The following is a 72089-nucleotide window of genomic DNA, read 5'->3' as shown; positions in this document are numbered from 1 at the left end:
ATCAAAGATGCTATCTTTTAAGAATGTTGGTCCCAATGTTGTCACTAATCCTTTGCCGAATCAGAATGGCTGAAAACGGGTCAGAGACAATTATCTCCCTAAAGCCAATGTATCAAGGCAGGACAACTCATCCTCGTCATTGATTAGTCACTAGGCCATGTTTCCTTACTGTTTGCATTTCCTCAGTTGTATTGTTTGCTTTTAAACTTTGTTTATTCTTGAATGTTAGTTTTAATGAAATGAGCATCGTATGTTTGAATTCATTTTCATCTACTATGTCTATGTTTATGCTTCTTTTACAAAAAAAAAAAAATTCTATCAAACTTGTGTTTTATGCAAAGATTGGAGGGAGGATGATGACAACGAAATACCTAGGTTGTTGAAATGTATGCTTTCAAATAAAACTTTGCTGACGATGTACATTGTCGCACGCTCGCGAAATGATGAACAGAGTCGCCACCAATATATTTATCCCAAAGAGGGAAAGGAATATCAGAAAACCTGGAAAAGAATAAGAACGAGGTCTTTCGACCAGAGATAGGGTACGGGAGTCGGTTACGCAAGGGGAAGGTATTAGCACCCCTCACGTCTGTGGTACTCCACAGGATCCACTTATGTTTGTTCTATTCTAAGGGTGTATAAATCTAAAGCTTAATTACTAAGGGAATGCATGCAAATGAAAGAAAAGAAACACGGGGAAAATAAGGTTTATAAATAGTTGTGCTCGCTTAGGCCCCGCGACCCAATGCCTACGTATCCTTTTCAGGAATCAGAGCGCCGTAGTTCGGCTCTTTAGTTTTTGTTTGTTTTTGTGTTTTTTAGTTGAACAGTTACATTCACACTCCGCTGCTCGACCTCTGGAGTCTTAAGCTGGGAATGGAGCGGAAATAACATGTCCGATTAGGAGAAAGAATGCCCTGAAGGCAAGAGAAAGAATGCCTCGGAGGCAAGAGAGAGAAGAGAGAAGATTGGTTTGTGTTTTTTATGTAACTTCATGATGAACAAAACCCAATACAAGGTTTCGCACCACTTCATTACTTTGTTTAGGTCTGAGCCTTTATTAAGTGTTTTAGATGTTTTTGGTTGGGTATTTTTTAAGGGAATTTACTTTGCGATTCGAATCGCATAAAAATGTATAATGATTGAGAAGCAGATTAGGGAATGAATCCCACTCACTTCTATCCCATTATGTAATGTTCGAGAAACAGATTAGGGAATGAATCCCACTCATTTCTATCCCATTAATTAATGTTCGAGAAACAGATTAGGGAATGAATCCCACTCATTTCTCTCCCATTATGTAGTGACCGAGAAACAGATTAGGGAATGAATCCCACTCATTTCTATGCCACTAAGTGATTGAGAAACAGATTAGGGAATGAATCCCACTCATTTCTCTATCACTTTCTTAATGTGATTCGCATCTTCCTTTATTAAATGTTTTAAAGTTGAAAAGAAAAAGAAGAAGAAAACTAGCCTAAAATGAATAACTAGCTTAATGTTATGAAGGGAACTTCTAAGTCCTAATGTTGTCATGGTTTCTACCTAAAGTTAGGAATTAAAGAAACATGGAAAATAAAGTCACAATTATAAGCAAAGATATGGTACAACATTACACACAAGCATGAAGTAACAAGCCAAAATATAGTACAAAATGAAGTAAAATACTATTATTTTTTATATTGATTTTCATGAAGGAAATTGAATTACAAATCAAATAAAAGACTAAAACAAATAGCCTAAAACTAATATTTTTTATGTACATTTTTTATGTCTAAAATTGTATTAAAGTCTAAAAATAAGCACTTTTATTATCTAAAAGAAATGGCAAAAAAAGCTAATAGAACCTAAAAATATTAATGTGAACAGGGGGTGAAAATTGAAAATAGTGATGGTGAATAGCAGCTCTGGGCGCAGGCCCAACCAATAGCCTAAGGGAGATTTTTGTTACAGATTTTTTTATACAGCCAAAAAAATGGTGATAGGATGGGCCTAGGGGGTGTACGAATAGCAGTTTAGTGAAGGCCCAGAAGAGTATTGTTTTTTGATCCATTTTTACATCCAATTTCTTATAGTTTTTGATTCAGAAATAAAACAAAATTTAAAAAATAAAACAAAAGAAGAATAAATCAAAAGGGGATTCTAGGGTTACCTCGGTGTGTCGATTCAGCTTCTTCTTCTCTCAACTGTGTGCGACGGCGCCGGGGTCTCTTACGAATCGACGGCGACATCACGACGGTGGAGGGCTCATCTTCTCCGTTCACACTCTCCTCTCCCTTTCTTTTCTATTCGATATCCATTTTCCGATTGTCGCGAGATTGCGGAAGTGACGAAGGCTTGTTTTGTAGAATTTGAGTTGCGATTAGGTGTTGTGAAAACCGAGCGAAAGATTGATGGATGAAGGAGTTGAGGATTGTTGAATCGGTGGAGTGAAGGAGAAATGGTGTCGAGTTGTATGCGAAGATGATTTAGAGATGATGATTCATGTAGGGAAGAGGTGAAGTTTACCGAAGATTGAAGATGAGAGATTGTCGCTGAGGCGATGATGATGATGGAAAACAATGTGATTTGCCGGTTTCTTGAAGGAGAACAGCGAATGGATGAATGCAATTGGAGATATGGTGAAGTTATTTGTTATAATTGGTTTTCTCTTTTCTTGTTTTTCTGCAGGTTGAAGATTACACGTAGGTGGTGAATTGGTGGTTGAAGATTGAATTGAAGGAGAATGGTTGAAGAATGAGGAATGGTGATGTTTGTTACACGGTTGGAGGTGAGTTTCAGGTTCTGAATCTTTTTTTCTCTTTTCTGTTATGCTGCCATAATAATTTTCTGGTGAATTGAATCAGAGGGAATGGGGGATTGAAGAGTGAAGAAGAGTGGTGAAGAATGAAAGGTTCTGGTCTCTGAAGTGAGGGTGATGATGGATGAGTTGAAGATGGAGAATGAATAGAGAGATGAAGGGAAGTGAAGAGAGTGATGGAGGTGAATCGTGAAGAAGGTTCAGAGATGATGATTGTGATGAATGAAATGAAGAAGATTGTATGAAGAGTTGGTAAATGATGAAAAATGGAAGAGGTTGAAGAATTGTGGAAACTGAAGGTTATATAGAGGTTAGTTCATTCTGTTTTTCTGTTATGATTTGGTTGAAACTCTGTTAGGAATTGGTTATGTGTGTATGGATTCTGTTTGTGGCTGTTAGGTGAGTTGGTTACAGTTAGTTATGAAATGGTGTGTGGGTCTGTTTTCTTTTTCTTGCTGATTTGTTCTGAACTTGCTATGTAATTTTCTTCCCTCAATTTCCTTTTCGAACCTCGGTTCTCTTTTGATTTCTTGCGCTTGATATGTTAACTTTCTGAATTTTTCCATGAAGATTGTGAATGGGGATTGAAGAATGATGGAAGAAGATGAAGATTGTGAATCGATGGAAATTGAAAAGAAGTGGTGAAGATTGAATCTGATAAAAAATGGTGATGAAGTGAAGAGAGGACCCTGAAAATGGTGGAGATGCTGATGATATATAGAGGTGATTCCCCTGATTTTTCAGTTACACTCTGTTATAAGATTGGTTGTGAACTGGTTCTGAATTCTGTTATTCTGTTAGTGTTTCTGTTAGATGGCAGTTATGAAGCTGTTATAGGTTGTTAGAGTTTGTTAACTGGTTTGGGAGTTTGTTACGGATTCGGTTAGAAATGGTTAGGAAAGTAACTGTTAGTTACTGCTGTTCTTTTCTTTTATCTGCAGGATTTTGCAGCCTAAGTCTTGGCATGTGTCATTGGGCTTCCGTTTGATAAGTGTAGAATTTATGCTTGATATTGATTTTTTTTTTTGTGGTTTGCAAATGCAGGGCTGGAATATTGTTGGGTGATATTTGGGATATTAAAGATGCAGGCAGTAGGTTTTGGCACAGGTGAAAGTTTCATCCAATTGAACATGATGGCAGGCGGATGTATAAGAGAAACAAAGCTTGGGGCAAGCAAATCAGCTTGATACAACTTGTCATGGAAAGCCAACATTGGAAACGAGGATTGAGTTTAGGATAGATTTAAAACAAACTTTGTATAGCTTATCTATGTGATGGATGTATTTGTAATAAGATTGATTGTTGTTTTTTTTTTTTGTTGTTGCATTGAATTGGATCGGAAATGAATGTGGTGTATGTAAGTATTGTCTCCTTCACATTTTCAAATAAACATTGGATTACCTCTTTTCCCTCCAACTAGTAACATTTTGAAATTCAAATCTCCTTTGCCAACTTGAATGAGCACCATAGCATAAGGTGGAAACCAAATGTCTTGAAACTGTTTATAGTCAACACTTAACCTTTATCCAAAAGTTAACGACGCATCAATACCTTTTTTTTTTTTAGATGTGATCTAAGATTACTCGTTCTCTTTTGTTCAAATGAAATCACCAAGCAGTGTGCCATAACTTTCACTTCAAACAATACAATCAATAATTATGTCTGAGCTCCAAAAAAAGATCCTCTTGATTACTACATGAATAGGGGAATCAATCCCAATCCAGTTGATCTCAATTGAAAAACCTTGATGGATTCAATCATAGGGCAATAAACCCTAATTCTTGACTCCTATTTGAAACAACTTGTTAAACTTAATCATAGGGGATAGGAACCCTAATTTCCATGACCAATGATCCAATGCCAGGTTTTATTGTTGGATGAATGCATGATATGTTGCATGACCTAATGAATGTATGCGTATGAATGTGAAAACCTAAGTCAGTTAGAAATAAAAGTAGATGGGCAAATTTTTGGGTGCAACAGCTGCCCCTATTTAATCATCTTAAACCTGAAGGAGAGATTGGCGCTAGCCTTTCGAGCATTCAAGGTAGAAGAAGATTAAATACCAAGTGAACCTGAAAATTTGCCTGAAAAAAATGGAATCCACCGGGGTGAAAATGATATCAACTCTGAGTTGAAGCATATTAACTCGAGGTTAACATGAAATAAACATCGGCTCTAGGTCGAGATGGCAAAGTGGGTCAACTCTGGGTTGAGGAATAAGGGGAAGTCAAAAGGAAATAGTCGTCAACTCTGGGTTGAGTGGGAAAGGAGAAAAGACAACCGTCAACCCTGGGTTGAGTGGGGGAAAATAAAAGATAACCGTCAAGTCTGGGTTGAGTGGGAAAGAAAGATAGGGATCAACTCTGGGTTGAATAAAAGATAACCGTCAACTCTGGGTTGAGTGGGAAAAGACAAAAGATAACCGTCAACTCTGGGTTGAGTGGGAAAGAAGAAATCAACAAGGAATAACCGTCAACTCTGGGTTGAGTGGGAAAAGAGAAAAGAAAACCGTCAACTCTGGGTTGAGTGGGAAAAGACAAAAGATAACCGTCAACTCTGGGTTGAATGGGAACGAAAGAAGATAACCGTCAACTCTGGGTTGAGTGGGAAAAGACAAATGATAATCGTCAACTCTGGGTTGAGTGGGAAAGGGAGAAGTCAATTCTGGATTGAATAAGGATGACCGTCAACTCTGGGTTGAGTGGGAAAATATAATTAACTCGGGGTTAAAAGACGAAAGGACAATCAACTCTGGGTTGAACACAAAAAAACATCAACTCTGGGTTGAAGAAAGATGAACGTGATTGACTTTGGGAGATGACACCACAATGGTAACTCTGAGTGATCTAGTGGAATATCAACTTGAATACTTTGTAGGGACCTCATATGATGAGTAACTTCTTGGCTTATGCTTCATATGCAATGTTTGATTTGTTTTATGCACTTCTGGAGATGCAATGCAATGAATTCTAAATGTAGTGCACTGATTAATCAGGGTTTTAGCTTTGTGGAATAGATTAGGTGGAGTTCAGAAACTTTGTTTGAAAATCAAGGTGGGGTGGATGCCCCTGATTTGTTGATGATTGGATCATGCGGGAGAAATGATAATGAAAATGCAATGATATGCATGATGCATGTATGATGATGAATAGAATGATTGCTTCCAAGATATAAGGAGTGGATGGAGAATGCCCTTGTAGAAAGGTTGTTGCTTGAAGGATAGAGTTGGTGAGGTGTTTGGCTTGATTCCTCGACACCTATCTCGATATCTGACACTTGATTGAAGATGAAGAGATGAATTGTTGCTAGCTTGCCCCAGCCTTTAGAATCTCTTGAGATGGAATTCTGATGTGCTTGAATCATGGAGATTGGCAATGGTCTGCCCCAGTGTTGATCATGGGATGAATGCCCCAGATTGAAATGAACTATTCCACCAGATGGATGCTTTAGGTATTTGCTTTGTGGATGACCAACCTTTGCCTTTGTAAGATTACTCGATGGAATTTCAATGTTGAACTTTCCTTGGCATCAAGTACTTACTTCTAGATTAGAGACAATTCTGTTTTGAAAAAGATAATGAGAATGCAATGCACATGTTAATCTCAAAAGAAAAGTTTTATTTGTCAAAATGTTGTACTGATACTAACGCAAATGACAAGCAACATTAGGAGTCAGTTTTGACATGATTTCATAGTTTGTATGCTTTCAGAACGAACCCTGCTTCAATTAGGACTTTTGAGGGTTGTAGCGTGGCCGGGTTCACGGTTTAAGAAACAAAGGATAAAGGCTCAAGTTCTACTTAACCCACCCCTTCTTCGTGATGTCCTCCAGTCCTATGTTCAGCTAGTTCGACACGAGTATTCGCCTTTCAGGGAGGATTGTGATGGATGAGGATCCTTTATGGTTTTGATGGAGGTGGCAGTCACCCTTTGGTGCTTTCGTTGATGATTATAACAACTTGTCCCTTGGAGGATTTTTGTTCTTGTTCTTTTCTTTTGCTTTCCCTAACTTTTGCCTGGACAGAAGGTTTCTTTTGATTTTGGTTTTTGTTGTCCAGCGGGATATGCCCTAATTTTTGCCTAAGTCAATTGCTTCAAAGCTTTTTTCTTTTTTTCTTTTGACTTAGCGGGCTATTGTTTCTTTTTTTTTTATCATGATTCATAACTTTCTTTTCATTCTCTCTTTTTTTTTTCGTTCGGGAACAAGTTGTATGACTTTGTTGATTGACTTGACGAAAAGGTTGTGACTGCCTTCTTCTTAGTGGATGAGAGACATTCATTGTGGATTGTGCTCTTCCTCTTTTTGTTGTGAGATCTGAGATATGATTGATCCTCTGATGGAATACCTGAAAGTTGAGCACTCGGTCGCACTAACTGAAGACTACCCTGCCCCTGGTTAAGATGAAGGGTTTCATTGTTTTTTTTTTTGAAAAGAAACTACTACTCCTTAGGCTCAAAGGGGTTTACGAAGGTTTCACTCCCTTATAACTCCGGTGTTTAGGAATTGAAACAATGCCTGTACATCGTCAGCAGGATCTTTGTTCCAAAAGCATACAGTTAGTAGTTCATGGGTTTTTGATTTTTCATCATTCTCCTTTTTTAGTTGCTTAAGACAAATGAGTGAATTATCAATGAACATAATGACAAAGATGAAATGATTTGAGAAAAACATGTATATTACATTATTTTTATTTATTCAAACAGAATGAGTTTCTTACAATGAGAAGTACTTGATAACAACAAAAGTAATACAATTGAAAATACTGAAGGAATCTATACAATGGCAAGCTTGACCTTATTCTGACGCAAATGAAATGTTCTCTGACAAACACAAAGTCTTTAGGCTCCTTTGGTGGAAGGTGCCCCATGGGTTTGTTTGATAATAGCTCGATCTTGTCTGTAATTCCCCATGATTCTTTGTCTGTTGTCTTGTCAGATATTGGTGTCGAGGAATCGTCTTGTATGATCTGATGGAGAGGGAGAGTGTAAGAGTATTGGTAACCATGGATGCATATGCATGAATGCAAAAATGTTAATGATGATGCAAATGCAGTAGGAATCAGGATCAAGGATCAAGGTCTCTTGTGATAATAACTTCTCATGGTCAATAAGATATGGTCGAATCCTCCAGATTCAGAGGTTCGACGTTGCTTTCTTGATAAATAGGCGGTGCATAAGCCAAAGATGGTTGAACCCTCCAGATTCAGAGGTTCGACGTTGATTCTGATAGATAATTGATGTAGAACTTCTGTATAAGTCAAAGTTGGTCAAATCCTCCAGATTCAGAGGTTCGACGTTGATTCATGATAGATAACCTTTGCATAAGTCACATAAGGTTGAACCCTCCAGATTCAGAGGTTCGACGTTGATTATGATAGATAGTCTGAACGGGTATAGGGTGGGATGGAGGCATGTTTTCCTGCAAAACAAAATTTCCCAACCCCTCTCACAGGTATGGTCTAGTATAAGGTAGGTCAAAAGGTCACCAGTGTTAACAGTTCTCCTGAAACACCATCATTGTTGCAAATACATGCCAACAATGGTATCCCATTTGAACCTCGACTGGTCGTGGGTCTCATGATCGCAATCAACAGAACCTGACATTCTGTTGGCGTCATGACTATCCACTCTATCCTAGGTAGCCTAAGTATCGCTCTGGCCTGGGTATTGGGCCTTTTACCTCAAATCAGTAACATCCCATCCCAACATAACAACATAATAATAATCATAGTACATGAAAATAAAATGCGATACATAAAGAAATAAAGCAATAAAACAATAAAGCAAATAAAGCAATAAAGCAATAAATAAACACCCAAAGAAAAGAAAACAAACAGAAGCTAGGATCGACTAAGCCTTCATCCCCAGCAGAGTCGCCAGCTGTCGCACGCTCGCGAAATGATGAACAGAGTCGCCACCAATATATTTATCCCAAAGAGGGAAAGGAATATCAGAAAACCTGGAAAAGAATAAGAACGAGGTCTTTCGACCAGAGATAGGGTACGGGAGTCGGTTACGCAAGGGGAAGGTATTAGCACCCCTCACGTCTGTGGTACTCCACAAGATCCACTTATGTTTGTTCTATTCTAAGGGTGTATAAATCTAAAGCTTAATTACTAAGGGAATGCATGCAAATGAAAGAAAAGAAACACGGGGAAAATAAGGTTTATAAATAGTTGTGCTCGCTTAGGCCCCGCGACCCAATGCCTACGTATCCTTTTCAGGAATCAGAGCGCCGTAGTTCGGCTCTTTAGTTTTTGTTTGTTTTTGTGTTTTTTAGTTGAACAGTTACATTCGCACTCCGCTGCTCGACCTCTGGAGTCTTAAGCTGGGAATGGAGCGGAAATAACATGTCCGATTAGGAGAAAGAATGCCCTGAAGGCAAGAGAAAGAATGCCTCGGAGGCAAGAGAGAGAAGAGAGAAGATTGGTTTGTGTTTTTTATGTAACTTCATGATGAACAAAACCCAATACAAGGTTTCGCACCACTTCATTACTTTGTTTAGGTCTGAGCCTTTATTAAGTGTTTTAGATGTTTTTGGTTGGGTATTTTTTAAGGGAATTTACTTTGCGATTCGAATCGCATAAAAATGTATAATGATTGAGAAGCAGATTAGGGAATGAATCCCACTCACTTCTATCCCATTATGTAATGTTCGAGAAACAGATTAGGGAATGAATCCCACTCATTTCTATCCCATTAATTAATGTTCGAGAAACAGATTAGGGAATGAATCCCACTCATTTCTCTCCCATTATGTAGTGACCGAGAAACAGATTAGGGAATGAATCCCACTCATTTCTATGCCACTAAGTGATTGAGAAACAGATTAGGGAATGAATCCCACTCATTTCTCTATCACTTTCTTAATGTGATTCGCATCTTCCTTTATTAAATGTTTTAAAGTTGAAAAGAAAAAGAAGAAGAAAACTAGCCTAAAATGAATAACTAGCTTAATGTTATGAAGGGAACTTCTAAGTCCTAATGTTGTCATGGTTTCTACCTAAAGTTAGGAATTAAAGAAACATGGAAAATAAAGTCACAATTATAAGCAAAGATATGGTACAACATTACACACAAGCATGAAGTAACAAGCCAAAATATAGTACAAAATGAAGTAAAATACTATTATTTTTTATATTGATTTTCATGAAGGAAATTGAATTACAAATCAAATAAAAGACTAAAACAAATAGCCTAAAACTAATATTTTTTATGTACATTTTTTATGTCTAAAATTGTATTAAAGTCTAAAAATAAGCACTTTTATTATCTAAAAGAAATGGCAAAAAAAGCTAATAGAACCTAAAAATATTAATGTGAACAGGGGGTGAAAATTGAAAATAGTGATGGTGAATAGCAGCTCTGGGCGCAGGCCCAACCAATAGCCTAAGGGAGATTTTTGTTACAGATTTTTTTATACAGCCAAAAAAATGGTGATAGGATGGGCCTAGGGGGTGTACGAATAGCAGTTTAGTGAAGGCCCAGAAGAGTATTGTTTTTTGATCCATTTTTACATCCAATTTGTTATAGTTTTTGATTCAGAAATAAAACAAAATTTAAAAAATAAAACAAAAGAAGAATAAATCAAAAGGGGATTCTAGGGTTACCTCGGTGTGTCGATTCAGCTTCTTCTTCTCTCAACTGTGTGCGACGGCGCCGGGGTCTCTTACGAATCGACGGCGACATCACGACGGTGGAGGGCTCATCTTCTCCGTTCACACTCTCCTCTCCCTTTCTTTTCTATTCGATATCCATTTTCCGATTGTCGCGAGATTGCGGAAGTGATGAAGGCTTGTTTTGTAGAATTTGAGTTGCGATTAGGTGTTGTGAAAACCGAGCGAAAGATTGATGGATGAAGGAGTTGAGGATTGTTGAATCGGTGGAGTGAAGGAGAAATGGTGTCGAGTTGTATGCGAAGATGATTTAGAGATGATGATTCATGTAGGGAAGAGGTGAAGTTTACCGAAGATTGAAGATGAGAGATTGTCGCTGAGGCGATGATGATGATGGAAAACAATGTGATTTGCCGGTTTCTTGAAGGAGAACAGCGAATGGATGAATGCAATTGGAGATATGGTGAAGTTATTTGTTATAATTGGTTTTCTCTTTTCTTGTTTTTCTGCAGGTTGAAGATTACACGTAGGTGGTGAATTGGTGGTTGAAGATTGAATTGAAGGAGAATGGTTGAAGAATGAGGAATGGTGATGTTTGTTACACGGTTGGAGGTGAGTTTCAGGTTCTGAATCTTTTTTTCTCTTTTCTGTTATGCTGCCATAATAATTTTCTGGTGAATTGAATCAGAGGGAATGGGGGATTGAAGAGTGAAGAAGAGTGGTGAAGAATGAAAGGTTCTGGTCTCTGAAGTGAGGGTGATGATGGATGAGTTGAAGATGGAGAATGAATAGAGAGATGAAGGGAAGTGAAGAGAGTGATGGAGGTGAATCGTGAAGAAGGTTCAGAGATGATGATTGTGATGAATGAAATGAAGAAGATTGTATGAAGAGTTGGTAAATGATGAAAAATGGAAGAGGTTGAAGAATTGTGGAAACTGAAGGTTATATAGAGGTTAGTTCATTCTGTTTTTCTGTTATGATTTGGTTGAAACTCTGTTAGGAATTGGTTATGTGTGTATGGATTCTGTTTGTGGCTGTTAGGTGAGTTGGTTACAGTTAGTTATGAAATGGTGTGTGGGTCTGTTTTCTTTTTCTTGCTGATTTGTTCTGAACTTGCTATGTAATTTTCTTCCCTCAATTTCCTTTTCGAACCTCGGTTCTCTTTTGATTTCTTGCGCTTGATATGTTAACTTTCTGAATTTTTCCATGAAGATTGTGAATGGGGATTGAAGAATGATGGAAGAAGATGAAGATTGTGAATCGATGGAAATTGAAAAGAAGTGGTGAAGATTGAATCTGATAAAAAATGGTGATGAAGTGAAGAGAGGACCCTGAAAATGGTGGAGATGCTGATGATATATAGAGGTGATTCCCCTGATTTTTCAGTTACACTCTGTTATAAGATTGGTTGTGAACTGGTTCTGAATTCTGTTATTCTGTTAGTGTTTCTGTTAGATGGCAGTTATGAAGCTGTTATAGGTTGTTAGAGTTTGTTAACTGGTTTGGGAGTTTGTTACGGATTCGGTTAGAAATGGTTAGGAAAGTAACTGTTAGTTACTGCTGTTCTTTTCTTTTATCTGCAGGATTTTGCAGCCTAAGTCTTGGCATGTGTCATTGGGCTTCCGTTTGATAAGTGTAGAATTTATGCTTGATATTGATTTTTTTTTTGTGGTTTGCAAATGCAGGGCTGGAATATTGTTGGGTGATATTTGGGATATTAAAGATGCAGGCAGTAGGTTTTGGCACAGGTGAAAGTTTCATCCAATTGAACATGATGGCAGGCGGATGTATAAGAGAAACAAAGCTTGGGGCAAGCAAATCAGCTTGATACAACTTGTCATGGAAAGCCAACATTGGAAACGAGGATTGAGTTTAGGATAGATTTAAAACAAACTTTGTATAGCTTATCTATGTGATGGATGTATTTGTAATAAGATTGATTGTTGTTTTTTTTTTGTTGTTGCATTGAATTGGATCGGAAATGAATGTGGTGTATGTAAGTATTGTCTCCTTCACATTTTCAAATAAACATTGGATTACCTCTTTTCCCTCCAACTAGTAACATTTTGAAATTCAAATCTCCTTTGCCAACTTGAATGAGCACCATAGCATAAGGTGGAAACCAAATGTCTTGAAACTGTTTATAGTCAACACTTAACCTTTATCCAAAAGTTAACGACGCATCAATACCTTTTTTTTTTTAGATGTGATCTAAGATTACTCGTTCTCTTTTGTTCAAATGAAATCACCAAGCAGTGTGCCATAACTTTCACTTCAAACAATACAATCAATAATTATGTCTGAGCTCCAAAAAAAGATCCTCTTGATTACTACATGAATAGGGGAATCAATCCCAATCCAGTTGACCTCAATTGAAAAAACTTGATGGATTCAATCATAGGGCAATAAACCCTAATTCTTGACCCCTATTTGAAACAACTTGTTAAACTTAATCATAGGGGATAGGAACCCTAATTTCCATGACCAATGATCCAATGCCAGGTTTTATTGTTGGATGAATGCATGATATGTTGCATGACCTAATGAATGTATGCGTATGAATGTGAAAACCTAAGTCAGTTAGAAATAAAAGTAGATGGGCAAATTTTTGGGTGCAACAGCTGCCCCTATTTAATCATCTTAAACCTGAAGGAGAGATTGGCGCTAGCCTTTCGAGCATTCAAGGTAGAAGAAGATTAAATACCAAGTGAACCTGAAAATTTGCCTGAAAAAAATGGAATCCACCGGGGTGAAAATGATATCAACTCTGAGTTGAAGCATATTAACTCGAGGTTAACATGAAATAAACATCGGCTCTAGGTCGAGATGGCAAAGTGGGTCAACTCTGGGTTGAGGAATAAGGGGAAGTCAAAAGGAAATAGTCGTCAACTCTGGGTTGAGTGGGAAAGGAGAAAAGACAACCGTCAACCCTGGGTTGAGTGGGGGAAAATAAAAGATAACCGTCAAGTCTGGGTTGAGTTGGAAAGAAAGATAGGGATCAACTCTGGGTTGAATAAAAGATAACCGTCAACTCTGGGTTGAGTGGGAAAAGACAAAAGATAACCGTCAACTCTGGGTTGAGTGGGAAAGAAGAAATCAACAAGGAATAACCGTCAACTCTGGGTTGAGTGGGAAAAGAGAAAAGAAAACCGTCAACTCTGGGTTGAGTGGGAAAAGACAAAAGATAACCGTCAACTCTGGGTTGAATGGGAACGAAAGAAGATAACCGTCAACTCTGGGTTGAGTGGGAAAAGACAAATGATAATCGTCAACTCTGGGTTGAGTGGGAAAGGGAGAAGTCAATTCTGGATTGAATAAGGATGACCGTCAACTCTGGGTTGAGTGGGAAAATATAATTAACTCGGGGTTAAAAGACGAAAGGACAATCAACTCTGGGTTGAACACAAAAAAACATCAACTCTGGGTTGAAGAAAGATGAACGTGATTGACTTTGGGAGATGACACCACAATGGTAACTCTGAGTGATCTAGTGGAATATCAACTTGAATACTTTGTAGGGACCTCATATGATGAGTAACTTCTTGGCTTATGCTTCATATGCAATGTTTGATTTGTTTTATGCACTTCTGGAGATGCAATGCAATGAATTCTAAATGTAGTGCACTGATTAATCAGGGTTTTAGCTTTGTGGAATAGATTAGGTGGAGTTCAGAAACTTTGTTTGAAAATCAAGGTGGGGTGGATGCCCCTGATTTGTTGATGATTGGATCATGCGGGAGAAATGATAATGAAAATGCAATGATATGCATGATGCATGTATGATGATGAATAGAATGATTGCTTCCAAGATATAAGGAGTGGATGGAGAATGCCCTTGTAGAAAGGTTGTTGCTTGAAGGATAGAGTTGGTGAGGTGTTTGGCTTGATTCCTCGACACCTATCTCGATATCTGACACTTGATTGAAGATGAAGAGATAAATTGTTGCTAGCTTGCCCCAGCCTTTAGAATCTCTTGAGATGGAATTCTGATGTGCTTGAATCATGGAGATTGGCAATGGTCTGCCCCAGTGTTGATCATGGGATGAATGCCCCAGATTGAAATGAACTATTCCACCAGATGGATGCTTTAGGTATTTGCTTTGTGGATGACCAACCTTTGCCTTTGTAAGATTACTCGATGGAATTTCAATGTTGAACTTTCCTTGGCATCAAGTACTTACTTCTAGATTAGAGACAATTCTGTTTTGAAAAAGATAATGAGAATGCAATGCACATGTTAATCTCAAAAGAAAAGTTTTATTTGTCAAAATGTTGTACTGATACTAACGCAAATGACAAGCAACATTAGGAGTCAGTTTTGACATGATTTCATAGTTTGTATGCTTTCAGAACGAACCCTGCTTCAATTAGGACTTTTGAGGGTTGTAACGTGGCCGGGTTCACGGTTTAAGAAACAAAGGATAAAGGCTCAAGTTCTACTTAACCCACCCCTTCTTCGTGATGTCCTCCAGTCCTATGTTCAGCTAGTTCGACACGAGTATTCGCCTTTCAGGGAGGATTGTGATGGATGAGGATCCTTTATGGTTTTGATGGAGGTGGCAGTCACCCTTTGGTGCTTTCGTTGATGATTATAACAACTTGTCCCTTGGAGGATTTTTGTTCTTGTTCTTTTCTTTTGCTTTCCCTAACTTTTGCCTGGACAGAAGGTTTCTTTTGATTTTGGTTTTTGTTGTCCAGCGGGATATGCCCTAATTTTTGCCTAAGTCAATTGCTTCAAAGCTTTTTTCTTTTTTTCTTTTGACTTAGCGGGCTATTGTTTCTTTTTTTTTATCATGATTCATAACTTTCTTTTCATTCTCTCTTTTTTTTTTTTCGTTCGGGAACAAGTTGTATGACTTTGTTGATTGACTTGACGAAAAGGTTGTGACTGCCTTCTTCTTAGTGGATGAGAGACATTCATTGTGGATTGTGCTCTTCCTCTTTTTGTTGTGAGATCTGAGATATGATTGATCCTCTGATGGAATACCTGAAAGTTGAGCACTCGGTCGCACTAACTGAAGACTACCCTGCCCCTGGTTAAGATGAAGGGTTTCATTGTTTTTTTTTTTTGAAAAGAAACTACTACTCCTTAGGCTCAAAGGGGTTTACGAAGGTTTCACTCCCTTATAACTCCGGTGTTTAGGAATTGAAACAATGCCTGTACATCGTCAGCAGGATCTTTGTTCCAAAAGCATACAGTTAGTAGTTCATGGGTTTTTGATTTTTCATCATTCTCCTTTTTTAGTTGCTTAAGACAAATGAGTGAATTATCAATGAACATAATGACAAAGATGAAATGATTTGAGAAAAACATGTATATTACATTATTTTTATTTATTCAAACAGAATGAGTTTCTTACAATGAGAAGTACTTGATAACAACAAAAGTAATACAATTGAAAATACTGAAGGAATCTATACAATGGCAAGCTTGACCTTATTCTGACGCAAATGAAATGTTCTCTGACAAACACAAAGTCTTTAGGCTCCTTTGGTGGAAGGTGCCCCATGGGTTTGTTTGATAATAGCTCGATCTTGTCTGTAATTCCCCATGATTCTTTGTCTGTTGTCTTGTCAGATATTGGTGTCGAGGAATCGTCTTGTATGATCTGATGGAGAGGGAGAGTGTAAGAGTATTGGTAACCATGGATGCATATGCATGAATGCAAAAATGTTAATGATGATGCAAATGCAGTAGGAATCAGGATCAAGGATCAAGGTCTCTTGTGATAATAACTTCTCATGGTCAATAAGATATGGTCGAATCCTCCAGATTCAGAGGTTCGACGTTGCTTTCTTGATAAATAGGCGGTGCATAAGCCAAAGATGGTTGAACCCTCCAGATTCAGAGGTTCGACGTTGATTCTGATAGATAATTGATGTAGAACTTCTGTATAAGTCAAAGTTGGTCAAAACCTCCAGATTCAGAGGTTCGACGTTGATTCATGATAGATAACCTTTGCATAAGTCACATAAGGTTGAACCCTCCAGATTCAGAGGTTCGACGTTGATTATGATAGATAGTCTGAACGGGTATAGGGTGGGATGGAGGCATGTTTTCCTGCAAAACAAAATTTCCCAACCCCTCTCACAGGTATGGTCTAGTATAAGGTAGGTCAAAAGGTCACCAGTGTTAACAGTTCTCCTGAAACACCATCATTGTTGCACATACATGCCAACAATGGTATCCCATTTGAACCTCGACTGGTCGTGGGTCTCATGATCGCAATCAACAGAACCTGACATTCTGTTGGCGTCATGACTATCCACTCTATCCTAGGTAGCCTAAGTATCGCTCTGGCCTGGGTATTGGGCCTTTTACCTCAAATCAGTAACATCCCATCCCAACATAACAACATAATAATAATCATAGTACATGAAAATAAAATGCGATACATAAAGAAATAAAGCAATAAAACAATAAAGCAAATAAAGCAATAAAGCAATAAATAAACACCCAAAGAAAAGAAAACAAACAGAAGCTAGGATCGACTAAGCCTTCATCCCCAGCAGAGTCGCCAGCTGTCGCACGCTCGCGAAATGATGAACAGAGTCGCCACCAATATATTTATCCCAAAGAGGGAAAGGAATATCAGAAAACCTGGAAAAGAATAAGAACGAGGTCTTTCGACCAGAGATAGGGTACGGGAGTCGGTTACGCAAGGGGAAGGTATTAGCACCCCTCACGTCTGTGGTACTCCACAGGATCCACTTATGTTTGTTCTATTCTAAGGGTGTATAAATCTAAAGCTTAATTACTAAGGGAATGCATGCAAATGAAAGAAAAGAAACACGGGGAAAATAAGGTTTATAAATAGTTGTGCTCGCTTAGGCCCCGCGACCCAATGCCTACGTATCCTTTTCAGGAATCAGAGCGCCGTAGTTCGGCTCTTTAGTTTTTGTTTGTTTTTGTGTTTTTTAGTTGAACAGTTACATTCGCACTCCGCTGCTCGACCTCTGGAGTCTTAAGCTGGGAATGGAGCGGAAATAACATGTCCGATTAGGAGAAAGAATGCCCTGAAGGCAAGAGAAAGAATGCCTCGGAGGCAAGAGAGAGAAGAGAGACGATTGGTTTGTGTTTTTTATGTAACTTCATGATGAACAAAACCCAATACAAGGTTTCGCACCACTTCATTACTTTGTTTAGGTCTGAGCCTTTATTAAGTGTTTTAGATGTTTTTGGTTGGGTATTTTTTAAGGGAATTTACTTTGCGATTCGAATCGCATAAAAATGTATAATGATTGAGAAGCAGATTAGGGAATGAATCCCACTCACTTCTATCCCATTATGTAATGTTCGAGAAACAGATTAGGGAATGAATCCCACTCATTTCTATCCCATTAATTAATGTTCGAAAAACAGATTAGGGAATGAATCCCACTCATTTCTCTCCCATTAAGTAGTGACCGAGAAACAGATTAGGGAATGAATCCCACTCATTTCTATGCCACTAAGTGATTGAGAAACAGATTAGGGAATGAATCCCACTCATTTCTCTATCACTTTCTTAATGTGATTCGCATCTTCCTTTATTAAATGTTTTAAAGTTGAAAAGAAAAAGAAGAAGAAAACTAGCCTAAAATGAATAACTAGCTTAATGTTATGAAGGGAACTTCTAAGTCCTAATGTTGTCATGGTTTCTACCTAAAGTTAGGAATTAAAGAAACATGGAAAATAATGTCACAATTATAAGCAAAGATATGGTACAACATTACACACAAGCATGAAGTAACAAGCCAAAATATAGTACAAAATGAAGTAAAATACTATTATTTTTTATATTGATTTTCATGAAGGAAATTGAATTACAAATCAAATAAAAGACTAAAACAAATAGCCTAAAACTAATATTTTTTATGTACATTTTTTATGTCTAAAATTGTATTAAAGTCTAAAAATAAGCACTTTTATTATCTAAAAGAAATGGCAAAAAAAGCTAATAGAACCTAAAAATATTAATGTGAACAGGGGGTGAAAATTGAAAATAGTGATGGTGAATAGCAGCTCTGGGCGCAGGCCCAACCAATAGCCTAAGGGAGATTTTTGTTACAGATTTTTTTATACAGCCAAAAAAATGGTGATAGGATGGGCCTAGGGGGTGTACGAATAGCAGTTTAGTGAAGGCCCAGAAGAGTATTGTTTTTTGATCCATTTTTACATCCAATTTGTTATAGTTTTTGATTCAGAAATAAAACAAAATTTAAAAAATAAAACAAAAGAAGAATAAATCAAAAGGGGATTCTAGGGTTACCTCGGTGTGTCGATTCAGCTTCTTCTTCTCTCAACTGTGTGCGACGGCGCCGGGGTCTCTTACGAATCGACGGCGACATCACGACGGTGGAGGGCTCATCTTCTCCGTTCACACTCTCCTCTCCCTTTCTTTTCTATTCGATATCCATTTTCCGATTGTCGCGAGATTGCGGAAGTGATGAAGGCTTGTTTTGTAGAATTTGAGTTGCGATTAGGTGTTGTGAAAACCGAGCGAAAGATTGATGGATGAAGGAGTTGAGGATTGTTGAATCGGTGGAGTGAAGGAGAAATGGTGTCGAGTTGTATGCGAAGATGATTTAGAGATGATGATTCATGTAGGGAAGAGGTGAAGTTTACCGAAGATTGAAGATGAGAGATTGTCGCTGAGGCGATGATGATGATGGAAAACAATGTGATTTGCCGGTTTCTTGAAGGAGAACAGCGAATGGATGAATGCAATTGGAGATATGGTGAAGTTATTTGTTATAATTGGTTTTCTCTTTTCTTGTTTTTCTGCAGGTTGAAGATTACACGTAGGTGGTGAATTGGTGGTTGAAGATTGAATTGAAGGAGAATGGTTGAAGAATGAGGAATGGTGATGTTTGTTACACGGTTGGAGGTGAGTTTCAGGTTCTGAATCTTTTTTTCTCTTTTCTGTTATGCTGCCATAATAATTTTCTGGTGAATTGAATCAGAGGGAATGGGGGATTGAAGAGTGAAGAAGAGTGGTGAAGAATGAAAGGTTCTGGTCTCTGAAGTGAGGGTGATGATGGATGAGTTGAAGATGGAGAATGAATAGAGAGATGAAGGGAAGTGAAGAGAGTGATGGAGGTGAATCGTGAAGAAGGTTCAGAGATGATGATTGTGATGAATGAAATGAAGAAGATTGTATGAAGAGTTGGTAAATGATGAAAAATGGAAGAGGTTGAAGAATTGTGGAAACTGAAGGTTATATAGAGGTTAGTTCATTCTGTTTTTCTGTTATGATTTGGTTGAAACTCTGTTAGGAATTGGTTATGTGTGTATGGATTCTGTTTGTGGCTGTTAGGTGAGTTGGTTACAGTTAGTTATGAAATGGTGTGTGGGTCTGTTTTCTTTTTCTTGCTGATTTGTTCTGAACTTGCTATGTAATTTTCTTCCCTCAATTTCCTTTTCGAACCTCGGTTCTCTTTTGATTTCTTGCGCTTGATATGTTAACTTTCTGAATTTTTCCATGAAGATTGTGAATGGGGATTGAAGAATGATGGAAGAAGATGAAGATTGTGAATCGATGGAAATTGAAAAGAAGTGGTGAAGATTGAATCTGATAAAAAATGGTGATGAAGTGAAGAGAGGACCCTGAAAATGGTGGAGATGCTGATGATATATAGAGGTGATTCCCCTGATTTTTCAGTTACACTCTGTTATAAGATTGGTTGTGAACTGGTTCTGAATTCTGTTATTCTGTTAGTGTTTCTGTTAGATGGCAGTTATGAAGCTGTTATAGGTTGTTAGAGTTTGTTAACTGGTTTGGGAGTTTGTTACGGATTCGGTTAGAAATGGTTAGGAAAGTAACTGTTAGTTACTGCTGTTCTTTTCTTTTATCTGCAGGATTTTGCAGCCTAAGTCTTGGCATGTGTCATTGGGCTTCCGTTTGATAAGTGTAGAATTTATGCTTGATATTGATTTTTTTTTTGTGGTTTGCAAATGCAGGGCTGGAATATTGTTGGGTGATATTTGGGATATTAAAGATGCAGGCAGTAGGTTTTGGCACAGGTGAAAGTTTCATCCAATTGAACATGATGGCAGGCGGATGTATAAGAGAAACAAAGCTTGGGGCAAGCAAATCAGCTTGATACAACTTGTCATGGAAAGCCAACATTGGAAACGAGGATTGAGTTTAGGATAGATTTAAAACAAACTTTGTATAGCTTATCTATGTGATGGATGTATTTGTAATAAGATTGATTGTTGTTTTTTTTTTGTTGTTGCATTGAATTGGATCGGAAATGAATGTGGTGTATGTAAGTATTGTCTCCTTCACATTTTCAAATAAACATTGGATTACCTCTTTTCCCTCCAACTAGTAACATTTTGAAATTCAAATCTCCTTTTCCAACTTGAATGAGCACCATAGCATAAGGTGGAAACCAAATGTCTTGAAACTGTTTATAGTCAACACTTAACCTTTATCCAAAAGTTAACGACGCATCAATACCTTTTTTTTTTTTAGATGTGATCTAAGATTACTCGTTCTCTTTTGTTCAAATGAAATCACCAAGCAGTGTGCCATAACTTTCACTTCAAACAATACAATCAATAATTATGTCTGAGCTCCAAAAAAAGATCCTCTTGATTACTACATGAATAGGGGAATCAATCCCAATCCAGTTGATCTCAATTGAAAAACCTTGATGGATTCAATCATAGGGCAATAAACCCTAATTCTTGACTCCTATTTGAAACAACTTGTTAAACTTAATCATAGGGGATAGGAACCCTAATTTCCATGACCAATGATCCAATGCCAGGTTTTATTGTTGGATGAATGCATGATATGTTGCATGACCTAATGAATGTATGCGTATGAATGTGAAAACCTAAGTCAGTTAGAAATAAAAGTAGATGGGCAAATTTTGGGGTGCAACATACATGCGTTGTTTCAATTCCCAAACACTGGAGAAATAAGGAAGTTAATCCCTCGTCAACTCCCCCTGCGTTTCCGACTTGGTGAAGACAAAACGCTATTTCTTTTGGTCTTTCTAAAGTATCAGATTCTGTCTTGTCAAAGCTTCTTCAGTTTTTCTTATCTACATCTTCATACATCTTCTGAATATAATAAAAACAACTTTAACTTTCAGAGGTTTACAACTTCTGAACATTTTTGGGTTTATCTGTTTCTGTGAAGCTTGAGATATATGACCTGTCTCATAATGCCTAGTGAACTTGTTTAGAGTTCCTCGGATAAACATTTAAACAAGAAAACGTCAGAGGTAAATGTATATAATGTTAGAATCAAAATCATCCTTATTTTCTCCCCCTTTTTGACATCATCAAAAAGTTTGAAAAGAATGTTATAATATGATAGTGATGCAAGTAGAATAAAATTCTTAAAAGATATTTCATTAATAATTTGAAGGAATACATACTACAAACACACAGACTAAATAGAATTGAACAAATCTAGCTATAACACAAAACAACTAAGATGTTAATCATTAAAGTCTTCAATTACATCCACTCTTTCACATCTAGTCACAATAAGAGCATGTTCTGGTCCAATCCTTTTTACTACTGCACAGATTCCATTTCGAAATATTATCTCAGACAGTACTCTTCCGTAAGGAATGTAGGATTGTATCTGAGTTCTTGAGATTTCGATAGAGTGCTTCAGGTGATTGAAGATTGTTTTAGGGAGATTTATCCTGAAATGATAAGACAGAAGGTATATGAGGATTCTGTCATCATGAGACAGAGTGCTTATAGCCTTTGCCCTAGGACGAAGATTGGTAAGCGAGAATCTGAACCATGTCCTAGCAGATGGAAGCAGATTTTCAGGATTAGTTGGTTCATAAGGAGTTGAGCTGTTATGAAGGATTCTGAAAGTCTCCATCGTACTTAAATATGATTGATAGTCATCAATGGTGACTCGAGATGAGATACACTTTGTAACATTCTCAATAGATGAGATGGTGATAGCAATGAGAAATCTGTAAATTTCAGACCAGAGAGTGTTTCCATCATCACTTACTCTGGCAAACATCCAGAATTCCCTTACTAAATTAGTAAAGACAAGTCCGCTCAACAAGGCATAGTAGCCAGACCAATTCTGGAGAAGAATACTCCTCATCATATTAAAACCAGAATCCTTGAGTCTAGTAAGATTGGGTTGTTTTTCATAAATAACTTGTAGAGTTTCCTCATTTCCATGAAAGTTTTTGGCACACATTGTTAAAACACAAAAAGAGAAACAAGAGGGAAGTTTAGACACAAGATGTTGTAAAGAGGTGAAGAGGTAACTCCTTTATATAATCAATATGAGGGAAGTTGAAAGAAACCACAAACGATTGTTATTTCCTAGGTAGATTATGAGAATCTCTAAGAGACTAGGAAACATAGGGGTATGGAAAAGATAAGATACATTAATCCTATTGGTGAAGGAATTTCAGTCACCCTACATAATGAATAATGTAACTGACACACGTTAGTGTCATACCCCAATTTTTGACCCGCTTTTTATGTGTCTATTCGCATTTCATTTAAAAAATAAAAAAATACATGTATGCATTCATTTTGCGTGTTTTAATAGAGTTTCTGATTTAATAGCTTTTTTATTGATTTTTATTAACACTTTTAGATTTATAATTTTAACTCTTAATTCATTTTAAGTTTAATTTGAATTTTGAATTAAAATTAATAAATCATTTTTTTATCATATTATTTTGTTATTTGTTTGTTTTTTTGTTTTTGTTTTAATAGGTGCAATATTAAAAGGGAGGTTCACTTGGGTCCAATTAATTCTAATTTGCAAAAGCCCATTTATTATTGGTCCAAGATCCATTCCATACTTGTGTCCAAGTCCAAGCTTTGAAGTCTCCAAGCCATTTTGAGTATGTTTACTTGAAGCCATGAGCCATGAGCCAAGTTGAGATTGTGGGGTCAAACACCAAATAGTCAAGGTTTCCGCCTTCACGGCAAAAGGAAATTGAACAAAAGGAGAGAATTTGCATCAGTCACGATTTCGGTTCCACCTATCCACCTCACTGCCTCACGCTTTGATCATTTTTCTTCACACACTTGAGCAACAAATTTCACACGCATTTCAGATATTCTCAAGCCTATAAAACCATGTGATTAGAGTCAGAAAAGGGGAGGAGAAAAATGCAGAGTTACTCTGCCAAATTCAAATTCAAAACTCTCCTCCAAAACCTCCTCAACCTCTCTGCTTCACTGAACCTTAACAGAACCATACACTCAAAACTCATGAGAGGTTCAATTCATGAACTCTCTCTGAGTATTTGTTGAAGCTAAATGCAATTTCTAGCCGCGGAAACACAAAACCATACCTCTGCTTCTCATTCAGAAACTTCAACAATCCATAAAACCTGCAAATCCAACTTCACCGAACCTCCTTCAAACTCCATACCAAAATTTCCTCCAATTCATAAAGCTAACCTTTCATATCCTTTCTATCTCCATAACCATACCATCAAAACCTGCAATAAAATTCATAACCGAATCATAGTTGCAACTACAACAAATCGCAACATCACTGCTCCCAGTGTTGAATCCCAACCAGCTTTCACCTGCAAATTCGTATCCACATCGACGTTAGCGTTGACTTATCACCACCATACGCAAGGCCTTTCACCGATCCATCCCGATCCAAAACGAACGAAACCGATACATACCTAACAACGTTCATCCGCGACCTCATCCTTCAACTCACAGCAACGCATTCATCATCATCCTCGCCGCGCAACGCATACAACAACAATGTTCACGCTCAGCAACAAGCATTGAAGCAACAACGTCGTCATCACCGATCCACATATCAGCTTCGAAGCAGCTTCAAACAAACATCACCGCAATGAACACCTTCATTCACCGAAACCGCGACCGGATTTGCTCGAGTTTGGTTAATTGAGAGAAGAAATCCATGAAGCAGAATAAGAAATCGTGAAACAGGGAAGGAGAAGAACCGAAGCTGATGAGGAAAAGAGGCGGATGGTCTTTTAAGATTTAGGTCTTTCTTTTTGTTAATTGATTATTGGGCTTAAGCTGTTGAGAGCCCAATTCGTTCTCCTACTTGCACCTGCTGTTCAGATTCTCACCTCCCCCTGTCTTGCTGAATTCATTTTGGGCCTGCACCCTTGGAAGCCCAACAAATTTATATTTGCACTCTCCCTTCTATTATTCTTGTGAGCCCATGTGATTTGCTTTTGTTTGGATACTTATTTCTTCTAATTTTTGTTTTGATTTCATATATTCAAAAATACAAAAATATATTAGTAGTAGTTTCTTTTATTATATACCAAAAATATCAAAAATAGTTTTAAATTTTCTTTTGATTTAATACTTGATGATACATTTTGGTGAGAGTTTTTGTGATGATTTTTCAACATATCTCTCTTCTCCTACTCCATTCTATTTTTCTTTGAGTCACAAATTAGAGGCCTAATTCCTCTCTAATGTCAATGGACTTAGGGCGTCGATAGGATGAAAATCCGAATCCGCAATATTAAGTGATTGAACTTAGAGATGGAAGGAGCTTTTGAATGTGGTTCCATCTTTTATTTCTTTTTCTTTTGATCGATGAAAGTCTTTGATACCTTGAGAATTCTTATGGATTCTTGGTAAAGACGAGATCGCTCCCTATTTTTATTTTCGTGCGGTATTGCTTTTGGAGAGTGATCTACATATCGCTTCTCTCGCATGCATTAGCACATAAAGTTTTGACCGGCCTCGTTGTAGGGTGATTTCTACATATATCACTTGGCGATCTGCTTAACATAGCGCAATATTTCGTGTCCCAAATAAAAAAAGATCAAATATGGAAGAGAATTGTATGCGGTTGATTTAAGACTTATGGAGGTTTATCATGTAGTCGCTATGATTTTATCAAGCTTCTGATAAATGTCCATTGAATTTAAATCCGAGAACATCCTTCACTCACCGTCAATCTTCCTTACTAACTCTGATAACATACTTGACAAGTTTCAAGATGGTTATCTTTAACATCTAACAATTGACTTTAATTTCCGCAATTTATTATACCGCTCTTTATTTCTCGCTTTATCGCTTTATTTTATCATTTCATCATATTTAAATTCCGCTATTTTCTCTTTGTCCATTTGGACGTTTATATTCCGCTATTTTTTCTTTGTCCATTTGGACACTATGTTTATGTTTCTGCTATTTTCTTTTTGTCTACTTAGACCATACTTTAATTTTATGCTAAAACACATAAATAACGAAAAACTAAAAAACGTTTAAGGCTCTCTTTCGGACTATTGGTTACTATCCCGAGCATTTTGGAAATTTGGACTTATGGACTTAGTACCTCTAGACCCTCTTCTGATGTTATTCTATCTGTGTGGCATTGGATTGTTGTCTCTTTGTGTATGTAGGTATTTCCTTGAAAGTCCTTGATGGTTAATTCCAAGGCACTGAGATAAGGATTTTACCCGAAAACAGCCGTTATTCTGCCCGATTTATGTCAGAATTTTAATGTGCTTAATGCAAAGTGGTGCTAAGATAATAAGTTTTTCTCTGGATCCCCAAGTGGTAATATTTTGGTTTGGTATTGATGACTCCAAAGGATGGGAACTCTACCTTGACTCATAATGTCAAATGTTGGCTTCTTCTTCGGTTAGACCGTTTCTTTCCTTAGCTTTTATTTTACGCAATAGGATAGCCTCTTCATCTCATCCCATTCTTAAATTTTCAAAATCTTCTCCCTTTTTCAAAAACCTTCTTATGTCTGTAAAACCTCTTTTTAAACCTTTTCTTTAAAAATATCTTTTGCCCTTAGTGGCTTTTTCTTCAAAGTTTAGACACTGTTAATTGTCGAAACGAGTGGTTATACCCCACGATTTTGAAATTGATTGATATAATGAGATCTTTTCCGCGGGAGAGAGCTAGTGGCATACTCGTCGATTTTATCCGAGTTGGAGCCCTTCTTTCATTTGCGATGCAAAGAACTCATTTGTTCTCATGCTCAAGATCAATGGCTGAGTATTTCTCTCTGACGATGATAAAGTGTTTATTCGTTTTTTTAAAATGTTTTCCCTTTTAAGCGGAACTACATTAGCTCCGACTTCTCCATTGCACCGAGGAGGTATGTAGGCACAAGGCTTAACGCTTTGCCGAGCTTATTTTAAAAATAAAACAAACCCCTTTTTTAGCACACACGACACAGATTTTCAAAAAGGTTCCTGTGGAGTACCACAGATATGAGGGGTGCTTAAAACCTTCCCCTTGTATAATCAACACCCGAACCTGAGTTCTCTTTTGTTTTAAAAACAAACTTTGGGTTTTACGTTCTTTTCCCTTTTCCTTTGGAAACAATAAAGCGCGGTGGCAATTTCAAACGAAATATTGAGTCGAGTCAATTCCATGGCTTCGATCTCAGATTTTCCCCGCTACATAAAAATGGAGACTTCACTGGGGACCCAGTTTTAAGCGTGTTAGGCCTATTTTTGTTTATCTGTGTGTTTTTTATCTGTATATAGTATTGTGTGCTTTGTTTGTTTATTTTCTTTTTTCTTTTTGGTGCTCGATGGTTCCTCTGTGATGAGATAAAGTTCTAACCCGGACTTTGGTGAGTAACTTGAGATAGGAGGTGGTAAGACCAATAGTCGCATGTCATGAGCAATCCTTACCATGAGCGTCATATGGTGGAACCCCAATCAGTGGAGGCCTCATGGAAGGTGGTAGATGTTGTTACGAACCATCGTGATAACGCTATTACTTTCAATAGTGAGTGTCCGTAGAAGCTGAATGGCCTAGAACCTTTTAAACCATCTAAGCCTTTTTAGGATGTAGTGCAGAAACAAGATCAAGTACCAATTTGAGCTTGTTGTCATGCGATACTACGCTCAGGCGAGGTCTTTTTAGGCATATTATTGGCGCCCATGAGCAATTGTGCGTGCCAATAGTATCCGATAGAAGATTGAAAACTCTGGGAACCTTTGTAGAACCCGATCGGCAGGCACAAAATTCCCTATATCATACCTTCTGGGATGGTTAGACCCATGGCTCCATGCTCGTGACGTCGAACCTTTGAACTATGATCTTATGTGACCTTGCGTGCTCTTGGTTGTGGTTGATGCATAAACCATGCATTCATGCATCCATGAAAACTCTTTTCCTTTGATTTTCAAGGAACTTAGAGGTCTTTCCTTGTAAACATCATAAGTTTCATCAAACTCAATGGATCTTGGGTGTTGATGGGGTGAAAATTCTAATCCACAAAAATGGATGATTGATTTTAATGATAACTTAATCGAAGCTTTAGTCCAATGTTTGAGTGTTTACAAGTTAATATCTTAAGTTCCTTGAAACTCAAAAATTAAAACAAACATTGGCATTGCATGCATCATTCTGCATTTGGTCCTGCTTTCTAAAGAAGTTTTCCAGAGCCTTATTTGCGTTCTCCTGGAATCATCAGTACAACACTCTTGCTAAGAAGAAATGGAAAGTATCAAACAAGAGATTCTTGAGCTCCGTGAAGAGGTGATTACTTTGAAGGCTGGTATGGAGCATCTGATTGCTCTGGTTGAGACTTTAGTTGCTGCCCAAGTCAATCCTTCTATGAAGGAAGAAAGGAGCAAAGGTCTTTCTTGAAACTCTGAACTCATCCTTTCCTAAGGGGATAGTAGTCCATACACCTACTGACTACCGTGGAGAGGTGGATATGAATGCGCTTCTAGAAAAAGATGTCCGAAAGGAATGTTCGCTTGAAGAAGGTAACTCAGCTGGTAGTGTGAAGAAGTTTGGTAATGAATTTTCAAAGAAGAGAATCAGGGGAGGAAACAATCATCATCAACATCAACATGTTTCCCCTATCATTCCTGTATCCAATTCAGTTCATGCGATTCTAGATTATCAGCAGAATACTCGTCAACAAGCTCTTCCACCGAACGAGCAAAATCAATCTCAAAAGGGGAATTTTGGTCCTATCCCCATGACTTACACATAATTGTACCCTGCTTTGATTCGTAAGAATTTGGTTCAGATAAGGTCACCGCTTCCTGTTCCCGAGAAACTCCCTTGGTGGTACAATGCTAATGTCACTTGTGCTTTTCATCAGAATGCTCCTGGACATGGCTTAGAGGATTGCTGGCCTCTAAAAAATGAAGTTCAAAGATTAATCCATGGTGGTATTTTGACTTTCCAAGAAGTTGGTTCTGATGTTCAAGCCAATTCTTTGCCAAAGCATGATTGAATCACTATTGATGGTAGCCTGAAGTTCGAAAGATGTTTCTTTTAGCACAAATCCTGAGGGAGAGAGTCTTCTCAGTTTTTAGTATTCTTATTGATTTCCATTTGTAATATTTCTTGTTTTTCAATGCATTGTTTGCATGTAGAAACTTGTTTATTTTTGAATGTTAATGCTAATGCAATGATAATGTTTGTCTTGAAGTAATTCATTCGTTTCAATCATGTTGATTTGTTTTATGCATTATGATACCAATTACTTTTGCCAAACTCTTGCTTATGCAAAGATTGGAGGGAGCATGATGATCTGAAAACGCAAAGTTTCTGGTTGTATGCTTTTGAATAAAACCCTGCTGATGATGTACAGGCATTGTTTCAAATTCCCAAACACCGGAGATATAAGGAAGATAATCCCTTGATAACCCCTTTGAGCCTTGAAGTAGGAGTTTCTTTTCTAAACGAAAAACCCTAATTTTTAACCTGGGGCAGGGTAGTGTTCAATTGATTTGACCAAGTGTTCAGATTTCAAAAAGGATTGTGCATCCAAGGGTCGAATACGTCATATCCACATCAAAGGATGGATCATGGGAAACCACAATAGTTATTCCCCGCGCATCAAAAGGCTGGAAAATGTGAAACCACAATGGTTATCCTCCATACGCCAAGAAATGAGGCAGTCACAATCCTCTCAGCAAGTCAAGACAAAGTCAATGTCACACGATTTATTCAAATCAAAAGAATAAAAAGGAAAAAAAAGAAAGAAGAAAAAAGCTCGCTAAGTCAAAAAATTGAAAACAAGTGGCTTAGGCAAAAGTTAGAGCATCCCGCTGGACGACCAATTCAAAAGAATCAGTCCAGGCAAAAGTTAGGGAAATAAATAAATTAAAAAAAAAGGAAAAAGTGAAAAGTGAAAAGAAAGGACTACAGAGCAAAAGTCCTCAACAATGAACAAATCTGTGTGAATAAAAAACGAAGAAAAAAAGGGTGACTGCTACTCCAAGAAAGCTTCATTAGGTCTTTAATGGCACAAAATCCTTTTGAGAGATGAATACTCATGTTGAATTAACTGAACATAGGACTGGAGAACATCACGAAGTTGGGGTGGGCTAAATAAACTTTGAGCCTAAAAATCTTTTTTTTTGAAAACCGTGAACCAGGCCACGTTACAACCCTCAAAAGTCCTAATTGAAGCAGGGTTTATTTCGAAAGCATACTTAAACAAGAAAGCGTTCCTGACTCCTATCGGTTATGCTGAAAACTTGTGTTGGTATCACATGCATACAAAAATCAATGTCATCTCTTAACTAGTGATTCATTCACAAGGTTTTGCGACATCTTTTTGAAACTTCAAGACTTACATAATTGTTGCATTTTCATTATCATTCTCAGAATAAACATTTTTCTGCTTGTAAACATTTGTTTGACATCCAGGAAGTTTACATCTGATCATCAGTAGAAAACTAAAACATTGCCAGGGGCATGTTGTTTTCCCAGTATAATGCTTTTGCAAGTTTGATTACCATCATGGGGAAAAGCTCGAAGACTTTGTCGAGTAAAAGAATGTGCCAAGTTTAGTCAATCTGGGGCAGCTACGTCGAGATTTGACAAATCTCTCCAAAAATTTGTTGATATGGGGCAGATTATTCCAAGTCTTCATGACGCTAAGGATCTCTGTGAACCTTTTTGAGGTAGTTTCCTCTCATAGACCATGTAGTCTGGGGCAAGTTGTGAATCAGAAGTTACCTTGATCACCTCATTAGCTTGAAGTACAAAGGTTGTTGCCATGATTAATCTAGAGTATGTCACTCTCTACCAAGAAGTTTTGAGACAACGGTTGACTGTTGGGTTTTCTTTCTCACCTTTTGTTGAGTTTTGAACTAAAATCCCCCGCATGTTAACTTATTTGCTTTGATGTTAACTTCTTAGTTCCTCTGCAAGTTCGGAATGGAGATTTTCTCCAAAGAAATTTTCTCTGATTTCCCCATAATAGAGCTTGATGTGTTGTCCAATCTTTTTGATAAGAAGAAGTTGATCTGTAAATTCCTTGCAAAGATTGATAATCCCCACTGAGTTTGGTCCTCGTGGAAGAATTTTGCTTCGGTGTTCCTCCTCAGCTCATTTATCAGGATGGAATTAATCCCCAGTTGAGTTTATTCCTCAAGGGGCAAAACTTTGTTTGGCCGTTTCTATCCAGTTTGTTCTTGGAGTTGAACTTTGGTCTCTTGCAATACTATTTTGAACCTCTCTAGGCTGGGAAACCTAGATTGAGGAGGCATTTATTTTGCACCTCTTAAGGATTCTGCTTTCCTCAAATGGAAAATTCATTTGTGATTGATGTTCTTATCAGATATTGAAAGGCTTATTTCCCAGCAGTGTTGTCATTGCACTCCGTTGAAATTTGTACTTGAAAGCAAGGGGCAGGTTCTGTCCTCATCATGTTTTGGTTGACAACAAATAGAAGCCTCTTTATTTGAGCAAGTTTGTATGTCTTCACATATCAATCTTATCTTCAAAGCAAGTGATAATCTCTCAGGCTTTATGAACTTCTTGATTCCAAGTGGAAGAAGCTCAGCAAATGGTAAGTCTCTTCAGTGTAAGTGACAGTTTGCATCCAAATGGAAGAAGCTCAGCAAATGGTAAGTCCCTTCATCAGAAGTGACAGTTTGCATCCAGTTCCTTTTCTCAAGCCATGTCCTTGATTAAAGAAGAAGTTTATCCTTATTCTTAGCGGCAACTAATTATTCTCAGCAGCTCATCGTCAACCATTGAGGCGGTAATTCAATTTTCTTCTACCTTCAACTATTGAGTTGGTAGTTTATCGTCAACCATTGAGGCGGTAATTCAATTTTCTTCTACCTTCAACTATTGAGTTGGTAGTTTATCGTCAACCATTGAGGCGGTAATTCAATTTCCTTCTACCTTTAACTATTGAGTTGGTAGTTTATCGTCAACCATTGAGGCGGTAATTCAATTTTCTTCTACCTTCAACTATTGAGTTGGTAGTTTATCGTCAACCATTGAGGCGGTAATTCAATTTTCTTCTACCTTCAACTATTGAGTTGGTAGTTTATCGTCAACCATTCAGGCGGTAATTCAATTTTCTTCTACCTTCAACTATTGAGTTGGTAGTTTATCGTCAACCATTGAGACGGTAATTCAATTTTCTTCTACCTTCAACTATTGAGTTGGTAGTTTATCGTCAACCATTGAGACGGTAATTCAATTTTCTTCTACCTTCAACTATTAAGTTGGTAGCTTATCGTCAACTATTGAGGCGGTAATTCGGTTTTCTTCTACCTTCAACTATTGAGTTGGTAGCTACTCGTCAACTATTGAGGCGGTGATTCAATTTTTCTTCTACCTTCAACTATTGAGTTGGTAGCTTATCGTCAACTGTTGAGACGGTGATTCGATTTGCTTCTACCTTCAACTATTGAGTTGGTAGCTTTTCGTCAACTATTGAGGCGGTGATTCGATTTTCTTCTACCTTCAACTATTGAGTTGGTAGCATACCTTCAGTGGAACGTTGGTATATGTTATCGTCAGTGGTAAGACGGTACATCTCTTCATATCATCAGTGGTACGATGGTGTGTTTTCTGTTAACGGAAGATTGGCATTCTGATTCATGATGCATATTTTCTCATCCCCAGTGAAAGAGGATGCCCCCTTTCTCACCTCCGGAGAAAGGTGATGCTTTAACCTCTCTGGTGCGAAATGTTTTCCCCAGTGAAGTTTCTTTTCCCAGCAAAATCTTGTCTCTCCAACAAAGTCTTGTTTCCCCAGTGGAGTTTTTCCCGCAAGACATTTGTTTTCCCCAGTGGAGTTCTTTTTCCCCCAGTGGTGTCCTGTTTCCCTCTCGTGGAAATCATATGCATTCATAATCATAATCATTGTATGGCATTGCAGGGCCAAAAATTGTGTATTCTGTATTTAAGTCTCTTCAATCACGTCGAGACGAAGATTTCAATCTTCATATCTCCGGATAGAAGAAACTTAAATAGGGGCATCTGTCATACCCCAATTTTTGACCCGCTTTTTATGTGTCTATTCGCATTTCATTTAAAAAATAAAAAAATACATGTATGCATTCATTTTGCGTGTTTTATTAGAGTTTCTGATTTAATAGCTTTTTTATTGATTTTTATTAACACTTTTAGATTTATAATTTTAACTCTTAATTCATTTTAAGTTTAATTTGAATTTTGAATTAAAATTAATAAATCATTTTTTTATCATATTATTTTGTTATTTGTTTGTTTTTTTGTTTTTGTTTTAATAGGTGCAATATTAAAAGGGAGGTTCACTTGGGTCCAATTAATTCTAATTTGCAAAAGCCCATTTATTATTGGTCCAAGATCCATTCCATACTTGTGTCCAAGTCCAAGCTTTGAAGTCTCCAAGCCATTTTGAGTATGTTTACTTGAAGCCATGAGCCATGAGCCAAGTTGAGATTGTGGGGTCCCACACCAAATAGTCACGGTTTCCGCCTTCACGGCAAAAGGAAATTGAACAAAAGGAGAGAATTTGCATCAGTCACGATTTCGGTTCCACCTATCCACCTCACTGCCTCACGCTTTGATCATTTTTCTTCACACACTTGAGCAACAAATTTCACACGCATTTCAGATATTCTCAAGCCTATAAAACCATATGATCAGAGTCAGAAAAGGGGAGGAGAAAAATGCAGAGTTACTCTGCCAAATTCAAATTCAAAACTCTCCTCCAAAACCTCCTCAACCTCTCTGCTTCACTGAACCTTAACAGAACCATACACTCAAAACTCATGAGAGGTTCAATTCATGAACTCTCTTTGAGTATTTGTTGAAGCTAAATGCAATTTCTAGCCGCGGAAACACAAAACCATACCTCTGCTTCTCATTCAGAAACTTCAACAATCCATAAAACCTGCAAATCCAACTTCACCGAACCTCCTTCAAACTCCATACCAAAATTTCCTCCAATTCATAAAGCTAACCTTTCATATCCTTCCTATCTCCATAACCATACCATCAAAACCTGCAATAAAATTCATAACCGAATCACAGTTGCAACTACAACAAATCGCAACATCATTGCTCCCAGTGTTGAATCCCAACCAGCTTGCACCTGCAAATTCGTATCCACATCGACGTTAGCGTTGACTTATCACCACCATACGCAAGGCCTTTCACCGATCCATCCCGATCCAAAACGAACGAAACCGATACATACCTAACAACGTTTATCCGCGACCTCATCCTTCAACTCACAGCAACGCATTCATCATCATCCTCGCCGCGCAACGCATACAACAACAACGTTCACGCTCAGCAACAAGCATCGAAGCAACAACGTCGTCATCACCGATCCACATATCAGCTTCGAAGCAGCTTCAAACAAACATCACCGCAATGAACACCTTCATTCACCGAAACCGCGACCAGATTTGCCCGAGTTTGGTTGATTGAGAGAAGAAATCCATGAAGCAGAATAAGAAATCGTGAAACAGGGAAGGAGAAGAACCGAACCTGACGAGGAAAAGAGGCGGATGGTCTTTTAAGATTTAGGTCTTTCTTTTTGTTAATTGATTATTGGGCTTAAGCTGTTGAGAGCCCAATTCGTTCTCCTACTTGCACCTGCTGTTCAGATTCTCACCTCCCCCTATCTTGCTGAATTCATTTTGGGCCTGCACCCTTGGAAGCCCAACAAATTTATATTTGCACTCTCCCTTCTATTAATCTTGTGAGCCCATGTGATTTGTTTTTGTTTGGATACTTATTTCTTCCAATTTTTGTTTTGATTTCATATATTCAAAAATACAAAAATATATTAGTAGTAGTTTCTTTTATTATATACCAAAAATATCAAAAATAGTTTTAAATTTTCTTTTGATTTAATACTTGATGATCCATTTTGGTGAGAGTTTTTGTGATGATTTTTCAACATATCTCTCTTCTCCTACTCCATTCTATTTTTCTTTGAATCACAAATTAGAGGCCTAATTCCTCTCTAATGTCAATGGACTTAGGGCGTCGATAGGATGAAAATCCGAATCCGCAATATTAAGTGATTGAACTTAGAGATGGAAGGAGCTTTTGAATGTGGTTCCATATTTTATTTCTTTTTCTTTTGATTGATGAAAGTCTTTGATACGTTGAGAATTCTTATGGATTCTTGGTAAAGACGAGATCACTCCCTATTTTTCTTTTCGTGCGGTATTGCTTTCGGAGAGTGATCTAAATATCGCTTCTCTCGCATGCATTAGCACATAAAGTTTTGACCGGCCTCGTTGTAGGGTGATTTCTACATAAATCACTTGGCGATCTGCTTAACATAGCGCAATATTTCGTGTCCCGAATAAAAAAAGATCAAATATGGAAGAGAATTGTATGCGGTTGATTTAAGACTTATGGAGGTTTATCGTGTAGTCGCTATGATTTTATCAAGCTTCTGATAAATGTCCATTGAATTTAAATCCGAGAACATCCTTCACTCACCATCGATCTTCCTTACTAACTTTGATAACATACTTGACAAGTTTCAAGATGGTTATCTTTAACATCTAACAATTGACTTTAACTTCCGCAATTTATTATACCGCTCTTTATTTCTCGCTTTATCGCTTTATTTTATCATTTCATCATATTTACATTCCGCTATTTTTTCTTTGTCCGTTTGGACGTTTATATTCCGCTATTTTTTCTTTGTCCATTTGGACACTATGTTTATGTTTCTGCTATTTTATTTTTGTCCACTTGGACCATACTTTAATTTTATGCTAAAACACTAATAAATAACGAAAAACTAAAAAACGTTTAAGGCTCTCTTTCGGACTATTGGTTACTATCCCGAGCGTTTTGGAGATTTGGACTTATGGACTTAGTACCTCTTGTCGCACGCTCGCGAAAAATGAACAGAGTCGCCACCAATATATTTATCCCATAAGGGAAAGGAATATCAGAAAACCTAACAGAGGGAAGGAACGGGGTCTTGCGACCAGAGAATCTAGGTGCGGGAGTCGGTTACGCGAGGGGAAGGTGCTAGCACCCCTCACGCCCATCGTACTCGATGGTATCCACCTATGTTTGTTTCTATCTAAAGGGTGTGTACTATGTCTATGTCTAAATGCGAAATGAATGCAAAATGTAGGGAAAATAAAGAATTGTACTCGCACGGGCCCTACCCCGCTGCCTACGTATCCTTTTCAGGAATCAGAGTTACCGTAGCTCGGCTCACGATTTTCTGTTTGTTTTTGTGTTTTTTAATTGGGCGGCGTTAACGCTCGCGCTCTTGCATAAGGGGTCGCCTAGGACGCAATGGAGCGGAGATAACGGTGCCCTTAGGAAGAAGAAAGAGATTGGTTTGTGTCTTTTAGGGTAGATGAGTGATGAACAATACCCAATACCGGGCCACTCACCACTTTCTCTACTTTACTTTAGTCTGAACCATTGTTAGATGTTTTAAGTGTTTTTGGTTGTGTATTTTTTAAGGGGAATTTGTTTGCGATTCGAATCACATAAAATGTATAATGATCAAGAAGCAGATTAGGGAATGAATCCCACTCACTTCTATCCCATTATGTAATGTTTGAGAAACAGATTAGGGAATGAATCCCACTCATTTCTCTCCCATCAATTAATGTTTGAGAAACAGATTAGGGAATGAATCCCACTCATTTCTCTCCCATTAAGTAGTGACCGAGAAACAGATTAGGGAATGAATCCCACTCGTTTCTATGCCACTAAGTGATTGAGAAACAGATTAGGGAATGAATCCCACTCATTTCTCTATCACTTTCTTAATGTGATTCGCATCTTCCTTTGTTAATGTTTTAAAGTTGGAAAGAAAAAGAATGAAAGAAGGGAACTATTTCTAAATTCTAGTCTAAGTTGTCTATATAAGGGAATTAAAATGATAAAACTATACGATTTATTAATAGGAACTATACATGGAATAGGCAAAGGAAGATCAATGCGCGACAAATAAAATTGAGAACTATAGCAAACAAATTGGCATTCACAAACATACATATATCAATTAATTATATACAAAAAATCGGTACTAAAATGAATTCCTAAATCTATTAACAAGTTATTTACAAAGAAGCTAAAAAACAAAAGAATTCAAGATATTGTAAAGAAAAAAGTTTATCAAAAGCGTCAAAACAATTAACAAAAATCAACAAAAAATTATGAACATTATTTACACCCTAAAATATCTAAAATCATTTTTATACATTTTACTTGGCTAAAAAAAGACTTAAGAAGCAAAAAAAAAAGGAAACAAAAGAATTAAAATGGAAATTAGAACTAAGCTGCCAGGGGGTGTATTAGCGTTTTTTTAATGAACTGAAACTATGCACAAGTAAAAAATGGGCCTGATTCAAGGGGGTGGGAAGAGCAAGGCGTTCAGGCCCATGCTCATGAGGCTATAGGTATACTAGCAGAGCAAGGGTATAATCCAGAAAATTCCCAGGCCTAGTGTTTGCGGCCCATCTGCTTATTTGTTACACTCCACCTATTCCACTTATTCAATATCAGCACATGATTATTTTGTAACACTATGATTTTCTTTTTCTAAAGTTAAAACATGATGCATCAATGTGATATCAACTGGTCAGGTAATTTTAAATCACTACAAGACAAACTCGCCTCCACCTATCGCACGCTTACACGTCACTACACATGAAGACAAAAAAATAAAAAAACGTTGAACTACACACCAGTGAGAGACTGCCACGCCGAGGGTTCACATATTCAGAAAAAAGAGAAGGGCTCATGCAACCCACGTGAACAGTAGCTCGCCTACTATTCATCGTCTTCCCCGGTTAGTTCACGACGGCGCCGGTAACGGCCACACTCCGCAAACGAGAAAAAGGACCACCTCTCCTCTCAAAATTTCGCGTAGGTTACGAATATGCCCTCGGTTCCTATTGATTCCTCCTCTAACTTTGTAACCGTGAGCACCTTTAAAACTCTAACTAACAAGATCTTGTTAAAACTGAAGTTAAACGTAACTAGGTATTCGTAATCATCCATAGCGTTCAAAAACATTGTCTCAGCATTCATACAGCATATCAAACTTATTTCTTAAGGACATAAAGCTCATAATCGGTGCAGCATGAACACTCCTAATTCCTATCATGTATGATAAGTATGCTAAGAGATTTAGCGCACTTACTTGCTCGGATCTTGAGTCAGAAAGATGAGAGAACTTCGCGTTCCTTCGTATTCCCGATGAGAGTGACGAACTGCAATGAAATGAACCTGAATCGGAGAAATAAACTCACGATTCAATGTGAACTCCACACTACGGTTGTAGGCGAAAGTGATAGCGGCGATTGTTGAGCAAGATGGTTACGGATCTACTAGGGATGATTCAGCATCGTGATGCTGAAGGTTGGTGGCGGTTAGAGAGTGATGCGGTGGTGGATGGCGATGAAGATCCACCGAGTTTGTTAGAAGTTTGTTGGAGATTGCGTGGTGGTGATGAGGTTGCGAAGGTCAATGAAGGTTGAGAGTTTGGTGGTGGAGATCCATGGAGGATGAAGAGTGGTGGTTCGGTTATGGAGTTTGTTAGAGGTTTGTAACAAACTCTTTGAGAGAGAGAGAATAGAGAGAGAGGAGAGAGTTTCGAGAGGGTTTTTTGAAAGTGAGAGAATGAGCGTGAATGAATCCTCCGTGATTTGTGAAGTGTTTAGCTTATATAGAGTGAGCATGACATAGGGAGTGTATGGAAGCTTATGGTATGGAACTTGTAGTGTATCTTTTTCTCTATGCTTAGTGAACAAGTCTTGGGCAATTGTAGTAAACATGACACTGGCTTTTTTTGACCTCAGTAGCTCAGCATGGCTTTATGTAGGATAATTGTATTGCAATAGTTCACATGTTGCCTATTATAAGATCACCCATGGCATCCACTTTGTGCACCAATAGCTCTAACTCCAAGCTTTTAAACGATTCATTCTTGGGGCCAACTTAAAGAGTACATGGCATAGAGTGACTTTGGTGTTGGAAGGTTTTTTGGATCGATGCTTGAGGTGTGAGGAAAGTGGCTTGAAACTTATAGGAGCGCCAATGTTACATTTGCCTGCGTGTGGCCTGGTCCAGCCTCACGGCTTTAGCAAAAATATGACTTGGCTAGAGCAAGACTTTGAAGATCCGTATCTTGGTCTACACATGTTCAATGGCCCCCATTTATGGTTTGTTGGAAAGAGCACATGAGAAGAAGCAATTTGATACCAAGATGAATCCCAATGAAGGTTCGTAGAGTCTTAAATTTGATGTCCAAAATGGCACGCCAGGTGTTTGTTACAATGACGCTCGTGACCTAGAATCTTGGCCTGACTGGTTGCGTGATACGAGCTTCGCGAGGGCCAGACTTTGAAGACTAGTAACTGATTCAATATTCACTCAATCGGTTCAATTCTTGTTTCAATGGATAGAGGGCATGGAGGAGAGAAGAATGATACCAAGTTTACACTTTATAGACCCTTGTGTGTCTCTATAATCAACCTCAAAGTTGGCACGCCACGTGCTTGATTAAATGACCATGCTGCCCAGGAAACTTGCCCAGCTTTTGCCTCGTATACAATGAGATTTTTGCCAACTTCTCTCTTTAATAACTCTCAATCCATGTGTCATATGAAAAAACTCCCAACTACAATGTTGTAGAGGGCTATGAGATGAACATTTTTGGTGTTGACCATGTTTTGAAATGAGGTTTAGAAACACGTGTAAAATGGGCTCTAAGTCAGCTGCTTGGCAAGTTTCAAACTCTCTAAATTTTTCTAAGTGTGGAATATGGTTTCCATGTGATTCTTCCACCTTTCTTGTCTTCTATCTACTTAACCAGGCCTCAAGTGAGAAAACTTCCAACTAGGGAATTGTAGAGGGGCATGATTTGAGCAACTTTCATGTTGAGACTTTCTTGAGAAAATGCCTTGAGATGCATGCATTATTTGCATGAAGTAAGCTAGTCAACCAAATTTTCAACCCTTCAAGAATTTTCTAAGTGTTAGAACTCGCCTTTTATGGAAACTTTCACATTTCAACTACCTTGCCATTTTTGGTAATCTTGATATTATCTTGACTTTATTTCACCTCATTGACTTTTCTTGACCGATTTTTCCAACAAAGGTCAATATTCGAATAATTCTTCTGATTTTGACCCAAAAGTCAACTGTTCTGATTTTCCCGACTATTGATGAAATTCCCGATTAAATCTCTTCCAGTCAAATCCAGTCAAACAAACATATCCACATAGCCAGTGTGAGAAGATTTTCACACATAGAAACCATTCCTGATTAAATGTTGACCAGAAAGTCAACTGGTTGACTTTGGTCAAAGAAACCCTGATTCAAAGAACCGGATGATTTGCGAGCCAGTATCCTTCAATCAATGTCTTGACTTGAGACAAAGAGAAACCCCAATCCAGGAGGATTTCCCTGAACATAGAACCACATGATTATACCTCAGTCTCCTTATTCTCTGATCAGGATTCTTTGCAATAGAGCTTCTTCTTGCTAGCCTTTGAATAGCGCCCATGATATGAATGCATGAGTATGGATTATGACCTAAGTGATGTATGTACATGAATACAAAGCCTAAGCCAGTTAGAAGTAAAGGGGTAGGACAAATTTGGGGTATGACAGCTGCCCCTATTTAATCATCTTAAACCTGAAGGTGAGATTGGCGTTAGCCTTTCGAACATTCGAGGTAGAAGAAGATTAAATATCAAAGACCTGAAATTTTTCCTGAAAAGATGGAGTGATCTTTATTCTTTGTTTTTGTTTTGATATCTGCTGGGGAAGGAGAGGAATTTGTTTTGCTGGCGGATATATTTACAGTGAGTAGTGGGTTTGAATAGTGGTAGCTTGTAACGTAACTTGAGGTGCCAATATGGGGTTTTCAAAGAGAATGGTTGTATGAAACAATGATCGAAAGAAAAAGACCTCGTGCGATTTACGACTCAACGTCAGGACTGAAAGGAATAAGATCTCGTGGCGATCTATGACTCAACATCGGGACTGAAAGGAATAAGATCTCGTGGCGATCTTTGACTCAACATCGAAAGAAGATCTCGTGGCGATCGACTTCGTCAACAGAAGAAAAGGGAATAAGATCTCGTGGCGATCTTATGACTCAACATCGAAAGAAGATCTCGTGGCGATCAACTCGTCAACAGAAGAAAAGGGAATAAGATCTCGTGGCGATCTTATGACTCAACATCGAAAGAAGATCTCGTGGCGATCAACTCGTCAACAGAAGAAAAGGGAATAAGATCTCGTGGCGATCTTATGACTCAACATCGAAAGAAAATCTCGTGCGATTTTCTACACTTTGGAAAGGAATAAGACCTCGTGGCGATCTACGACTCAACATCGAAAGAAAATCTCGTGCGATTTTCCACACTTTGGAAAGGAATAAGACCTCGTGGCGATCTACGACTCAACATCGAAAGAAAATCTCGTGCGATTTTCCACACTTTGGAAAGGAATAAGACCTCGTGGCGATCTTATGACTCAACATCGAAAGAAAATCTCGTGCAATTTTCACACTTTGGAAAGGAATAAGACCTCGTGGCGACCTTATGACTCAACATCGACTCGACATTGAAGGACAGAAGAAGACATTGCGTCGGACACTCATTGGATATTGAAGATACCCCGCATTGGCACCGCAGCTTAAAAGCGTTTGTAGTATGATAGCAGATATCAGGCAAAGTTTGTACAGGTAACAACTTTGAGGGGATGGGTCATTGTTCTGATTCAACATTAGCTCCTATTATCTGGCTCATGCTTTGTATGCATGTTTGAGTTTTTGTGGCGTAATGATCCATTGTGATGGATATGCTACGCTTTCGAGGATGCAATGCTATATGCAATGAGTACTATATGCAGAGAGTGCCAAATAAAGGCCCTTGGTGGAACAGAAGAGTAGGATCATTGGGGTCCGTTGCTTGTGATCTTGAGCCATCATCGTGAATTGATATTGGAACCCTACAGTACCAAAGATTGTTGGTAACTGCGTTGAGGGTTGGAACATAGCCCTGCTGGGGACGAGATGAACTTGCTCGACCTTCCTTACATCCTAAGCTGCTTGGGGAATCACGAGTTTTGAGAGACCGCTCTTCGTCTGCCATATGGAAGAGGGATAAGGACTTTTTCAGGTGCTTCGTGCTTACCAGTACTGATGAATTATACTCTGGAACTTTCACGTGGGATGATGATGACTTATGTGACACATCGTGAGCCAAGATGGTGGCTAAAACCTGCAACCTGCACAGAAAACAACGTTTGGATGCAAATGGTGCCCCTTAGAGCACTTTTATGTTTATGTAACATCATGTTTCGTTTTGATTTTGCGATTATTGCCCCCACGCTTTCAATGCAATGTTTAATAACGAATTAAATCACATTTCGCATGCGAAAAAGAAAGAAAGAAAGCTTTTGCATCAAAAGATCATTTCATTGATGGAATGCCTGTGAATAGGCTTCTGTACAGGGAAGCAACTCCTAAATGAGGTAGTTGCGAAAGGAAAATAAAATGCAAAAAGCAAAATGGCAAAGAGAAATGCTCGAATTTCCATTAAAACTGACATTGCTACAATTCCCATATCCTCGATCCTCTCAATGCTTTGCTTCAGAAGGGTAATGGTTGGATTGATCTGTCCGTTCTGCCAAGGGCGTATAGGGGTCTTTGTGAAAGATATTCAGACTGCAGCCTCTCGCTTTTGATCCCTAACTTTTGCCTGGATCGCCCTTTCGGGTTTTCAATCCAGCGGGATGCCCCTTTTTACCTAAGTCGCCCTTTCGGGTTTTCAACTTAGCGGGTTATTCTTTTTTTTTTTTGTTTTATCCCTAATTTTTGCCCAAACCCTTTTGGTTTGCCGGGATGCCCTTATTTTTGCCTAGGTACGTCGACCTAGCGGGTCTTTTATGCGTAGTATTTTTTGACTGAGTCTGAATTGACTGGAAGTGGAACGTCTTCCCCATCCATCTTTGTCAGGATTAAAGCACCACCGGCAAATGCTTTCTTCACAATGTATGGTCCCTCATAGTTGGGAGTCCATTTGCCCCTTGGATCGGTATGAATTGGTAAGATCTTCCTTACGACTAGGTCACCTGTGTGGAATTCTCGAGGCCGAATCTTCTTGTCATATGCTTTCTTGATCCTCTTTTGGTACAACTGGCCATGGCAGATAGCAGATAAGCGTTTCTCCTCAATTAGATTGAGATGGTCAAGCCTCGTTGAACCCATTCTGTTTCATCGAGTTTGGCGTCCATCAAGACTCTCAACGAAGGAATTTCCACTTCGACAGGTAGTACGGCCTCCATACCGTAGACAAGAGAGAAGGGAGTTGCTCCAGTTGAAGTACGAACCGAAGTTCTATAGCCATGCAAAGCAAACGGTAACATTTCATGCCAGTCTTTATACGTCCTAACCATCTTTTGGACGATCTTCTTTATATTCTTGTTAGGAGCTTCGACTGCGCCATTCATCTTTGGCCGATAGGGTGATGAATTGTGATGTTCGATCTTGAACTCTTCACACAACTCTACCATCATCTTGTTATTAAGATTGGACCCATTATCAGTGATGATCTTATTTGGGACCCCATATCGGCATATGATCTCTTTCTTGATGAAGCGAGTAACGACTTGCTTGGTTACATTTTTGTAAGAAGCAGCTTCAACCCATTTGGTGAAGTAGTCGATAGCAACAAGGATAAATCTATGCCCATTTGAAGCTTGTGGCTCAATTCGTCCAATCATGTCAATGCCCCACATGGCAAAGGGCCAAGGTGACGTCAGGACATTCAGAGGAGTTGGAGGAACATGAATTCTGTCAGCATACACTTGGCATTTGTGACATTTCTTCACATACACATAACAATCACTTTCAATCGTCATCCAATAATATCCTGCTCGCAAGATCTTTTTGGCCATAGAATGTCCACTGGAATGAGTTCCAAAAGATCCTTCATGAATTTCCCGCATGATCAATTCTGCTTCGTGTCTATCCACGCATCTGAGCAAAACTGAATCATAGTTTCTTTTGTACAGGACGTCTCCTGACAAGAAGAATTTGGATGCTAACCTTCGAAGCGTTCGCTTATCACCAATCGTAGCATCTTCGGGGTACTCTTGTTTCTCAACATACCTTTTGATGTCATAATACCATGGCTTTTCATCATACACATCTTCGGTAGTGAGACAATGGGCAGGGAATGCATGGGCAGGCTCTTTGTAACGGAGGATCGTTATGTCTGGCACTTCCTTAGGGGAGCTAACTCTGAACATAGCCGCCAAAGTAGCCAAAGCATCTGCCAATTGATTTTCCTCTCGGGGAATGTGATTGAAAGTGATTTCCTCGAAGGCAGGCAGCAACTCCAAGATATAATCCCTATAAGGAACTAAATTGGGGTGTCTTGTCTCCCAATCGCCTCTCACTTGATGTATAACCAAGGTAGAATCCCCATACACCTCAAGGATCTTGATCCTCATATCAATGGCTGCTTCGAGACCCATTATGCAAGCTTCATATTCTGCGACATTGTTTGTGCAATCAAAGCATATTCTAGCGGTGAAAGGGATATGAGTTTGACGAGGAGAAGTCAAAACTGCCCCGATACCATGGCCCATAGCATTTGATGCACCATCGAACGTGAGAGTCCATCGCTCTCCTGGTTCGGGTCCTTCATTATCATCTAATTTCATGATATCTTCATCAGGAAAGTCAAACTTCATCGACTGATACTCTTCTAATGGCTGATGAGCAAGATGATCTGCAAGGACACTTCCTTTGATGGCCTTCTGTGTGACATACTGGATATCATATTCTGATAAAAGCATTTGCCACCGGGCTAGTCTTCCTGTAAGGGCCGGTTTTTCAAAGATGTACTTTATCGGGTCCATCTTGGAGATCAATAGAGTGGTGTGAGTCAACATATACTGCCTCAGTCGGCGAGCAGCCCATACCAAGGCACAGCAAGTTTTCTCGAGTAGTGAGTAACGGGATTCACAATCGGTAAACTTTTTGCTCAGGTAATAAATGGCGCACTCTTTTCGACCAGACTCGTCATGCTGGCCCAACACACACCTCATAGATCCTTCAAGCACAGTTAAGTACATAAGAAGCGGTCTCCCAGGAACCGGAGGCATGAGAATTGGAGGCTCTTGGAGATACTGCTTGATCTTTTCGAAGGCTTCCTGACAACGATCATCCCAACGGATATCTTGATTTTTGCGCAGCAGTTTGAAGATGGGTTCACAAGTGTCAGTGAGATGAGAAATGAACCTGGCTATGTAATTCAATCTTCCAAGGAACCCTCGAACTTCTTTTTCATTCTTCGGTGCTGGCATGTTCTGTATTGCTCTTACTTTATCAGGGTCGACCTCAATCCCTCGTTGGCTCACAATGAATCCAAGTAACTTTCCAGATCGCACTCCAAAAGTGCACTTATTTGGATTAAGCCTCAACTTGAATTTTCGCAAACGAGCAAACAATTTCTCAAGGTATACCAAATGTTCCTCCTCAGTTTGGGATTTTGCAATCATATCATCGACGTACACCTCAATCTCCTTATGGATCATATCATGGAAAAGGGTCACCATAGCTCGTTGGTATGTTGCACCAGCATTCTTAAGACCAAAAGGCATCACCTTATAACAATACGTACCCCACGGAGTGGTAAAAGTAGTCTTGGTCATATCCTCAGGAGCCATCTTTATTTGATTATAGCCAGAGAAACCATCCATGAAGGAGAACACCGAATACTGAGCAGTGTTGTCGACTAGCACATCAATATGAGGCAGAGGGAAATCATCCTTCGGACTTGCCCTATTCAAATCTCGGTAGTCAACACACATGCGTACCTTTCCGTCCTTCTTAGGAACGGGTACTATGTTTGCAATCCAAGGAGGATATTCACACACAGATAAGAAACCAGCCTTCAACTGTTTTTCAACTTCTTCCTTGATTTTCAAAGCCATATCAGGTCGAGTTCTTCGTGGTTTCTACTTTACAGGCGGACATTCTGGTTTGAGTGGTAACCTGTGCATAACTATATCCGTGTTTAAACCAGGCATGTCTTCATATGACCAGGCGAAGATGTCAACATACTCTCGAAGCAGCTCAATCAACCTTCTCTTTACATCACTTTGCAAAGCGGCCCCTATCTTGACTTCTCTCTTTGCTTCTTCTGTACCGAGGTTGATGATTTCTATGGCTTCTTGATGTGGCTGAATAGATTTCTCCTCTTGTCTCAAAAGTCTTGCCAATTCCTCGGGGACTTCACAATCTTCCCCACTATCCTCATCAGCTTGGTCAATTGGATTCTCGAAGATATCAAGACGTGGAACTGTAACATTATCATTTTTGATGGAGTTCGAGCCGGATCTGCACGATGGATGATTTATGCCTTAGAATGCAACACATAAAAAGGAAAAAGGAAATCTTTGCCATTTTTGAAAAAGTTTTTTTTTTTTAAGTAAAAACAAAAATGAAAGAAATGGAACAGTAATTGCATGCGAAGATATGATTTTCATTCAATATTAAACAAATTGAAACAACATGGGGGCCCTTCTTTATACAAGTGGTCAAAATGCTTAGGGCGAAGCACATGACTTATCGAAACAAGAAAATTACATCTCCAAAAAAGTGACTCTAGGGATGTCCAAGATAGTCCAATTGTTGAGTTCCTGTCCAGGCGCAGCATGGCAAATGAATCTGGAGAGATCTTCTTCATCATCATCATCCACGGCGAGAACTTGACTTCCAGAACTGGTGCTTGCACTGACGAACACTTGAGAAATGGGGGGAATCACCTTCTTTCCAGGAATTATGCTGAGCTGAGTAGAAGAAGATGGTTGATATCCAAGGCCATACTTGTCTCGCTTCTCTTGAACGTCAATCAGCTTGCCCCAGGCACTATGGGGAGTACCAGCTTCTAAGAAAGCCTTAGCATCATTTAAAGACGAGAGGGGCGCTCCGAGTTCCTTCTTATTCTCGACCACAGGGAGTTTGTCAACTGACACAATCTCTAAGGCTTGAAAAGGTGTCTCTTGTATCTCTCCCTCCACTTCAACATAACGGTATGATGCCAGATTATTGACTATCAAATCCTCTTCACCAGTGATCACAACAATCTTGTCATTCACAACAAATTTCAAACACTGGTGGAGAGTAGATGTCACAGCTCCAGCAGCATGAATCCAAGGACGACCCAAGAGGCAAGTGTATGAAGGGTTTATATCCATAACGTAGAAAGCAATGTAGAACATGTGAGGACCAATCAAGACAGGCAGATCAATTTCTCCTTCTACGGACCTTCTAGAACCATCAAATGCTCTAACACTCATAGTGCATGGTCTCATCATAATCCCATCCATACTCAGCTTAAACAAAGTAGCCTTGGGCATCACATTAAGAGAAGAACCTGTATCAATCAGAACTCGAGACAACACAGCATCCAGACACTTGACGGAGATATGCAATGCTTTGTTGTGTGCTCTACCCTCAGGTGGAAGTTCATCATCAGAAAAACCCAAACAATTACCAGCAACAATGTTGGTCACAACCCCTTCAAACTGAGGCACGGTAATGTCTTGAGTCACGTGAGCGGAAGCCAGAACTTTCATCAGAGCACCACGATGAGCTTCAGAATGTACCAAGAGAGACAAGATGGAGATCTTGGCTTGGGTCTGATCAAGTTGGTCAATCACCTTGTAATCACTTTTCTTAATGATTTTCAAGAGTTGCTCGGCATCTTGGGCATTACGTGTTACAGGAGGATCAACAGCAACTTGCTTTCCTTTTGCTTGTGTACTAGCCTCTTTGTTGGCCTCTTTAAGAGGCGGAGGAGGGGCAGCAAAGATCCGACCACTACGGGTAATGCCACTAGTGCCAGTAATATTTGTGATACTCGAAGTACCCACTGGAGGACAGTCAAACTTCTTCCCTCGAATATACACGGCATTATAACTCCAAGGAACAGCCTTAGAATCATTCACAGGAGAGGGAACAAGAGACGAGGTTGGAGGAGTCGAAGGAACATTTGGAACCTGAATAACCAACGGAGTCCTCGGAGCCTAAATGACCAAAGGAGTACTCGGAGCATGAATGACCAAAGAAGTGTCCTGAGTCTTTGATATCTCAGCAGGGTAGTAAGGGATCTCTAAAGTAGCCACATCTTCGACAGGAACGACCCTTTCCACTCTAAGAACACCTTCATCCATTAATTCCTGGATTTCTTCTCTCAACCTAGTGCACTCCTCAGGATTAGAGGAACATTGCAAACAGTAGTCATGTAGTTCACACAAAACCTTTTGTTGCATAAGATACTCTCTGACAACTGCTAGCAGCATCCTAACCTCATTAACATCATTTACCAGGATCTGATCATCACATAACTCAATAGCGTTGGTCGTACCAGCATGAGGAGGCATAGGATTATTCTGCACATTAGGGCCAGTAGGAGCGAACGAGATAAGCTTGTCGTCAAGGAGATCCTGAACTTTCAATTTGAATGCTCTACACTTTTCAATAGTATGGCCTGGAGCCCCTGAATGAAATTCACATCGAGCATTAACATCATAACCGGGAGGGAGAGGACTAGGTGGAGGTCCAAGTTCACGGAGTTGTACCAATTGACCAGCAAGCAACTGAGGGAGAAGCTGAGCATATGACATCGGAACCGGATCGATACGCCTATCTTGGAATCTTGTTCTTTGCGGGCCCCTTTGACCTTGAGGCCTAGGGTTCTGTTGACGATTCTGAGGAGCAGCAGCTTGTTGTTGTGGTACGAAAGGCTGTTCGGGTGCCATCCACGGTTGTGGAAGAGCAGCAGCATATGCTTGAGGGACATACGGACCAGGAACAGCATAAGGCATCGGATAATAAGGAGGTGGAACAGCAGAATATGCAGGAGCTCGGCCTTGGTCAACAGAAGCGGTGCTAGTCTCACCTTCCTTCTTCTTCACAAACCCAGAATACGGCTTCTTACCATTACCACTTGAATTGCTAGGATTAGTAACACCTTGAATGGTAGCAGCTTTGACACAGTTCTCAACCCTCTCACCAATGATGACCACATCCGAAAAGGAAGGAGAAGTATTACTAACCATGTGCTGAAGATACGGCCCTTTCAGAGTCCCCATAAACAGATCAATCAACTCTCGGTCCAATAAAGGAGGTTGGACTCGAGCAGCAAGTTCACGCCACCTCTGGGCGTATTCCTTAAAAGACTCTTCAGATTTCTGTGACATATTTTGCAGCTGGGCACGGCTAGGAGCCATAGCAGTATTGTAGTGGTATTGTTTCAAGAAGGCATCAACAAGCTCTCCCCAAGTACTGACATTAGACCTCTCGAGTTTCATATACCACTCCAACGGGGCTCCAGTGAGGCTATCCTGGAAGAAGTGCATAAGCAGAGGTTCGTTCTCAGCGTGAGCGGCCATCTTACGGCAGTAGGAACGAATATGAGTCTCTGGGCAGGTAACTCCCTTGTACTTATCAAAATCTGGCACCATGAACTTCGGGGGAATAACAATCCCAGGTACCAAGCACATAGCAGCAGTGTTAAAACTCGAAGTTTTAGCAACCTCAACAGCCTTAAGGCGTTCTTCAAGAGCTTGGTACATCTTAGCGGTCTCAGTCAACTCAGCAGTAAGATCATGTTCAAGGTCAATAACCTCGTGGTGGTCATCCACTACCTTCGGTATCCCCTCAGCAGGAATCTCCTTAGTTTTCACCCCTCCCTCAGCAGAATTGGTGGGAGTATCCTTGATCAATCCAGCAACGCTCTTTCTGAGCTCTTCTTGTCCTTGGACAACGACATGGAGAGTCTCCATAAGTTGGGTCATTCTCTCCCCCATAACATCCATATCCCTACGGAGGGCAGCTTGGTTCTGCTCAAATTGATCCATGAGTCTCTCGTTGCTCCGGGTACGGTAAGGATTTAAGAAAGTCAGCTTCGTCGTCGGAAAAGAAATCTGTTGCTGAAAGGGACCCCAATTAGTTTCTTGTACAATAACCTGAAAAATGCAATGTGATAATGTGAATGTATGAGTGCATGTGTGCGTATGACGTGATGTGCCATTTTCAGAGTATCCAAGATTTAATATTGATCCAGAATAGGTAACAATGTGACAAAAGATAAGTATCAAGAGAAACTAGTTCTTTCTTATTCATAACAGAAATTTAAACTTGGGCAAGCCATACATCAACAGGATAGTTCAACAAGGGAAATAAAAGACCCCATCCAACAAGTCTGGTGGTGGTCGAAACATACAGACTCAAACATCAATCCATCTGAATATAAAACAGAGGTCCTCCTTGTCTGAAATGCTCGTCGCTCCACTTCTTAGTTTCATCAAACAATTTCTTGGTTGCTTCTCGATCTCTTCCTTTAAGAAGGCTTTGAATCACCTCATCTTTGCGAAACAAATGCCCATCTAGCTTCTTGCAGCACTCCCTGAGTTCGTCACATCCTTTGCATTCTGGGAGATAATCCTTCTCAGACACGTCCTCCATACCCATCATTCGATCTCTGAGCTTGGCGTTTTCTTCTGTTAGTCGGGCGGTGCGGAGGTGACTTCCTTTCAGCTGAGTCTCAACCGCTATCCTTTGGGTGGTCTCTTCTTCCAGTTTCTTTTTCAGACTCCTCACTTCAGCTCTGGCCTCCCTTTCTATCTTGAGTTTATAAGCCTTCAAGTCTTCTCTGTACTCTCGTTTGAGTCTCTCTTCTGCCTCTTTTACGGCCCTTTTTATGATCTCCTGGTGATCTTCAACAACAACAGTAGTATCCCTTTCACCTTTTTCCGTTCTAGCCCTCTTTTGAACTCTCAAAGATCCTTCTTTCAGCACCTTGGCTTCATGTGTCAACTCAACCCCTATTTGGTCCACAAGATGATGTTTTGGTCGCGCATCTGATTTCTTTTCGTGCAATTGGGTGCTTTCCATATTTACTGGGATGCAATTCTCAGCAGGCATAATGGCAATTGGAACCTTAGGTGGTTGCTTGTACAATGGATTAACCTTCGGGAAAGGCAACAGACGATCTTTAACTCTATCCTCAACCCAATCCGTGTAGGCTTGTTTGGCAACGACATTCTTTTCACCTAGAGAAGTCTGATCATCTGTATGGATGCTATTCCAGGCACTCCTCACCTTTTCTAGACCCTTTGGATCGGTTCCTTTCTCAAAGCAAACGGATTCGAATATCTCTTTGTCCAAAGGCTTGTTTTCAAGTGCAAAACCCAACTGACGCAGCGCTAGCTTAGGATTGTAATTAATAACACCTTTCGTTCCTATGAGGGGAACATTGTCAAAAGTACCACAACTAGTTATAACTTCCTCAACGTCCATTCCGGTAGGACACCAGACAATGTCGTTTCCAGTAAGCCCCATGATCCTTTGAGGCCATTTTTGTGAGTCTTTTGTTGTAACAAACGGCCCGCTTTTAGGTAAATGTGAAGTGAACCACTCATATAGCAACGGTAAACAACTCCCAACTGATCCTTTCTTCCCATACCTGGAGTGGATGGTATAATAAGTATCTGCTAAAAGAGTGGGCACAGGATTTTGATCCATGAAGAGACAAACAGCAGTTAGATCGACGAAATTTGGAATATTCGGGAACAACACCAAACCATAGATCATAACGGCTAGGAGAGCGTTGAATTCTTTCCATTTCTTCTCAACAGCAAGGGTGTCGGCCTTCTTTATCAGAAATTTCACATGGAATCTGTGGGTTCCACCATTAGGCTTCCAGTTATCTGTAACATCTTTCATGCTCAAATAAAGAGCACCAGCAATTCGGTCCATTTTCGGTTTCTCAGGTACACAGACAAAAGGGATCCTATGTTGAACCTTAATCTTGAGGATGTCAGCATATTCTTCAAGGGTTGGTGCCAGTTGGTAATCAAGAAAGGTGAAACATCGTGTCATACCCCAAAATTTGCCCATACTATTTCTCCTGTTCAAACTCAAGTCAAGGCACAAAGCGCAAAAGACATCCCTCCTAAACAAAGGCTCAAGAAACTAGGATTTTGTTGTTCTGAGGAAAAAATCAATGGATCAAAATCTCCGAAGCAACCCATATGGATTTGAGGCATGTCTATGGGCTTTATGCGGACCATTAAATTAATTATTTTTTTTTTATAAGATTTGTTTTATTTATTTGAATTTTAATTCATTTAAATACAAGTAAATCATATAAATATGAAATATTAGTTTTAATCAAAGATTCGATTTCCCATCAAATATAACCAGTCAAAGAGAATCTTGAGGGCCAAGTAATTTCAATGGTGCATGGTTTATGTTGTTATCTTTTTATTTTATTTATTTTTGATTTTATTCAAAATAAATTAAAATAAATTACAATAAAATACAAAAGATTGATTTAGGTTTATAATTCTATTCTTTTTAACCAAAATCAAATCTCCAAGCCAAAGCTCAATCACGTGGACTTCATGGGACAACAATAGAAAGTTCTCAATCCAATATTTCCTCTTTTACAAGCAAATATTCTTGATCCAAATTTGTGGGATCCTCTCCAAAGATGTATGACCTAATTCAAACCCTCATATATAGAGGAGGAGGTCCAGAACGAAAAGGGGGATTTTTCGGCAGCCTGGGGGGACTCCTAACGGAAGCAAAAAGCGTGAATCAAGAGGAGGCAAGGATTGGAGTTCTGTTTCGATTCAAGCCAAATAAATGATCTCAATCACTTCGTTGACACTCCCTGAAGCATTCCAGATTGTCACCATCCCCTGAAAGGCCAAGAAACCGGTCCCTGTAAGTCACGTTTTTGCCCAATTCTCTTTCAATTTGATTCCACTCATATACTCATCGTAAATTACATCTGAACATGTAGTCTGAATCGTGATGATGTTTAGCAGAGGTCTGTATCATTTAATTTGGTTTTAGCCGCGAATTGTAGACTGTACCATAGCTAGGGTTTTGAGTTCATAGTTTGGGGCTACGCATTTAGGGACCAAATTAATTAAAATTGATCACGTTTTCGTGATCAGAGGACATTATTTAGTCAATCTGGGTTTTGTTCGGTACCTATATATCGTGATTTGCAGGTTTTTAGTGTGGAAGGTCTATGGCCACGGACACAAACCGTAGGCAAAACGTGTGTTTTTTTTTGCAGATGTTCATGAGGAAGAAGAAGGTACTGCGCGCGGGGCTTTCTTTTGGATTTTTGAATTGGCTAAATTTCATATATTCGGTGTGGTGACTATGTTATTAACATCGCGCGATATTTGGTCCAGTGGAGAAAGATGCGTCCTTAAGACACCTATATGCAAGAGCACGGGTTCGAGCCCTGCCTCTTGTATAAAATTTTGTTAATTTTCTTTGGTTTCAGATCTAGAACACATGACGTGTGCATCCTCATCGTGCGCCCTAGCGTCCCTCCCGTCGGATCAACACCCTTCAAGATCCAATGACTAGAAGATGCCCACCTACGGTGCACCTCCAGGGGATGACTGCACCAAGATCCAGTGTTCTCCCTCTTATGGAGGCATACGGTATGCTTGCCTGTGGCCAGCCATCAGATCATTCTAGAGGCTAATCCAACGCCTCTAAGCATGCAAGCCTACCATGGATCCTCACAAGCTTACCACACCAGATCGCACGCTAAGTTTTCCAACTTATTTTATGTTTATTTTAATTGCATAATCTTTATCTTTTTATTATATTTATGTATATATTTGTTTTATATTTTTCTTTTCCTAATAAAACTATTTTCCTAAAAAACCCTTTTTTATGATAATAATTATTTTATTTATTTATTATTTCAATTACATAAATCATTTTTATTTACTAATTATATATTAGTTATATATATAAATTTTGTATAAAAATCTTCTTTGTTTTTTTAAAAAAACCCTAAAAATATTATTTTTATCTTAATAAATATTTTTACTTATTTTTTAGCATCGATCATTCGATTTTATATTAATAGGTTACATTTGTTTAAATTGTTTTTAATTAACAAATTGATGTTGATTAGTTAAAAATAAATCTTGACATGTAAAAATCGAAATTCTATTTTTGATCGATTTAATTAATTAGGTTGCGAAACCAATAATTAATTAAATCATTGATACTTTCTTATTTAATTCGTACCCTAATTAGGGTTTACAAAGATCATTCCATACACTAAAAAACAATATGTCTTTTCCGTGCCTTTTCAGGTTTACTCTTCAAGCGCCTTCCGACAACGCGCCACGTCGAATTCAAAAGCTAAGTCTCGATTCAACCCTTATTCTCTTTGTTTATCTTCCCTATTTTTTAGGGTTTGTTATTAAAATGAATTGCCTATACACTCACGCCTTGTTTATTTCCTTTATTTTTAATGGTCAGAGTCGACGCTTCAGGCAAACCCTTGCCCCAACCCTATCAGGCAAATGCCAAGCTAAGTATTCTTCACTATTTACTTTTAACTTCTTTATTTTTGTTTTATGGTTAATAGAATTCGCCTTCGAATCTGGTAATGCACTCACCCTCTTTTGTTTGCCGTTTTTTCCTTTTCAGGGTTTGTCGAATGCCAAAGCTACGTCGTTGGTAACCCTAAACCCTATTTTATTTTATGGCTTTTATTATTACTTATGTCAAACCCTATTAAGGGATCCGCTGGTTTCATTGTCCCCTCCCCCATATTACTATTTCTTGCCTTATATTATCTGCGTGGTTAGTAAAATAGGGAGTGACAACCATTAAATTGAATTAGCCTCACTAATTTACAAGATAATATAATTGAATATAATCACGTGGTTGGTGCACACACGCACGCTTTTGGGTAACCCTCTCTGTTGCCTTGTTGCCTGTTGCCTGTTGCCTTGTTGCCTGTCGCCTTTATGTTTTTTTTGCAGAATAAGCCATGTCCCTCGAATTTGAGGATACCTCAGCCATGCTGCCTCGATAACTAAAGGTCATACGACCCTAAATGATGCTGCCTTCGATACACAAATATGACCTCGACCCTCGGAAGTTGCCTACGGAAAATGGCTGAGGTATCTTCTGGTTGCCTAACAAAAATGGCTTATTCTGATCCTTGCCTTAGACTACCTGCCCTCCTATGGCATGGGACAGTCTTATGGCAAAGGATATTTCGACGACCCTTCAACCTCCAAACGAAAGGCTTCCTGCCCTCTTATGCCAAGGATAGACCCTTTCATTCTGAAAGGCTAAAAAGAGACCTATCATCTGAGTTTAAGGTAATTGCCCCTAATTGCCTTGCCATGCTCTATTTTCTATATTCTTTCTCAAAATTCTTCAAAATCTGGCTACGCTCATTTACGAGCTAAAGTCCATTTTTTTTCCTCTTTCATCTACATTTTCTGAAAACGAGCAAGCAAAGCAATTAAGAGCCCATGGAAAACCATGGATGCAAAGGGTGCCTTACACCTTCCCTTTGCATAAATTACCCCCCGAACTTAGATTTCTTTAAAAAGGTTTTTTTCTGTTTCTTTTTGCCTTTCTGATTTAATTTGGATAAAATAAAAGTCGGTGGCGACTCTTGCTTACCGCGACATTTCGATCGATAAAAAGTCAGTTCACCGTATTACAGAACTGGCGACTCTGCTGGGGATTTATAATTTCTTATAAAAGAGGGGTTACCTTAAAAGTTTAGGATTCACTTAAATGTTTTCTATTGTTTGCTTTGTTTGTTTTATTTTTCAGGGGGGCGTTTTGGGAATTAACTGAAGGACGAATCCTATTCCCGGATTCAAGAACCCTTAAGATTAGGAGTGGCATAGTCATAAGGACCTCTTTCACATATGTGGGAGATGAGTCAGTATGAAGTTCACGCTTGAGTTAGGACTCCATAGCATATGCACACCTTTCTCAAATGAGGGAGGTCTATGTATGTGTCTGTGGGTGCGCCGGAGCTCAAGGACCTTTAGTTACCCTTAACCCATCCTGGCCTTTAGGAACGTAGTGGGGGGACTACCCTTGACAAATGTTGAGAACTAGTCGCTACCCGATGCTACAATTCAGATAGGTCCTTTCTCAAAGTATCATTGCATGATGCAAATGCATCATGTCCGAGGGTGCTTTAGAAGGGCTGACAATTCTGGATAACTTGTAGAACCCGTTGCTGAAATCTCCTTATCCATAGAAATACCCTTGGGAAGGACACCTGATCAGACCCCATGCAAGCCTTAAGCCAAAAATTGTGTGACTTGTGTGACTTGTTTGTGTTTGCTACTAACCTTCATTTCCTCGCAGGTTTTGTTGAAAGGACTTGTTTGTCCTTACCATCTCGCACTAAGTCTAACGAACTGCATTCGCATAACATCATGACATCATGACATCATAAGCATGACATGATTTAACTAACCCTTTCAAGGATCTTAGGAATTTAGGGCGCACAATCTCAGGTGCTCTTATCAAAGACCGAATTCCTAATCAAGGGGCAAGAGGATTTATTTTCCTCTGGCCACGTACCTTTCAATTCAGAGGCTCAGTGTCTACCTAGGGGCAAGAGGATTTACTTTCCTCTGGCCATGTACCTTCAATTTCAGAAGTATCCCGAATCAGGGGCGATGACCCACTCGATATGGTGAGCTTAATTCTCAAAGAAAGACGTTCAAAGACAAAGTTCAGATTTCTTCAGACAAAGACGCGACCAAACCATTTTCTAAATGTGCTAACTATATTCCCTAAAGATCCTTGAAAACATTTCATTTGCATTCATAACATCGCATAACAGGTTTCCTATGATGGATTTCTCATCCTTCCTCGCTGTTTATTTCAGCATCATGAATCTCGAACAATCAGTTAAGGATCTCCAAGCTCAAAACACTGAGTTCCAAGCCTTGATTCTGAATTTGTCCAAGGGGCAAGAAGAGCTGAAAGCCATGCTGACTAAAAAGAAGAAAAAGAAGGGTAAGAAGACTCAGGTGAAAAAGCTTAGACCAATCTTGCAACTCAGGGATGCTGAACCCTCTGAAGACAGTGATGAGGATGAGCAAGATGATGATGCTAGTATCAAAACTGATGCAAAAAGTAATCACGACTCTGCCGAACTCTCTGAAGAAGAAGAGGACTATTACCATGAGGGCGAACATCCCGATGACAAATACAAGATGTTAGAAGAGCGTCTGAGAAGTGTGGAAATTCAGAAGGTACCTGGGCTGGATTTTGAAGAGCTTGGACTTGTGCCCGGGGTCGTTATTCCTCCAAAATTCAAGACTCCCGCTTTTGCTAAGTACGATGGAATATCCTGTCCCAAGATGCATTTGAGGTCTTATGTGAGGAAGATTCAACCTCACACTACTGATAAGAGGCTCTGGATCCATTTCTTTCAAGAAAGTTTATCTGGAACTCAACTCGAATGGTACTATCAACTAGAGGGCGCTAGTATCCGTACTTGGGAGGATTTGGTTGTTGCTTTCTACAAGCAATACCAATATAACTCTGATCTTGCACCGACTCGCATGCAACTACAAAGCATGTCCATGGGTCCTAAAGAAAGTTTCAAGGAGTATGCTCAAAAATGGAGAGATCTAGCTGGGAGAGTCCAACCTTCCTTAACTGATAGGGAATTGGTGGACATGTTCATGGGCACTCTAACTGGGCCGTTCTATAGTCACTTACTGGGAAGTTCTTCATCTGGATTTACTGATCTCATCTTAACTGGAGAACGTGTGGAGAATGGTATTCGAAGTGGAAAAATCCAAATGGGTTCATCCTCTGGTACTACAAGGAAGCCATATCAAGGGAGAAATGAGTCTAATACTATTCATAGTCAAAAGGGCCGTGGTAAGGATGATCAGAATCAGTCTGTTGGTGCCGTCCTCATCTCTGCACCAATATCTCAACAAGCTCCTAGACAAGATTACCAACGCAAGATTGATAAACCAAGGAGACAATTCACCAAGATCAACATGCCTTTATCTCAAGCCCTACAACATCTGCTGAAAGCCAATCTGATCACCGTAAAGGATCCTCCGAAGTTTCCCAACACTGCAAGCCCGTCTTACGATCCCAAAGCTACATGTGCTTACCACTCCAATGCTGCTGGGCATGATGCTGATAGTTGTTGGGCCCTGAGAAACAAAATTCAAGATATGATAGATGCTGGGGAGATCGAGTTCGAAGCTCCTGAAACTCCGAACATCATTACTGCTCCCATACATAAACATAACAAGATTGCTAATACTATGAATGGCTAGAAGGATGAACTCTTTAGATCATTAGATTTACTTTCTCTTGCAATTTCTATTCTGTTTGTTTAAACACTCAAATTATGATAGACATTATTTGTTTTAATAATTATCATTAGTGCATTGCATATATTTGTCTTGAATAAATTATTTCGCTATCACTCATTTTAAAATATGTCTCTACTTTGCATATGTTTTATGATACTCAACTCCTGCTAAAGATGTATACTTTTTTAGGGAGGATGACGAAAACGATACCGCAACCTCATGCAGTATGCTTTTGAGCGGACTATGCTGACGATGTACAGGCATTGTTTCAATTCCTAAACAGTGGAGATATAAGGATGTTAATCCCTCGTTAACCCCTTTGGGCCTAAGAAGTAGAAGTTTCTTTTCTAATTAAAACCCTTGATCATGACCTGGGGCAGGGTAGTTCTCAGTTAATTTGGCTGTGCATTCTATTTTAAGAGAATCATTCAGTACACCTTTCAACAAAGGTCTCAATCACAAGCGTTCATCCGCACACATCAAAGAAGTGTTGGAGACATCAATCAAAAGCCAACGATGGTTCATCAATCATTAAGCAAGGCAGTCAGTATCTTTCAAAAAGAAAAAAATGAAAAAAACATATATACAAAGAAAAGCCTGCTAAGTCAAGAATCAAAAAGATGACTTAGGCAAAAATCAAGGCGTCCCGCTGACTGTAAGCTCAAAAGAGATAGTTCAGGCAAAAGTTAGGGGTATCAAAAAGATGAAAAAGAGAAGTCAATAAATTCCTGAACAACTCAAAGTTATGACTACCAAAAGGAAGAAGTGACTGCCATCTCAAAAGTTCTCTCTGCTTGTGAATCATCATCATTATCAAAGGTGCAAACCCAAAAGTCTCTTGGAACCTGAATGCATAAGCCGAATTTACTGAGTTTAGCACTGAAGATCATCACGAAGAGGGGTGGGGATAAATAAACTTTGAGCCTTTATCCTTTGTTTCTTAAACCGTGAACCAAGCCACGTTACAACCCTTGAAAGTCCTAACTGAAGCATGGTTAGTTCGAAAGCATACTGTCACCAAAAAAAAAAAAAAAGGTATCCTGACTCCTTAAGGTTTACCAAAAACGAGGAGTCGGTATTTCATTCTTACAAACATTATTACAAATATCATTTTTTTTACAAGTGTCGTGTTTTTGCATCTCATGTTTTAAAGGTTTTTCAAAAATTCAAGACAAACGTATGCATTGCATCTCATGAATTCATTATTAAACATATTCTGCTACATAATTTCAAATGTTAGCATCAGAAAGAACTTGCACAGGGTACAACTAATGACTGAAAGTTATCCCGACAGACAATATTACTCCAAGAAGCAATGTCTCCTACGTATACAAGGGGCATGACACATCTTTCCCAATCCATCTGGGGCAATCAAGTCAAGATTCCAAGAATCTCTCAAAATCCGAACAGTCAGGGGGATCATCCTAAGTTTACGATCACTAGGGGCATGTCACATACAATATACACTTCATAAAGTCCTCGTGAGGTGAATCTCTTCAAAGTTCCTGCTAACTGGGGTAGATCTATACAAGTCCAGTTTGACATTTTAAGTGACGTATCGAGTAGTAGTTACTATAATACTGGGGGCAACTTTCACCCATGTCTCCCCACAAAGCCGGGTTCACAAGATCATATCCCCACAGAGTAATCATTAAGAAGATATCTTCAAACGCTCCCGATAGAGACATGACTGCCCAACAGAGTTTACATCTTCAACACTGTCGCTCTCCTCCAACATGATTTATCAATATCTTTATCACCAATCAGGGAACATCAAGTCACTGATCATCTCCAAGCAGAAATCATAAATTCCCAGCTGAGTATCTTCAAGACAAGATCAGACAGTACAATTACAAGGACATAAAGATCTACTTTCTTAATCAAAGACAACATAAATCATATTCACATATCATATGTCATAAACATGTTCATACACTGCATACATTACCTCGTAATGAACTCATACATAACATGCAAAAGCTCTCATTTATTTTGAGGGATTCATTACATAACCCATGCATCATGACATTGCATAAAGATTAACCTTACCTTTTTCAGAATACAGGTACCGACAAATGAACGAAATCTCCAATTTTCCAAGATCTAATTCAGCTACTACGAATGGTACTGACACGATCAACGCTCAAAGATCTAATTCATTTACCACGAACGGTAATGACACGGTCATTTTCAAAGATCTAATTCAGCTACTACGAATGGTACTGACACGGTCAACGCTTGAAGATCTAATTCATTTACCACGAACGGTAATGACACGGTCATTTTCAAAGATCTAATTCAGTTACTACGAACGGTACTGACACGGTCAACTCTCAGAGATCTAATTCTATCATCACGAACGGTGTAGACACGATCACTGACCTTCCCAGTCTAATTCAGTTACTACGAACAGTACTGACACGACAAAAGATCTAATTCGGTTACTACGAACGGTACTGACACGATCAACTCTCAGAGATCTAATTCCATCATCACGAACGGTGTGGACACGATCAACTGTTTCCTAAGTCTAATTCAGTCACTACGAACGGTGCTGACACGACAAGAGAATCTAATTCTATCATCACGAACGATGAAGACACGATTATCTCCTCAGATCTAATTCTATCATCACGAACGGTGTGGACACGATCAACTGTTTCCTAAGTCTAATTCAGTCACTACGAACGGTGCTGACACGACAAGAGAATCTAATTCTATCATCACGAACGATGAAGACACGATTATCTCCTCAGATCTAATTCTATCATCACGAACGGTATAGACACGATCATCTTCCAAAGTCTAATTCAGTTACTACGAACGGTGCTGACACGACCAACTCTCCAACAAATATTCCTCAATACAAAAAGTTTTCAGCCTAACGCACGGCCTTCTAGACATCTACGGATGCAATTTGGATTAGTCTGACGCACGACTTATCTTTCAGCCTAACACACGGCCTTCCAGACATCTGAGGATGCAATTGAGAATAGTATAACGCATGATTTATTCTTCGACCTAACGCACGGTCTTCCAGACATCTGAGGATGCAATAGTCTAACGCATGATTTAATCTTCGACCTAACGCACGGTCTTCCAGACATCTGAGGATGCAATTGAGAATAGTCTAACGCACGATTTATTCTTCGACCTAACGCACGGTTTTCCAGACATCTGCGGATGCAAGCTAGACCCAGTCTAACGTACGACTCAACCTAAGTCTAAGGCTCAGAAACAGTCTAACGTACGACACATTCTGACTCTCAAGTATATCAAGTCGGATGGCATCTTCAAACCCATCTCCATCATACATCTTCTCGAAACACCTGGATGGCATCTTAAAGCCCATCTCCGACAAAAGTCCCTACTTCAGCTAGGGAAAATTTCTTGGTATTCTAGTGTTCAATCATCTTCCACCTTCAGATACCGACTGGCATACAAACCACTCTACATCTTCAGGTTTAAGATAATTGAACAGGGGCAGCTGTCATACCCCAAAATTTGCCCATACTATTTCTCCTGTTCAAACTCAAGTCAAGGCACAAAGCGCAAAAGACATCCCTCCTAAACAAAGGCTCAAGAAACTAGGATTTTGTTGTTCTGAGGAAAAAATCAATGGATCAAAATCTCCGAAGCAACCCATATGGATTTGAGGCATGTCTATGGGCTTTATGCGGACCATTAAATTAATTATTTTTTTTTTATAAGATTTGTTTTATTTATTTGAATTTTAATTCATTTAAATACAAGTAAATCATATAAATATGAAATATTAGTTTTAATCAAAGATTCGATTTCCCATCAAATATAACCAGTCAAAGAGAATCTTGAGGGCCAAGTAATTTCAATGGTGCATGGTTTATGTTGTTATCTTTTTATTTTATTTATTTTTGATTTTATTCAAAATAAATTAAAATAAATTACAATAAAATACAAAAGATTGATTTAGGTTTATAATTCTATTCTTTTTAACCAAAATCAAATCTCCAAGCCAAAGCTCAATCACGTGGACTTCATGGGACAACAATAGAAAGTTCTCAATCCAATATTTCCTCTTTTACAAGCAAATATTCTTGATCCAAATTTGTGGGATCCTCTCCAAAGATGTATGACCTAATTCAAACCCTCATATATAGAGGAGGAGGTCCAGAACGAAAAGGGGGATTTTTCGGCAGCCTGGGGGGACTCCTAACGGAAGCAAAAAGCGTGAATCAAGAGGAGGCAAGGATTGGAGTTCTGTTTCGATTCAAGCCAAATAAATGATCTCAATCACTTCGTTGACACTCCCTGAAGCATTCCAGATTGTCACCATCCCCTGAAAGGCCAAGAAACCGGTCCCTGTAAGTCACGTTTTTGCCCAATTCTCTTTCAATTTGATTCCACTCATATACTCATCGTAAATTACATCTGAACATGTAGTCTGAATCGTGATGATGTTTAGCAGAGGTCTGTATCATTTAATTTGGTTTTAGCCGCGAATTGTAGACTGTACCATAGCTAGGGTTTTGAGTTCATAGTTTGGGGCTACGCATTTAGGGACCAAATTAATTAAAATTGATCACGTTTTCGTGATCAGAGGACATTATTTAGTCAATCTGGGTTTTGTTCGGTACCTATATATCGTGATTTGCAGGTTTTTAGTGTGGAAGGTCTATGGCCACGGACACAAACCGTAGGCAAAACGTGTGTTTTTTTTTGCAGATGTTCATGAGGAAGAAGAAGGTACTGCGCGCGGGGCTTTCTTTTGGATTTTTGAATTGGCTAAATTTCATATATTCGGTGTGGTGACTATGTTATTAACATCGCGCGATATTTGGTCCAGTGGAGAAAGATGCGTCCTTAAGACACCTATATGCAAGAGCACGGGTTCGAGCCCTGCCTCTTGTATAAAATTTTGTTAATTTTCTTTGGTTTCAGATCTAGAACACATGACGTGTGCATCCTCATCGTGCGCCCTAGCGTCCCTCCCGTCGGATCAACACCCTTCAAGATCCAATGACTAGAAGATGCCCACCTACGGTGCACCTCCAGGGGATGACTGCACCAAGATCCAGTGTTCTCCCTCTTATGGAGGCATACGGTATGCTTGCCTGTGGCCAGCCATCAGATCATTCTAGAGGCTAATCCAACGCCTCTAAGCATGCAAGCCTACCATGGATCCTCACAAGCTTACCACACCAGATCGCACGCTAAGTTTTCCAACTTATTTTATGTTTATTTTAATTGCATAATCTTTATCTTTTTATTATATTTATGTATATATTTGTTTTATATTTTTCTTTTCCTAATAAAACTATTTTCCTAAAAAACCCTTTTTTATGATAATAATTATTTTATTTATTTATTATTTCAATTACATAAATCATTTTTATTTACTAATTATATATTAGTTATATATATAAATTTTGTATAAAAATCTTCTTTGTTTTTTTAAAAAAACCCTAAAAATATTATTTTTATCTTAATAAATATTTTTACTTATTTTTTAGCATCGATCATTCGATTTTATATTAATAGGTTACATTTGTTTAAATTGTTTTTAATTAACAAATTGATGTTGATTAGTTAAAAATAAATCTTGACATGTAAAAATCGAAATTCTATTTTTGATCGATTTAATTAATTAGGTTGCGAAACCAATAATTAATTAAATCATTGATACTTTCTTATTTAATTCGTACCCTAATTAGGGTTTACAAAGATCATTCCATACACTAAAAAACAATATGTCTTTTCCGTGCCTTTTCAGGTTTACTCTTCAAGCGCCTTCCGACAACGCGCCACGTCGAATTCAAAAGCTAAGTCTCGATTCAACCCTTATTCTCTTTGTTTATCTTCCCTATTTTTTAGGGTTTGTTATTAAAATGAATTGCCTATACACTCACGCCTTGTTTATTTCCTTTATTTTTAATGGTCAGAGTCGACGCTTCAGGCAAACCCTTGCCCCAACCCTATCAGGCAAATGCCAAGCTAAGTATTCTTCACTATTTACTTTTAACTTCTTTATTTTTGTTTTATGGTTAATAGAATTCGCCTTCGAATCTGGTAATGCACTCACCCTCTTTTGTTTGCCGTTTTTTCCTTTTCAGGGTTTGTCGAATGCCAAAGCTACGTCGTTGGTAACCCTAAACCCTATTTTATTTTATGGCTTTTATTATTACTTATGTCAAACCCTATTAAGGGATCCGCTGGTTTCATTGTCCCCTCCCCCATATTACTATTTCTTGCCTTATATTATCTGCGTGGTTAGTAAAATAGGGAGTGACAACCATTAAATTGAATTAGCCTCACTAATTTACAAGATAATATAATTGAATATAATCACGTGGTTGGTGCACACACGCACGCTTTTGGGTAACCCTCTCTGTTGCCTTGTTGCCTGTTGCCTGTTGCCTTGTTGCCTGTCGCCTTTATGTTTTTTTTGCAGAATAAGCCATGTCCCTCGAATTTGAGGATACCTCAGCCATGCTGCCTCGATAACTAAAGGTCATACGACCCTAAATGATGCTGCCTTCGATACACAAATATGACCTCGACCCTCGGAAGTTGCCTACGGAAAATGGCTGAGGTATCTTCTGGTTGCCTAACAAAAATGGCTTATTCTGATCCTTGCCTTAGACTACCTGCCCTCCTATGGCATGGGACAGTCTTATGGCAAAGGATATTTCGACGACCCTTCAACCTCCAAACGAAAGGCTTCCTGCCCTCTTATGCCAAGGATAGACCCTTTCATTCTGAAAGGCTAAAAAGAGACCTATCATCTGAGTTTAAGGTAATTGCCCCTAATTGCCTTGCCATGCTCTATTTTCTATATTCTTTCTCAAAATTCTTCAAAATCTGGCTACGCTCATTTACGAGCTAAAGTCCATTTTTTTTCCTCTTTCATCTACATTTTCTGAAAACGAGCAAGCAAAGCAATTAAGAGCCCATGGAAAACCATGGATGCAAAGGGTGCCTTACACCTTCCCTTTGCATAAATTACCCCCCGAACTTAGATTTCTTTAAAAAGGTTTTTTTCTGTTTCTTTTTGCCTTTCTGATTTAATTTGGATAAAATAAAAGTCGGTGGCGACTCTTGCTTACCGCGACATTTCGATCGATAAAAAGTCAGTTCACCGTATTACACATCGTAACTCAGGATCGTAGAACTGAAGAAGTGTGTATAGAGCCCATCCATCAACCCGAGAAGTTAACATGTGTAAGATATGGCCATATGTCTTCCTGAACTCATCCAAGTTATGCCCAGTAACTAAAGTGCTCAACTGAATCAGATGTGTCATATCCTCACGAAAGAAACTGCAGGTGAATGTACGCTTGGTAGCCTCTTTTGTAGCGGTCACGTTGTTAGCCATCCTGGATGAAAGGTAATAACCTCAGATACCCTGAAAAAATGGCATGCATATGAGAAATAATACTATTTTTCTTTTCTTTTTTCTTTCTTCTTTTTATTACATCTTTTCTTTCTCTTTTTTTTTTTGAAAATAAATATGCCATGATGAGAATGATGCAACGGAGGTTTCCCCACATAGGAGAAGTGTGTGTGGCCTCTGAATGAGATCGGACGTTGCAGGATCAAAGGTCCGGCACAGGCACAGTGAAACCATTAAGAACACAAGTCACCAACAGAACAGAACGGTCACCAACGGTACCTGTCATGTATATCCCTCCCCACTCACAGGTGAATCTAGGTCAGGGTAGGTCAAAAAAGCCAACAGAGGATTGAAAGTAGGCGTAATCATACGATATTGCCTCTTTCAACCAAGCTCTGTCCGTGGATACATGATCGGATCAATCAGACATACGTCTTCTGTCCGTCATGGCCACTCTATTCCTAGTTCCTAAGGTATCACTCATGGCCTGGGTATTGGGCCTTTTACCTCATAGAACATCCCACCCAACCTGCAAAACAGAATAGAAGACCCCAAGGAACACAGAATATAATCCATATGCATGATGTGCAAACAGAAATAAACATGATATGCAAGCAGAAAAATAAACATGCAAACATATATACAAGGTATAGACATAAAAACAAATAAACACCCAGTAAATAAACAAACAAACGCAGGCTAGGATCGACTCGCTACGGATGGACCAGCAACAGGTCTAGCAACATCCCCAGCAGAGTCGCCAGCTGTCGCACGCTCGCGAAAAATGAACAGAGTCGCCACCAATATATTTATCCCATAAGGGAAAGGAATATCAGAAAACCTAACAGAGGGAAGGAACAGGGTCTTGCGACCAGAGAATCTAGGTGCGGGAGTCGGTTACGCGAGGGGAAGGTGCTAGCACCCCTCACGCCCATCGTACTCGATGGTATCCACCTATGTTTGTTTCTATCTAAAGGGTGTGTACTATGTCTATGTCTAAATGCGAAATGAATGCAAAATGTAGGGAAAATAAAGAATTGTACTCGCACGGGCCCTACCCCGCTGCCTACGTATCCTTTTCAGGAATCAGAGTTACCGTAGCTCGGCTCACGATTTTCTGTTTGTTTTTGTGTTTTTTAATTGGGCGGCGTTAACGCTCGCGCTCTTGCATAAGGGGTCGCCTAGGACGCAATGGAGCGGAGATAACGGTGCCCTTAGGAAGAAGAAAAAGATTGGTTTGTGTCTTTTAGGGTAGATGAGTGATGAACAGTACCCAATACCGGGCCACTCACCACTTTCTCTACTTTACTTTAGTCTGAACCATTGTTAGATGTTTTAAGTGTTTTTGGTTGTGTATTTTTTAAGGGGAATTTGTTTGCGATTCGAATCACATAAAATGTATAATGATCAAGAAGCAGATTAGGGAATGAATCCCACTCACTTCTATCCCATTATGTAATGTTTGAGAAACAGATTAGGGAATGAATCCCACTCATTTCTCTCCCATCAATTAATGTTTGAGAAACAGATTAGGGAATGAATCCCACTCATTTCTCTCCCATTAAGTAGTGACCGAGAAACAGATTAGGGAATGAATCCCACTCGTTTCTATGCCACTAAGTGATTGAGAAACAGATTAGGGAATGAATTCCACTCATTTCTCTATCACTTTCTTAATGTGATTCGCATCTTCCTTTGTTAATGTTTTAAAGTTGGAAAGAAAAAGAATGAAAGAAGGGAACTATTTCTAAATTCTAGTCTAAGTTGTCTATATAAGGGAATTAAAATGATAAAACTATACGATTTATTAATAGGAACTATACATGGAATAGGCAAAGGAAGATCAATGCGCGACAAATAAAATTGAGAACTATAGCAAACAAATTGGCATTCACAAACATACATATATCAATTAATTATATACAAAAAATCGGTACTAAAATGAATTCCTAAATCTATTAACAAGTTATTTACAAAGAAGCTAAAAAACAAAAGAATTCAAGATATTGTAAAGAAAAAAGTTTATCAAAAGCGTCAAAACAATTAACAAAAATCAACAAAAATTATGAACATTATTTACACCCTAAAATATCTAAAATCATTTTTATACATTTTACTTGGCTAAAAAAAGACTTAAGAAGCAAAAAAAAAAAGGAAACAAAAGAATTAAAATGGAAATTAGAACTAAGCTGCCAGGGGGTGTATTAGCGTTTTTTAAATGAACTGAAACTATGCACAAGTAAAAAATGGGCCTGATTCAAGGGGGTGGGAAGAGCAAGGCGTTCAGGCCCATGCTCATGAGGCTATAGGTATACTAGCAGAGCAAGGGTATAATCCAGAAAATTCCCAGGCCTAATGTTTGCGGCCCATCTGCTTATTTGTTACACTCCACCTATTCCACTTATTCAATATCAGCACATGATTATTTTGTAACACTATGATTTTCTTTTTCTAAAGTTAAAACATGATGCATCAATGTGATATCAACTGGTCAGGTAATTTTAAATCACTACAAGACAAACTCGCCTCCACCTATCGCACGCTTACACGTCACTACACATGAAGACAAAAAAATAAAAAAACGTTGAACTACACACCAGTGAGAGACTGCCACGCCGAGGGTTCACATATTCAGAAAAAAGAGAAGGGCTCATGCAACCCAGGTGAACAGTAGCTCGCCTACTATTCATCGTCTTCCCCGGTTAGTTCACGACGGCGCCGGTAACGGCCACACTCCGCAAACGAGAAAAAGGACCACCTCTCCTCTCAAAATTTCGCGTAGGTTACGAATATGCCCTCGGTTCCTATTGATTCCTCCTCTAACTTTGTAACCGTGAGCACCTTTAAAACTCTAACTAACAAGATCTTGTTAAAACTGAAGTTAAACGTAACTAGGTATTCGTAATCATCCATAGCGTTCAAAAACATGGTCTCAGCATTCATACAGCATATCAAACTTATTTCTTAAGGACATAAAGCTCATAATCGGTGCAACATGAACACTCCTAATTCCTATCATGTATGATAAGTATGCTAAGAGATTTAGCGCACTTACTTGCTCGGATCTTGAGTTAGAAAGATGAGAGAACTTCGCGTTCCTTCGTATTCCCGATGAGAGTGACGAACTGCAATGAAATGAACCTGAATCGGAGAAATAAACTCACGATTCAATGTGAACTCCACACTACGGTTGTAGGCGAAAGTGATAGCGGCGATTGTTGAGCAAGATGGTTACGGATCTACTAGGGATGATTCAGCATTGTGATGCTGAAGGTTGGTGGCGGTTAGAGAGTGATGCGGTGGTGGATGGCGATGAAGATCCACCGAGTTTGTTAGAAGTTTGTTGGAGATTGCGTGGTGGTGATGAGGTTGCGAAGGTCAATGAAGGTTGAGAGTTTGGTGGTGGAGATCCATGGAGGATGAAGAGTGGTGGTTCGGTTATGGAGTTTGTTAGAGGTTTGTAACAAACTCTTTGAGAGAGAGAGAATAGAGAGAGAGGAGAGAGTTTCGAGAGGGTTTTTTGAAAGTGAGAGAATGAGCGTGAATGAATCCTCCGTGATTTGTGAAGTGTTTAGCTTATATAGAGTGAGCATGACATAGGGAGTGTATGGAAGCTTATGGTATGGAACTTGTAGTGTATCTTTTTCTCTATGCTTAGTGAACAAGTCTTGGGCAATTGTAGTAAACATGACACTGGCTTTTTTTGACCTCAGTAGCTCAGCATGGCTTTATGTAGGATAATTGTATTGCAATAGTTCACATGTTGCCTATTATAAGATCACCCATGGCATCCATTTTGTGCACCAATAGCTCTAACTCCAAGCTTTTAAACGATTCATTCTTGGGGCCAACTTAAAGAGTACATGGCATAGAGTGACTTTGGTGTTGGAAGGTTTTTTGGATCGATGCTTGAGGTGTGAGGAAAGTGGCTTGAAACTTATAGGAGCGCCAATGTTACATTTGCCTGCGTGTGGCCTGGTCCAGCCTCACGGCTTTAGCAAAAATATGACTTGGCTAGAGCAAGACTTTGAAGATCCGTATCTTGGTCTACACATGTTCAATGGCCCCCATTTATGGTTTGTTGGAAAGAGCACATGAGAAGAAGCAATTTGATACCAAGATGAATCCCAATGAAGGTTCGTAGAGTCTTAAATTTGATGTCCAAAATGGCACGCCAGGTGTTTGTTACAATGACGCTCGTGACCTGGAATCTTGGCCTGACTGGTTGCGTGATACGAGCTTCGCGAGGGCCAGACTTTGAAGACTAGTAACTGATTCAATATTCACTCAATCGGTTCAATTCTTGTTTCAATGGATAGAGGGCATGGAGGAGAGAAGAATGATACCAAGTTTACACTTTATAGACCCTTGTGTGTCTCTATAATCAACCTCAAAGTTGGCACGCCACGTGCTTGATTAAATGACCATGCTGCCCAGGAAACTTGCCCAGCTTTTGCCTCGTATACAATGAGATTTTTGCCAACTTCTCTCTTTAATAACTCTCAATCCATGTGTCATATGAAAAAACTCCCAACTACAATGTTGTAGAGGGCTATGAGATGAACATTTTTGGTGTTGACCTTGTTTTGAAATGAGGTTTAGAAACACGTGTAAAATGGGCTCTAAGTCAGCTGCTTGGCAAGTTTCAAACTCTCTAAATTTTTCTAAGTGTGGAATATGGTTTCCATGTGATTCTTCCACCTTTCTTGTCTTCTATCTACTTAACCAGGCCTCAAGTGAGAAAACTTCCAACTATGGAATTGTAGAGGGGCATGATTTGAGCAACTTTCATGTTGAGACTTTCTTGAGAAAATGCCTTGAGATGCATGCATTATTTGCATGAAGTAAGCTAGTCAACCAAATTTTCAACCCTTCAAGAATTTTCTAAGTGTTAGAACTTGCCTTTTATGGAAACTTTCACATTTCAACTACCTTGCCATTTTTGGTAATCTTGATATTATCTTGACTTTATTTCACCTCATTGACTTTTCTTGACCGATTTTTCCAACAAAGGTCAATATTCGAATAATTCTTCTGATTTTGACCCAAAAGTCAACTGTTCTGATTTTCCCGACTATTGATGAAATTCCCGATTAAATCTCTTCCAGTCAAATCCAGTCAAACAAACATATCCACATAGCCAGTGTGAGAAGCTTTTCACACATAGAAACCATTCCTGATTAAATGTTGACCAGAAAGTCAACTGGTTGACTTTGGTCAAAGAAACCCTGATTCAAAGAACCGGATGATTTGCGAGCCAGTATCCTTCAATCAATGTCTTGATTTGAGACAAAGAGAAACCCCAATCCAGGAGGATTTCCCTGAACATAGAACCACATGATTATACCTCAGTCTCCTTATTCTCTGATCAGGATTCTTTGCAATAGAGCTTCTTCTTGCTAGCCTTTGAATAGCGCCCATGATATGAATGCATGAGTATGGATTATGACCTAAGTGATGTATGTACATGAATACAAAGCCTAAGCCAGTTAGAAGTAAAGGGGTAGGACAAATTTGGGGTATGACACCTCTGGACCCTCTTCTGTTGTTATTCTGTCTGTCTGGCATTGGATTGTTGTCTGTTTGTGTCATACCCTAAATTTTGACCCCCCTGAGATGACATATCTTCAGGATTTTTCATCAAGTCGAGGCAAATATCCAGAACAGCCTAACATTCAATCAAGGGTGTTCAAAGACAAGAAAACTCAGGCAAAGGATCAATCAATAGAGGGATTAGTCTCTAATACAATCATAAGACTCAAAAGCCTCATTATTACACCTATGATTGATTAAGACACCCAGTCATCTAAGTACAGGATTACTCAGATCAACAGACTAGGGTTTGGAGCCTATCAAGGACTAAAATCAGGGATCACCTTTGGGAAACCCTAAAAAGCCCTAAGGGACCATTCAAAGACATCAATCATCTTCAAACAACTCATATAACAAGATCCACTGGACATTACACCTCAGTTCAAAGTCTACAGTCATCATTGTCCTCTGGTCGACAATTAGGGTTTTTGACCTAATTCACCAAGATAGTTGACTTTTAATCAGGGCATGGATCCAAAACTCAAGACATGATTCAAGAATCTCTACTACCTCAATATAATCCATTTACATCATTCATTTGAGGAGAAGATCTTGTTTCTACACAAAAGCCCAAAAATTCACTTTTGTCAGGAAAAGTCAACTGTGTGGGATCATCATTGACTTTTAAGGTTTTTGGTCAAAAAATGACTTTCAAAGATCAATATCATCAATATATGGATGTCAAAGTCATTTGACCAAAGAAATTCAAAGAAATTCATCAAGGAGCAAAAAGTCGGGAATTAGGGTTTTTGAAGGCATGGTGAGAACTCAAAATTTCACCTACACAACTCAAAAAACTTCCAACATGAAAGTTGTAGATCTTGCAAAATAAAACAACATCTTACAAAGGAACTTTTTTCAAAAGATCAACCATTTATGAAGTTTTGGAAATTTTGAAGTTTAGGTCATAAACACTTAGAAATTTTTCTAAGTGTTTTAACCTAGTTTTCATCCAACTTTGGGCTCATTTTTCACAAATTTCCCAAATGATTCTGAAGAAGACATAAACTAATGATTTGAAGTAGATGTTTAGGGCTTTCCAAATTGTGTTCAACCTTCTCAAAATTCAATTTGAGCTAAGAGTTATGCTTGTTCAAAGTTGGCCTCATGAAGTGAAATTATAGGTCATGCATCATTTTGGAACTTTGAAGTTTTGTGCACATGACCTCAAATACAGATGCTACATGACCCATAATACATCTACAAACATGCCATGCATTCATTTTCACCATGCCATGATAATTGAAGAAGATTCCTAAAACAAGAACATGTGATTATGTAATGATTACATTTGAGAATTTATGGCAAATTGATGAATC

General features: G+C 38.9%; 1 protein-coding gene across 1 annotated transcript; it reads right to left on the bottom strand.

The window, feature by feature from the left end:
• Positions 1-23826: 23826 nt before the first annotated feature.
• Positions 23827-51234, bottom strand: LOC131640959 (uncharacterized). The gene is made up of 3 exons (XM_058911310.1): positions 50874-51234; positions 50109-50768; positions 23827-23864 (listed from the first exon to the last, which is right to left on the bottom strand). The coding sequence occupies exons 1-3, from the start codon at positions 51232-51234 to the stop codon at positions 23827-23829; spliced, it is 1059 nt and encodes a 352-aa protein (XP_058767293.1).
• Between the last annotated feature and the right edge of the window lie 20855 nt (positions 51235-72089).

Source organism: Vicia villosa, unplaced genomic scaffold (genome assembly GCF_029867415.1).
Source record: "Vicia villosa cultivar HV-30 ecotype Madison, WI unplaced genomic scaffold, Vvil1.0 ctg.003425F_1_1, whole genome shotgun sequence".
In the NCBI taxonomy this organism is placed as follows: domain Eukaryota; kingdom Viridiplantae; phylum Streptophyta; class Magnoliopsida; order Fabales; family Fabaceae; genus Vicia; species Vicia villosa.
The sequence above is the reverse complement of the archived record's forward strand: the minus strand, read 5'-3'. Positions and strand labels throughout refer to the sequence as shown.

Coding starts and splice junctions, on each gene's coding strand:
- LOC131640959 (XM_058911310.1), bottom strand. CDS start 51,234: ATGATCTATGGTTTGGTGTTGTTCCCGAATATTCCAAATTTCGTCGAT. Junction 50,769..50,873: donor TCCCCTCATAGGAACGAAAG/GTGTTATTAATT, acceptor GCTTTGAGAAAG/GAACCGATCCAAAGGGTCTA. Junction 23,865..50,108: donor GCTCAGAGATCGAATGATGG/GTATGGAGGACG, acceptor ATTTTATTGCAG/GTTTTGATGGTATGGTTATG.